This window comes from Cololabis saira, chromosome 10 (genome assembly GCF_033807715.1).
Source record: "Cololabis saira isolate AMF1-May2022 chromosome 10, fColSai1.1, whole genome shotgun sequence".
Classification (NCBI taxonomy): Eukaryota; Metazoa; Chordata; class Actinopteri; order Beloniformes; family Belonidae; genus Cololabis; species Cololabis saira.
In genome coordinates, this window is record NC_084596.1 from 10932144 (window position 1) to 11004232 (window position 72089).

The 72089-nt window shown below is 39.6% G+C and overlaps 2 protein-coding genes across 3 annotated transcripts; one reads left to right on the top strand and one right to left on the bottom strand.

Moving 5' to 3' along the window:
• Nucleotides 1–2669: 2669 nt before the first annotated feature.
• nol7 (nucleolar protein 7) lies at nucleotides 2670–12518 on the top strand. Its single transcript, XM_061730983.1, is given in 7 exon segments — nucleotides 2670–2888; nucleotides 3074–3134; nucleotides 6770–6851; nucleotides 7027–7081; nucleotides 7842–7966; nucleotides 9069–9146; nucleotides 12092–12518. Coding segments are annotated over 7 exon segments (663 nt in total). The 5' UTR covers nucleotides 2670–2700; the 3' UTR covers nucleotides 12166–12518.
• A 2910-nt stretch (nucleotides 12519–15428) lies between these two features.
• ranbp9 (RAN binding protein 9) lies at nucleotides 15429–55123 on the bottom strand. Of its 2 annotated transcripts, none has more exons than XM_061731674.1 (14): nucleotides 54644–55123; nucleotides 47677–47788; nucleotides 44697–44749; nucleotides 42506–42673; nucleotides 40044–40066; nucleotides 35935–36119; nucleotides 31752–31864; nucleotides 23960–24068; nucleotides 22879–23033; nucleotides 22644–22797; nucleotides 20808–20929; nucleotides 20191–20360; nucleotides 19171–19282; nucleotides 15429–15605 (listed from the first exon to the last, which is right to left on the bottom strand). In XM_061731674.1, the coding sequence occupies exons 1-14, from the start codon at nucleotides 54843–54845 to the stop codon at nucleotides 15475–15477; spliced, it is 1809 nt and encodes a 602-aa protein (XP_061587658.1). In that variant the 5' UTR covers nucleotides 54846–55123; the 3' UTR covers nucleotides 15429–15474. The 2 variants fall into 2 exon arrangements, with proteins under 2 accessions (XP_061587658.1, XP_061587659.1); XM_061731675.1 differs by having other exon boundaries at nucleotides 20191–20342; nucleotides 54644–55121.
• Between the last annotated feature and the right edge of the window lie 16966 nt (nucleotides 55124–72089).

Here is a 72089-nt window from a genome sequence, read left to right on the forward strand (position 1 = left end):
TACATACATACATACATACATACATACATACATACATACATACATACATACATACATACATACATACATACATACATACATACATACAAATACATACATACATACATACATACATACATACATACATACATACATACATACATACATACATACATACATACATACATACATACATACATACATACATACATACATACAAATACATACATACATACATACATACATACATACATACATACATACATACATACATACATACAAATACATACATACATACATACATACATACATACATACATACATACATACATACATACATACATACATACATACATACATACATACATACATACATACATACATACATACATACAAATACATACATACATACATACATACATACATACATACATACATACATACAAATACATACATACATACATACATACATACATACATACATACATACATACATACATACAAATACATACATACATACATACATACATACATACATACATACATACATACATACACATACATACACACACACATACATACATACATACATACAAATACATACATACATACATACATACATACATACATACATACATACATACATACATACATACATACATACATACATACATACATACATACATACATACATACATACATACATACATACATACATACATACATACATACATACATACATACATACATACAACAAATCTAGTGTTATATCAGGCCCCTAAAAGCCGCTAAACCCCTTCCCTTTTGTACCTTGTGAATATCATGTTTTTACATTTGTTTTTAAACTGGTTAATGTTTAGACATTGTATTACACTCTGAATCCATTCTGTTTAAGGGTTTGAAGGGTTTTTCTATAAGATTCTACACTGGTGGTTTTTCTCATGACCGGTTCACCTCCTGTTTTATGACTTGTCTGTTAAAATAGTTCCGATATTTTCTCTTCTTTAGGTGAAGACAATGAAGAGAAACAGATGTTTTAATACTGATGGGTCTCATCCGTTATCTGGGTTGACATCTCAAGTAGGAAGCACTAAACAGGGATATACGGCTGAAGGTCTGATATGTTTGGCAGATGGGGTTCACGTACAAAAAACACCTCTGTTTTCAGTATAAATACGACTGGATCGATCACCACCGGGTGCATTTTCTCTCCTACCTCTGTGGTTTGAGAGAGGTGTACCTCTGGCTGGAAAACATTGTGCATGATATAATAAAAGCTTGTATAAACATTTGTGTCTGTTCACTGGTTTTCTTATGGTGCACCAGACAAACAAACACGCAGATCTTTCAGTGCCCATTTTTATAGTTTCACACAGTTTTTTTTCTTAATTAGTAATTATAAAAACTATTTTGAGTGAGTATTTTGTCTGACTTTGCAACAGAAATAAATTATACCCTGATTTGTCCATGACAATTGTACAAAAGTAATTTTATTTTTTGTATCAAATCGGGTAAACATTACATAAAAATAACAAACCTCATAGGGGCTTCAACATATAGCTGCCATCATTTTGCTCCTCATCACCTGGAACTGTATTGATTTCTGGGCTGTGAATAAAGACCCAACAGTGCAAACTTATTATAAAGAATACGGTTTGTTTACAGGTTGGTCTGGAAGAGTTGGAGGTTAAAGCTCAGTTTGGAGCTGGCAGCTTGTGCTAACCGAGTCTAAGGTACATGGAAGCATCGATACCTAATGAGTAGTAATCAACAGATTGATTTGGCCTTTTAACCCATTTAGCCCATAAGTGTGACGCAATCCACAACTCTACAACTTTTCTGCTCAAACCAAGTTGTGTCAAATTATTAAGATTATGATGTTTCTTTTGTAAATATTACAACTTTAAAGACATAATTTACCGGCAAATAAAAAAAATCTTAAATTAAGTTAAATTAATTTAATTAAAATTAAGCTGAAACTCAAAATGCAATTACTAATCATCAAGTCAGTTAATTTCATTTCAATAATAATAACATGTGCAATAACTAGATGTGCAATAATCATATGTGCAATATCTATGCAATACCTTTCTACCTCACACTCACTCTACCTGCTTTTTTGCACTGTTTTTCTTTCCTTTGCACTATTTTTTATCTTATATTTTATATCTTTTTATCTCCACCGCAATGTATATATTGTCCATATTTTGTCATTATATATATCTTTTACTTTTTTACCTTTTTACCCCCTTCCCCGCATGCGTGTGTGTGTGTGTGTGTGTGTGTGTGTGTGTGTGTGTGTGTGTGTGTGTGTGTGTGTGTGTGTGTGTGTGTGTGTGTGTGTGTGTGTGTGTGTGTGTGTGTGTGTGTGTGTGTGTGTGTGTGTGTTAAGTGTACTGCTGCTAACACGTGAGTTTCCCCATTGAGTGAGTAATAAAGGACTATCTTATCTTATCTTATCTTATTTATAAAAAAAAAACACTAAAATGTAATCGTTTTTTAGATGATATATCACACAGGTTATTTGTAATGAATGACAATTTATTATTGAATAATCGTTTGTGTACATTAATTAAAAAGAAAATTAACAAAACAAACTACTGTTTTTAGGGCTCGGTTGTAATTCCCCTCTCAGCCGCTGGAGGGCAGATCTCCTTAACTCTCCCCCTACGTCAGTGTGATGACGTCTATTCTGTGCGCCTGCTCGACGACAAACCAAACATGGCGAAGAAAAAACAACGTGGAAAAACAGCTTCTTCATTGAATACAGCAGAAAGCCCAAAAAAGACAGAGACTTTTGCCCTCTTGCTCGACGAGAGTGACGATGAGGCTCCAGAGGCAGTTACTTTTGAAGACTCCAAGGCTGAGGCTCTATCCTGCATGAAACACGCGCTGGACAGCGCGAGAAGGTAGCGACGCGGAACTCCGTTCAGAAAGTCGTGAGATGTTTTCTTAATCTGGAATTATTATGACCAGGTGTATCATAGTTTAGGTTTTATTCCATATTCTATGTTGTTTGGTGTTATATTTGACATCGGCTGCAGGTAATTAAATAACAGCCGTTGTGAACGTTGACCACGTGGATGTTTTTCAGGGAGAAGGAGCTGCTGAAGGAGAAGCGGCGGCGGCGCCAGCAGCTGTTCCAGGAGCAGAAGGTTCGTCTGCTAAACCAGTCTGTGGTTAACCCTTGTGCTGTCTGTGGGTCAAGGGAGGGTGGAGGGAGGAAATATGGAAGTAATGAAGTAGGAAAGGGAGTAAGGAAGAAAAGATGGAGGGGAGGAAAGAAGGGAGAAAAGAGAAAAGATGGAAGGGAGGAAAGAAGGAAGGAATGGAGAAAAGAAGGGAGGAAGGAAGGAAAGAAGGGAGGAGAGAAGGAAGGAAGGGAGAAAAGATGGAAGTAGGAAAGGGAGTAAGGAAGAAAAGATGGAGAGGAGGAAAGAAGGGAGAAAAGAAGGAGGGAAAGAAGGAAGTAAGGCAGAAAAGAGAAAAGAAGGAAGTAGGAAAGGGAGAAAAGATGGAGGGGAGAAAGGAGGAAAGGAAGGGAGAAAATGAAAGAAAAGAGGGAGGAAGGAAGGGAGGAATGGAGAAAATAAGGAAAGAAGGAAAAGCAAAGAAGGTAAAAAGAACGAATGACGAAAGGGATTTAGGAAGAAAAAGGAGTCAAGGAGGGTAAAAAAGGAGGAAAAGAAGGAAGGAAGAAGGACAAAGAGAGCGGGAGGAAAGAAGGATAGAAGAATTGGGTGATTTTGACCCAAAGACAGCACGAGGGTTAAAAGTACAACATTTCAGCTTCCCGGTTCAGTATCTGAATTAGGTTTGTCAACAGTTGAAGTTGAAGACTGCTGGCTTTAGCAGCTGGTCTTGTTACATAATCCTGCTCATTTCTTTTTCTTTTTTAAATTTTATTAATGAACACAATTTATAAACAAAAACACACTTATACAAACTGCTTGTGGAGGAAATACAATATAGTATAAGAAAATAGAACATATTTTGGGAGGTGTCATTTCTATCTCACCTGCTTCAAACTAAGGACACTTATTTCCACCATTTTCTCTTTTTTGGCATCAATGTTGCTGCTGAATTTGCTACTGAATTTACCTCAGGATTATTGAAGTGTCTGTCTGTTTTTCTTTCTTTCTTTTTTTCTTTCTCTCTCTCTTTTGCTCTTTTTCTTTGTCTTTCCTTTCTCCTTTCTGTCTTCTCTTTCTTTCTCCTTTTCTATTCTTTTTTTCTTTCTTTTTCTTTCTTCCTTTCTTTTTTCCCCACTTTCTCCTTGTTCTTTTTCTCTTGTCCGTCCGTCCGTCCTTCCTTCCTCTTGCTTTAATAAGCTTGACGTCTGACATAAAACCATTTGCACTTTGGGTGAATATCTGTCAACATGAACTTGGTTTTTCTAACAAAACCATCACCCTGGTCTTCAATTCTTTCCGTACAAATAAATAGCTCGTAGCCTTTATTTGTTTTTTTTATAACAGTAAATATAACTCAGCAGCACTCATGACGCTGGTTTCTGTCACCTCGAAATCGAAGCATAATCTGTAATAAATCATTTAATGTTCCTGTTGTGACCCGTTTTCTCCCTGTAACGTTGAATTCCAGGACTTTAAAAACAAAAAAATAAAACTAGGTAATCAGTCCTCAAAATGCATCAACTTGGTAAATCAGATGTTTCCTCATCGTTTGTTTCTTGAAATCTTGTTGCTTCAGATGCTTAAAGAGTTTCAGAGTAAAACATCAGTTTGGTCTCTTTGTGTACGAGTGATAGATGAATAATTACATCTCGTCTCTCGACTTCATCTCAAAGGCAAGCTACACTCTGTGTCAGTAGTCTGGAAAGACCATGATCTGTCTCAATTTGAGCGTTGCCATAGCAGCATCCCGCCTGGTCCCGCGAGGCCCCGCCCCCCCCTGGGCGGCAGCCGCGGGGACGGCGGAAACATTGGGCACGTTTGTCCCCGTCGTCGGACTCTTTATGGAGTACAGGACATCAGTTAATGATGTCATCAGCCTCGTTTTACTTACGGCAGGTCATGTGAGTGAGTCAGGACCACATGGTTGTAAAAAAGTAAGATCTTAAGATGAAAACGCCTCACAAGAGGAGCCCTGCGAGTGTCGTCCCGAGCGTCTGTAGGGAGTTATCTATGACTGCGTTTCCATGCAGTCAATAACCCTTTTAAAACCCGAATATTGTCAATAACCCGAATTTGCACGGCCATAATAACCCCTTTGAATAACCTGAATTTGCTCATATTCCTGTTTTTAAAAACCTGAATATGACCCCTGTGTTACTCCTTTTAAAACCTGAATATTCGGTCATGTAAACGCCAAATGGAATATCCCCATCAAACGGAACATAAATTTGTTTTCTGTGCATGTTCTGTTCACAAGGAATCCTGGTCTTTTGAGTCCAGAAAGTTATTATAAACACGGAGAAACGCAAGACCAGGAGGAGACTAATCACTTCATAAATGTAATGAAGGATATGAACATTTTGGCATTTGTAGACGGTAGAAAGTACCGGGATAGAAGATTTACAAAAAAGTGAGCGAAAAGTTGCGCGAAGCAGGATTTGTTTTGAATTTGGATACAGGAAGAAGAAGCGGAAATTACGGTAATTGCATCATCCCGTTCTCCGCGCGTCGCTGGTTTGATCCAGATATCCCGAATGATCAATTACCATGTATACAGGGATAACCCTGTTTGCTCATGCATGTAAACGGAATATTCCAAATGTTTCAGTAACCGGAATATTAGCAATAACCCGAATTTTGACTGCATGTAAACGTAGTCTATGAAGACTGAAACGGTTGAGACTCCCGGAGGGGTCACGTTTACATTTTTTTTTTTTTTAATTTAAACCACTGCAACCAAAAAGCAAGGCTCCTTTTGCAGATTGGCAGCGGGTCCTTGAAAAGTCTTAACATTCCATTTTTGCTAAAATACGGCCTGTAAATGTCTTAATTTCTCTTAAATCTCAATCCAAGGGTCTTAATTTTAGAGGGAATGTATCCGGTCATAATTAAAAAGTTTATTTCCTCGTTTTGAGGAGAATCTCCTGCGGAGGTTCTAAATCTGTGTTGCCAGGTTGGGAAAGTTTCAGCCCAATTGGATTGAAAAAATATATATTTGGGCTGCTTTTCCTGGTTTTTACTAAATATTTAGGGGAAATTATTAACAAAAAAGTTTCCATTACGGCAGAGAAAAGTAGAAACATGCACAATAAACTCACTGGTATTTTATTTGCTTTAATCTACTCAATTTAATTGTAGTCTTTGTTTGGAGCCTGAACTTTTTTTGGCTTCATTTGCTTATGACCTGAAATGGTATTGGGCATTTAATAATTGACAGCTTTAACATAGAGAATGTATGAATCGGACTGGTTTTTCATTATTTCGGGGGGTTTTACATCACGTCTGGGCTGGAATCTGTCAGATCTGGCAACCTCGACCTCAGTGCTGATTTCTTAGTGACTCGTGTTTTTGGTCTTAAATTTTGCTTGAAAATGGTATTTAAAAGTCTTAAATTTACCTTGGTCAAATCTGTAGACGCCCTGTTTTGGTTGTTTACGTTTATTCCCTCGTGTCTAAAGTTAATCTGTTTATTTTTTTTGGTCATAAAGCCATGATTTAGAAGAGACTCTGCAGCCGTAACCGTTATCACGGTAACTCGCTTCAGTTCAAGGATTTTTACCCGTCTGTGACCTTGAAGTTGCTTTTAAAACCAGCACAAATGAACGCGTGAGTTTTCTTCGTAGGGAATGAAAAGTGACATGAATGTTTCCCCTCAGAAAAGAAAACTCCTCCCAGCAGACGTTTTGGAGGAAATCGATTCGGCACCTTCAAAGTAAGTCAACTCATCAAATGAATCGTGTATTTCTCCTCCAGCTCTCCTCTAACGTACGTCTGCTCTCTTTTTGCAGGAAACGGTCTCTCGACGAAGGTAAAGAAGTGTCCCAAATCCCCGATAGATCATAAACGTTGAGGTTTGTTATCGGTGTGACTTCTCCTTGTTCCACCTGTCCAGGTGCAGACGAGGAGACAGGAGACGAGGACGAGGAGGCGGAAGAGACGAGGAACACAAAACCGGTGGATGTCAGGAAGTATGTAACTATGAGAAAACTTCAGTTTATGGTCGTTCATTCGTCTGTCTGATCCCACAGAGAAGAAGTAAAGAAGCTGAACGCCTGTTTTTACAGACTAGAGTTTCATTATTGTGGATAAGTTTGTGTTCCGACGCTCTTGTACGTAGGCCTGTGTTGAAAAAAATCGATTTTCCGATTCTAAATCGATTCTCATATTAATTCCTAAAAATCGATTCTTATGTCTAAAGATTGATTTTCTTTTTTTTTTTTTTTTTCATCATTTTCGCCAGGTGAACTTTAATCCCAGTAGTCGGACACACAGTTTGTCATGACACTTCTGAAAAATGCCAGGTGCTTCATGGCAATATGTGTGCGTGGTGACAGAATAAATTAGATAAGCTAAAATGATTTGTTTACTGCATGAACTGTTGCAATTTCTTTCTTTTTTGCACTTTAAATGGATATTGAAAGGCCTGTTTGAGTTATTTATTTCTTAGTTATTTCACAATAATTATTGTGAAATTATTATTTCACTAGTTATTTTACAGTCATATAATTCAGGCAACAGCTCAAAAAACATTTTAAATAACACTAATACAAAACAATATCGAATCATGATAATTGATTCTGAATATTAAGAATCGGAATCGAATCAATTCTTGACATTTGAATCGATACCCAGCCCTACTTGTACATAAATCTGTGTTTGTCGGAGAGACGCTGCACTGCTCCTGTTATTGACGGGTCTGAATTCTGCCCCTGGTGTCGTGTCCGTCAGCCTGAAGGGAAACTACACGGTGACAACGGCGGCGAGGGAGCAGGAGGCGGCGTCCTTCCAGCGGCAGGCGGCCGAGGATTTCCTCCGGTCACGGCTGTACGGGCCGGGCAGCTGCAGGACCACAAGTAAGACCCGGGCCCACAAATGCAGCGTTCACCTGGACGCGGCTGATGTCTGAAAACAGTTTTTAGGAGCGTTAAGGGCTAAGGAGGGGACACCAAGGACGCATGTCTGTGTGAAAGGGGAAGTGAGGATAAAAACAACAAAAACCTGACAAATCTGCTGAACCTGATTCCACATCAGACTAATATTTAATAACAGCCGAGAGGAAATACCTGCTTTTTGAGAGGTTTTGTGGAATTATGGTCTGGCAACATTCGTATGAGGAAAGATGGGGTTTAAGCACGAACCCGTGGGTCACATGACCTACCGCTTCATCCATTTATAAAAGCTTTCTGTTTTAGTCTCAGCTCGGGGGAAACTTAACCCCGTTGCTGTGTCTGCGCCACATACAGGAAGCAAATAAAGGAAAGTGCAGCAGGAAAATAAGCAACGCTGCCACCTAGTGGTTGGAGGTGAAATCGGTGTATTAGACTAAAATCAGGCTTTAGTGGTTTTTCTAACAAAACCATCATCCTGGTCTTCAAGTCTTTCTGTACAAATAAATAGCTCGTAGCCTTTATTTGTTTTTTTTATAACAGTAAATATAACTCAGCAGCACTCATGACGCTGGTTTCTGTCGCCTCGAAATCGAAGCATAATCTGTAATAAATCATTTAATGTTCCTGTTGTGACCCGTTTTCTCCCTGTAACGTTGAATTTCAGGACTTTAAAAAAACAAAACAAAAAAAAAACTAGGTAATCAGTCCTCAAAATGCATCAACTTGGTAAATCAGATGTTTCCTCATCGCTTTTCTTGAAATCTTGTTGTCTCAGATGCTTAAAGAGTTTCAGAGTAAAACATCAGTTTGGTCTCTTTGTGTACGAGTGATAGATGAATAATTACGTCTCTTTTCTCGGTTTCATCTCAAAGGCAAGCTACACTCTGTGTCAGTAGTCTGGAAAGACCATGATCTGTCTCAATTTGAGCGTTGCCATAGCAACATCCCGCCTGGTCCCGCGAGGCCCCGCCCCCCCCTGGGTGGCAGCCGCGGGGACGGCGGACACATTGGACACGTTTGTCCCCGTCGTCGGACTCCTTCACTCCCGCTGTTCTCTTGTTTCCAGGCAACGAGCTGCTGTCCCTCCAGAACAAGAAGGGCCCGAACAAAAGCGCCGCCGTGCAGTTCGTCAAGAAGAACTGGGGTACGTTGGTTCGGGGCTCCAACCTGCTGCCACGACTCAGTCAGATCCTTCTCTGGCAAAGACCCGGCAAAACTGAGACGGACAAACTTCCAGTAGTTTTCCTAATGGAGCCTTTTCAGAAATGTTTTTTTATTTTTTGTGAATCGCCCAGCGTTTGTTTAAACCAGGGGTCGGCAACCCGCGGCTCTAGAGCCGCATGCGGCTCTTTAGCGCCGCCCTAGTGGCTCCTGGAGCTTTTTCAAAAATGTTTGAAAATGGAAATCGATGGGGGAGGGAAATATATTTGTGGTTTTAATGTGGTTTCTATAGGAGGACAAACATGACACAAACATTCTTAAAGTTTTCCAATGCTGTAAAAATATGTAGAATAAATATTAAATTTCAACATTTCTGTTAACGAAGATTTGCACCACTTGTTTCTACCAGCAGGGGGGCGCCAGGCAGGAGGCTGCTGGAAACAAACCGGCCAAAGGGAAAAATAACTGAGGAGAAAAGAGGATTCAAAAAACAAAAAATTTAAATCCTTAAAATAGATAAAAACTAAACAATATGAAGGTTTTAATTACTTTAAATCCAGATTAAATCCTTTTTTATTTAAATTTTTTGTTTTAATATTGTTGCTGGTGTTTCTATATAATATGTGCTGAGTCATGTTTGTTACACGTTGACCCAAATATGTAATTTAAATTCTGATTAAATGAAAAAATTTACAAAAAAAAGTGGATTAAACTTGAATAATTCACACAAATTGAAAACTACAATTAAAAAATTAATTAAAACATTAAAAAAAAACAACTAGTCCTTAAAATGTAAAAACTAAACAATAAGGTTTAATTACTTTAAATCCTTTAAAACGTGTATAAACTTAACAATATGAAGGTTTAATTACTTTAAATCTGGATTAAATCCTTATTTCATTTTTTTAAATATTTTTGCTGGTGTTTCTATGTAATTTATGCTTGGTCATGTTAGTTGACAAAAATATGTCATTTAAATTGTGCGTCTCTACCAGCAGGGCATTCTAAGGCTTATACAAGACTTCATTTTTTGCGGCTCCAGACATATTTGTTTTTTGTGTTTTTGGTCCAATATGGCTCTCTCAACATGTTGGGTTGCTGACCCCTGGTTTAAACGAGGCTTTGCAGAAGCTTTGGTGGTCGCGGGTTCTGGTGCTGAAGTCTCTGCAGGCGCTGAAGAGACTTCAGGCGGAGGATCGTTGAGTTCAAGTCCTTCAGGACTGCAGGATTTGTCCTCTGGTCTCACCGGCTGAGCCTTTTAAAAGCTCCTGCCCCGGCTGATTCAGGAGATTACAGGTTTTACCTAGTGTTATCAGGGGATCTAAAATAAAAATTAATCTAATTACAGGATTTATAATTAATGAATCGCATTTTAATCTCATATCTGCTAAAGGTCCCCAAATAAAGAATTAGAATTCTAGGACATTACAACATTGCAGTGCATGACTAATCAACTGAATATACTAAGAAGAGAAGATTTGAAATCCACATTTTTATTGGTGAAGTGTTTCATAAATGAAATTCAAAAGAAAAAATATCTTCCTGTTCAGCTGGTCGTGCTTCTGTGCGCGTTGGCCTGGGGGAGTGGTTTTAATACGGTTTGGTCTCCACCATTCCTCCTTGAGTCTCTCGTCTTACGCGATTGAAATTGACCTGCAATCAGCAGCAACCCACTTTACAATTGAGTTTGTCCGTTTTTCTGTCGTGGCTTTGCTCATTCGTTTCCCAGATTCTGCAAGCGTGGGTTGGCGAAGTGAGCTCACGCTAGCGCTAGTACAGTACCTGTAACGTTTACAGTGGAACTTGTCCGGGCGTGTTTAGCATCTAAATGATAATTCAGGCTGGAGCAGCTCCGGTGATAGGGAAGTTATTTTTTACAAAATGTGAAATATCACTGCATTCTTGTTGATAGTCCCGTCTTTTTTCTTTTTATACATAAACTTGCCGTTTAAAGGCCCTAGCAAAGATTTGCTGGCCTAGCTCCCCTGAGTCGCGTCCATGCGTCACCCTGCTTTGTTTGATTAGCAACGCAGGTGGGAAGTGATCTACGGGTCCCTCAATGGGCCAAATATAAAATACTTGTGCATTTTGCCACTCATCAATTGCGTTAATTTTCATAACGTGTTAATTAGCACTGTAATTAATCTAATTAACGTGCTTAACTGACAGCCCTAGTTTTACCTGAACCTGAGCTGAGCATCCCCTCGTTCGGGGTTCAGTTTTCGTCTCAAACCTTCTGATTCTTTGCAGCCTCCCCGGATTGGAGCGACGAGTCGGAGTCTACTCTTGAGCTTTTATTTTGAAAACTGCGTGTTACCAGCCGTCCGAAGTCCTAACAGACCCGCTGGGCTCAGCTCGACTCGGGCTCCGTCCTCTGCTGTGCTTCAGCACGTTGTTTCCAGACTGGCAGAGGAACCAGAGGAACCGTTCTAGCTGTAGAAAACGATTATTTCTACTTCCATCATAACTGATGACAATCACTGCTGTGGCCCGACACTCGTGTTTCAGCTGCGTCTAGAACTTCAGGATGATTCTGGTGCCGATCGTTGGTCTTCTCAGACCCAGAAAACACCTTCTACTTGCGTTTCTGTGTGAGACAGACGTCACACGTGTGTGATTCTGTTACTGCTGCGTTTCTTTCCTGTTTTACCAAGAACTACGCAAGACTCGGTATTCATGGGGTTTACAGAATAGTTGGTTCCTCCAAGACCCATAAATGCTTTAAAAAAATCTTACAGCTTCAGACTTCAACATTAAACTGTTTTGTAGGTGTGAAATATTGTTGAAGTCTCTCAGGAATTAGTCTTTAATCTGCATCACCTGGAAGAATTCAGCCAGTACTTGTTTTACAATTGATTTTATATTTCATTATTTGGCTCTAAGTGCAGCTTGTCCTCCAATCACTTTCTCTTCTCTTGGATCCTCCAGCCTCTAAAGAAAAGGCCAAAGCGGACAAGATGAAGAAAAGATGGATCCACAAGCAGCAGCTTCCCTCCAGCTGACGACACAAAGGACCAGGACCCGGTTCCAGACGGCTCGACCCGGATCCAGTGGATCCGACAGAGACTTGTGGTTGCAGGACGGAAACGTGGCCGAGGGTCAAACGAGCACCAACACTGTCGAATGAGGAAGCGGCTGCATCCTGCATCCCAACAAGAGACTGTTTATATCTGAATTAAGGGTTTATTTTATTATTAAAATACAGTAATGAGCGTAAAAGGTTTTCTGTTGGATAAACTGCTTCACAACCTTAAACCTAGAGCGACATCTGCTGAGCAAATGTGACATCAAGCTTTAAATGAGACTTTGTGTCGAGGTTTTAACTGTTGGTTGCTCTCGTGAAAACATTACATTTACACTTCTGATGAGTCGAGTTAAATAAACGACAAAGTAACGCTAAACTTCTGTGTTTTAACTCGGGCTGCTTTAATAGGAATTTATACATAAACCACATTTGTACGAGTTTTAACCCCCCCAAAAATTCTTAAATTGATGTCAGTTGCAGATTTTGAACTTTAGGTGATTTTAAATTGTAATTTTTAGGTTTAATTTACAAATGACAAACTGCAGCAGTTTTCCCATCAAATTGTCATCATTTGAAGTTAATTTGGAAACAAAGATGTTTTTTTTTGTTTAATCGGCAACCAAAACGATTGAAATGTCTCCTAAATCATTAAGTCAAGCTGCAACTGCTGGAGATCATAACTAAACCTGGAGCTCAGATTATTTCTTTTGAGTTCTGGTTCCCAAAATAACATTCGAGTCTGATCTGAAATCTACGGAGCCCCTAAAGGGACACAGATTTTTTTATGACTTTTAAGCGTGCGCGTGAAACCTTTAAGTGAGCACGTAAAGTTGTTTACTTGCAAAGTGGTAATGTCCTTATAATGGAGTCCCAGGTTAAAATATAGCTCAGCTAAATCCTGTAATGTCATTTCCATTCATAAAAACAGCAGGGCGCAACTGGAGGGTCTCCTGTTCCAGCAAAACTCCCATGTACTTGTTTTTAGGCGCTCACTTATAAGTTTTGCGACAGCGCCTGAAACTTTTTAGTGAGTGCATAAACGTTTTACGTGCTCACGTAAACAACTTTACGTGCTCACTTAAAGGTTTTACGCGCGCACGTAAAGGTTTCACGCGCACGCTTAAAACTCATTATAAAAAAAAATCCGTGTCCCTTTAGGGGCTCCATAGAAATCAGCACTTTGTCGAAAAACACTTACCGGTATTTAAAAAAGGACAAACACTGACGATTATTTAGACTAACATTAAACCCCTGCCTGAGATGCATAGACTAGAATAAAGCGGTTTATTGGTCCTGTGTTTACTTCCACTTGCAGGCCGAAGCTGCAGATGTCGGTTTCTTTAATAACGACGTTTAAAGGCCCAGAAACAAGATCGGGTCATGGGGCGTTTCTTTGTTCCTAGATGTTCAGTCTGATGAAAATATAAAATATCTTCGACATCTGGGATTAAACCGCCACGCAGCATCCAAACAAACGCTCATTTGTTTTTTGTTTTGTTTTTTTTAATATAAATCTTTTCACCCTCACACAAATTGCACATTTTTTTTTTCTCCACCAAATGGACACAATCAGCAGTGGACAACTTACTGGTTGACATCTTCCTTATACACGGTGAACTGGCTAAACGAGGAGGAAAGGAAAAGCGTAAAAGAAGAGACACCTAACTTGATCTTACCACCACTTCTACTATGGCATCATGCATAGGTTTCAGACCAGGACACGACGTACAGCTGCGTCTAGGGTTTCAGACGAGGCCGCGGCTGCCGGAAATCTGCCAAAACTACATAAATTAAAAGAAAATAAAGGAGGGGGGAGTCGAGGAGCGAGGCCTCGGCCTTCATCAAGTATTTGGTTGGGTCCGGTGGCGGTTCTGGGGGAGCTGGGAGGACTGAAGGCTCCGGGTGGAGGAGGATGCTCCTCCTGGGGGGTGTGAGGAGACCTGTCACTCAAACGGGGAAGCAGGATCCGCTTCTGAACCAGTTCTGCAGATCTGAGAGAACCTCATGGAGTCTCTGTGGTAGTTGGTACCAAACAAGCCGTGTAGTTGTGCACGTGCGGCGACGTGGAGGGTGGAGGTGTTCAAATATCTTGGCCAAATCTTGGTGTGAAAGTAGAGTCCAGGGGCGGCAGGGGGGCGGGACACTAGTCGTAACCGGGGACGATGAAACAGAGGGACATTTCGGTTCCTGAGTTCTCCGCGGGTCAAGGATTAGCATAGAAGACATCCGTATGAAAATAAACACTTTTTGCATCAAATCTGCTGCATGACCGGGACCTGGGGGGGGTGGAGCGGGATGGGTGGGGGTCCCGCTCGTCGCTGGCGTCGGAAGAGGAGAAACACTAAAGATTCTGGTTTGGTTTTATTCTCAATAGTTTCATTTGAAAACTAAATATGTCACTCTATCGATATAACGTATTGATACATGTTAACAGGTACAGACGCTCGTCACGGTGGAATCGGGACCTTTATTATGATGGTGAGGGGGGGGCTCGCTCTCGCTGGCGCTCAACAAATATATGGAGAATGCAGGTAACAATTATTATTAGAAGAAGAATCTGCCTTGTAAACCTGGAAAAAGTGAAGAAAGGAAATAAAACTAAACTAAATCAGAGGCAGGTACCCCCCCTCCCTTACCTCACCACCCCCACCCCCCCCCAGCACTCCACAAATAAAAACAAAAACAGAACAAAAAGGTTTAAAAACGAGGAACGTCGAGACTCTCTGGCTTCCTGGAAGTTCACATGCGCCGCGCACGTCTCTGCCGCGCACATCTCTTCAGCGAGCCTCGGAGGGGGGGGGGGCATTGCGTTCACCTGTGTGGGCGTGGCATGTTTGCAAGCCTCTCTACACCGGGGGGGGGGTCGGGGTCGGCTGCGAGTCTTCATGAGTTCAGCTCAGAGAGTTTCAAGGGGGCGTCGCCGCTCCGCCGACGGACGCAGCAGCCTCCAGGACCCGGGGGGGCCATGGTTCCAGATTCACCGAGGGGAGTTGGGGGGGGGGGGGGCAGCATGTGTGTGTGTGTGTGTGTGTGTGTGTGTGTGTGTGTGTGTGTGTGTGTGTGGGGGGGGGGGGTGTCGGCCCTCTGAAGGTCTCCCCAGAAAGGACCGCCCGTCCTCTCAGCGGGATCAGCAGAGCGAGAAGCAGCGAGGTGGTTACGATATCAGCTAAGTGGAGATCTGCTCGCTGACGGAGGAGGTGGGGGGTTCTGGGCAGGTCTTCAGAGAGAGAGAGAGTGTGTGTGTGTGTGTGTGTGTGTGTGTGTTTGGGGGGGGGTGTACATGGGGCTAGTGCAGGTAATCGTCCACGGAGGCGAAGGCGCAGGAGCCGCTGCCAGTCCGGGCCATGATGGCGAGGCACTGGGCGGCCTGGCCCACCGCCAGGGCCAGGGGGGGCTGCTTGGGCAGGTTGTGGGTCTCTGGGGGAAGAGAGGGGAGACAACGTCAACAAAGACTCTTTCTTTCACTTGTGTTCATTTTATTACCTATAACTCCCGTTTCTTTTTTCATAGTTTGGCCGGTGGTGCGGCTTATGGCGCTTTTCCACCAGCACCTACTCAGCTCGACTCAACTCTCCTCCTCAGTTTGGTTCTTTCCCACTAGGGGTCTAACGTGCCGAGTAGATACTGTTCTGTATCTATTCTGCCAAGGTTCTAAACGTCTGAGTCGGGCTGTGACATCATCACACTACAGGCCACCGATTCTGGTTAATTTGATTCCACCAGCAACGGCAGCAGAAGTCTGTTTGGTGATCCAACTCTGAGGTGCAGATGTTCATAAACCTGGTGCTGAGGAGAGAATTAAAAAGGGATCTAGACGGGCGATAAGGAACGACCAGATCTACCAGGAGCTCTGTCACTTCATAGCTGCTCACGGCTCCAGCTGACTTTTCAGCAGCACCGAGACAAAAAAAATAACAAAAAAACTTCTCTCACTCTCATTTTTTAACTTGATATGGAACACAAGCCACAGACCCAGCAGCACATCTATCATCTCCTCCAGGTTCTACATCTTTAGTGTTGTCTTCTTCATTTAGAGCACACAATCAAATACGTCACAGCAGCTTCACTCCAACCTCCTACTTCTGCTCCAGGAGCTGAATTGTAGTGGAAAAGAAACCAGGCCGAGTTGAGATGAGTAGAGGCGAGTAGGTGCTGGTGGAAAAGCGCCATTATACTCTGGAGCGACTTATGTGTGAAATTATCAACACATTGTTACCAGTTTATCATTTCACATGTTATTTTCACACTAGCAAGATAAGAACCTTGTTTGAATTGTAAAATAGGTTTGGCTAAATACAATCTTTGACTAAAACTAGACTAAAATGGACAATTCTGACTAAAAGACTAAAATGCAACTTTTAGTTGACTGAAACTTGACACGACTTAAAGGAGAATGAACGTGAGTAAAACTAATAAAAACTAAAATAATAGCTTGACCCAAAGACTAGACTCAAACTAGAACTGAAACAGGCTGACACAAAACACTACACATGACTGAATGAAAGAAAGATTAAGTTGGTTATAAGTTCTGAAGATGATTGATTGATTGATTTCTGATTGGTTTAAGGAGGAAAAGTGAGCGCCTGTGTTCATTGTCCAACACGTTACAACAATGAAGAGAAGAAGTCGTCAACGTATCTGAAGCCGACCTTGACCCAAGACTCTGGCGAGTTACAGCAGAAACGGAGAGAATATCTCTTAAAAAATACTGATATGAATTTAAAGTAGGTGAACAGTCCAGCTCAATGAGTTAAGTATATGTTTATGAAATTCTGACTTAACGTGTGTATAAACGTAAATAACAGCCGTAATTTAGTGACTGTGACCCAATAGGGTGGATGATGCAACGTTTAACCCGCTGCCGTCAGCTGACCATCACTGCTCATCTCCAACCGTCAATCACTCCCAGTGTTTGATGTAATCAATCCTCCGGCTTCAGGCAGAGACCCGTGTGACGGCTCAAGCGTCGAAGGTTCAGGCTCCAACCTCCGTTTGTAACTGGTTTAACGTGCCCAAAGCCGTGACACGTGTCCTCGGCGTCATCAGCCCTGCTGATTTGATTTCAGGGTGTTTCACATTTCTGCTGCAGCACTAAGACAAAAGCAGCTTTTTTTGTAATGCTCACAGCTTTAAATGTGACGCGGACGACTCCAACGCATAAAATGAAATAACTTGATCGCATGAAATGCCTTTTAACCAATTCCATCCATCAACAGCTTTCGTGCTAGTTTTGTGGCGCGTTTCCACTAGTATCTACTCAGCCCGACTCGGTTCTTTCCTACTAGGGGTCTAACGTGCCGAGTAGATACTTTCTCTGTATCTATTCTGCCGAGGTTCTAAGCGGCTGTGATGTCATCACACTACAGGTCACTGATTGGTCGGGGGGTTGGAGTCAGACGTCTGAGTCAGGATGTGACATCAGAGAAAGAGACTCTGACGGAGATTCTTGTTCATTTTATTCCACCAGCAACGGCAGCAGAAGTCTGTTTGGTGATCCAACTCTGAGGTGCAGATGTTCATAAACCTGGTGCTGAGGAGAGAATTAAAAAGGGATCTAGACGGAGATAAGGAACGACCAGATCTACCAGGAGCTCTGTCACTTCATAGCTGCTCGCGGCTCCAGCTGACTTTTCAGCAGTGCTGAGACAAACAAAAAAAAATTAAAAGCGTCGCCGCTTGAAGTTTCTCTCACTCTCATTTTTTAACTTGATATGGAACAAAAGCCACAGACCCAGCAGCACATCCATCATCTCCTCCAGGGGCCTGTACTACGAAGCGGGATTTGGGGTTAGCGAGGTAACTTCAGGTTTAACCCTGGGTTTTCAGGACTACGACGGTGGTTCACTTCTCACCGGGGTACATCGCCATGGTAACTTATGCTGAACAGCTAACCTGCTCCGGAGCAGGTTATGTTCGAGATACAGATCGCCGGGTATAAAAGCACCGCCCACTGACCAATCAGCTCTCTTGGAAAATGGCATGCCCTTTCGAGGAGAATCCAGTGGAGCTCGTGCGCGGATCGTGAGAGGATCCCTCCGATCTTCTTGTCATTTTTTTTTCTGTTTGCTGCAAGTAATGTCAATGCTATTTCATTGTGCTTTTGTATACTGATATCATCCTAAAACAGAGAGTGATAGAAACACTAAAGCCTTGTACTTGTTGTACTTCTAAGATATGAAAGTGAGCCTACTTACCGCTTTGAATTATGTTTTTATATTTATTTTTTATTTGCTCCCATGTGCGTTTCACTCCGCTGGGGTTGCAGCTGAAGTAATGAGGCTACAATTGTCATACACGCCATACGAATACATCTAAGCAACACATGCATTTAACAGAATAGACAACTGTAATTATAGTCAGATCTACTTATGCCCTAATGATGGGGCAGTGATGTTTATATCCCTATGAACTTACGCATTTATACAGTCAGCGATCTTTTGCCAGCTGTCTTTCCTGCATTTTGCAGCTGCAACTGTGTTGCTTTTTGCCTGTATTATATGCCTATACTCATCATATTTCCGTAAAATTATTGTTTGCTCTTCGCTACTGAAATAAGCGGCTCTGACAGCGGACTTCTCCATGCTTGCGATTGGTCATGCGCTGAAAACACTGCCCCTTTTATGTGCACGCGCTCATATCCAGATTGGAGAAACCTGGGTTGATATACCGAGTTGATAACCACCGTCGTGTGACCGCTTAGCGTGATTGCAATTGTCCGGGTTAGTGAATCTGGATAAGGAAAAGATATCCTGGGTATGTTGAACTTGCTTCGTAGTACAGGCCCCAGGTTCTACATCTTTAGTGTTGTTGTGTTCTTCGTTTAGATCACACAAATACGTCACAGCAGCTTCGCTCCAACCTCCTACTTCTCATCTTGGAATTGAAAAGAAACGAGGGCGAGGCGAGTCGAGTCGGGTTGAGTAGGTACTAGTGTAAAAGTGCCATTAGTCATGTCCCATATGCTCCCCTCTTTAGTACTCACCCAATATTGCACTGTTGAGCGTGGAGCAGACGGGCTCCCTCTGAATGGCGTCCAGCTGGTAGCCGACGGGGCTGGTCCAGGGGTCGGAGTAGGCCAGCAGGCTGAAGGCATCCTGCAGCCGGAGACACACACGGGTCACGCTCCGTTCCACACATGCTCTTCCTGCAGTTACTTTGTGATTATTGACGCATCCGGGATTCATGTCTCACTTCCCTTTCAGTGCAACTACAGGCTTTATTTTAAAATCAGGGCCTACTGGAGCTCACCACCAACCGGGCTGGTTTTCTCCAAACAGGTACGACTCGGTTTGTGACAGTGCTGTTAAATCCAACCAGACCCTCGCCACCTCCTCCAGCCACAACCAGGGACACAGAGGTTTTCCCACCACATCTGGGTGATATGATCTGTCGCAGAGGCTCCTCTCATGCCCCTTTTCCACCAAACCAGTTCCAGTCTGGTTCTGGACCAGTGCTAACATGGTTTACATGTTTGAATAGTGAAATGTTATATATGTTCATGTTGCATTAAGCTGCTGCTATTCATTTCATGCCATTCAGAATGTTGCACTAAGGTTAATCCAAAAAGTATTTTAATTTTCTTGTGTTTGTGAGTTTGACTGGATGTCATTCAACGACCTCTTTTGAAGTTAAATTTATTTATCTTTGTTATTGCACTATTCTGCACTTAGTTTTAGTTTACAATTTCATGTTTTTAAATTTTGTGGCACCAGTGCTGATAAGCTTTGTTGAAATATATGTCCATGTTGTTCTCCAATGGACAATAAAAGAAGGAAAGAGTTTTAGTCCTCTTTTTTTTTTTTTTTTTTTAATTCATTGCCAAAATGTATCTAATCGGGAAAAAGTATCGGAAATGTATCGGGGGCCAAAAAAAGTGATCGGATCGGGAAAAATCGGGATCGGCAGATACTCAAACTCAAGTGATCGGGAGCTAAAAAATCCTGATCGGGACAACCCTACTAAAAAGCTGAATTGTCTCAAACATCAAGAACTTCTGCGATACCTTGAGCATCTTCTTGTTGGCAGAGTTCTTGCCACACTCGCGGCGGAGGTGTTCGCTCATGCTCTGGAGCTCCCTGCCGAAGTGGATCATTCTCTCGATGGCCGCCTGGCTCCCGCCGCACAGCTGCCTCTTGGACTGAGTGGACTCCACCTCTGCAGGGCGGAGGAACACTGATGAAACAATGATCCCATGAGCACATATATATATATATATATATATATATATATGTATGTATATATGTATATATATATATATATATATATTTTTATATATATATATTTATGCAAATTATGATAACTATACATGGTTTGAAAATGTATTGATTTTATTTATATCTAAATGTTAAACAGATTTTTTTTTTCTTTATTTTCTGTTTTTCCTTTCTTTTTTATATGCTACCTCTTTAGGTTTGCTTTTAATTTTGTTGTAATCTACTGTGTATTATGTGTCAGACCCCAGGAAGAATAGCTGCAGGTTTGCTGTAGCTGATGGGGATCCAAATAAAACTCTAAAATTAGATGACAGAAAAGACCCAGATTCTTACAGAAAAAGCTTCTAAAAATAGACGACCTCAGCGAGCAGAGCTTAGACGCAGCTGCACCGGCGTCTCTACCCACCCATGTCTGCGTCACAGTCGTCGGGCTCCGTGGCGTGTTTGGAGGTGCCGTTGAGGAAACCATTGGAGGATGATTCTGTCACTCCGTTGGTGAAGTGGTCGACCTCCATGTCGACGTCGTTACTGAGGGAAGAGGAGGAGGACAAACGTTGTTTAGGCTCGGAGCTTCCTGCCTACTTTTTTTTTTTTTTACAATCCAAAAATCCATTATATCAGTACAATCACTTAAGACACAATCTAGAGTCATATCCATACGCCACTAGACAGGCAACAAAGGTTTCCACTTCCTAAGTCAAACACTAATTTTCTGAAGCATACAGTAGAATATAGATCAATGAAATCATGGAATTCTTTACCACTTTATGACTAAATTAACACAGAAATAAATATTCAAAAAGCAAAAGCAACACCTTGTAATATCATATGTATAAGATACCACACACGCACACACACTTATACAGATACATATTCATACTGGACAGAGTAAGGTGTATTTCTGATCTGATTTTCATGGCCTAGATGATGTTTTACTGTATATTAGAAAGTTTCATGTATGGTTTTTTTCTTAAAGACAATGATTTACATGTATGTAAGTTTAATGTAAGTTTGTCGTGTTATTTCGTTTTCTTTCTTTACGTCTTGTTTTTAACTGTGTGTTTTAAATGTATTGTTTTTTAATGTGGACCCCAGTAAGACTAGCTGTGTTTAAGGGCATAGCTAATGGGGATCCTTACAAATAAACAAAAGTACTGGATTTGTGGATTCTTCTTCATCGGCTCCCAGTGGAGTAAAAGATACATTATGTGCTCCATGTCTGAGCAACGTACAGGAAGTAAACAAAAGGAAACTCACAGCACTGCAGAAAAACAACCTGCACTGCCATCTGGTGGTGAGTGATGTAATTACAACACCTTAAACTCAGATTATCAAAAGGTATGTTATTGTTCAAAAACACAATAATTAATATTATTACATAAACAATATTATTGTTTCTGGTACTTCTATTCATTTACATCATTATCTAAGTATTTGTTTGATTTTTTTTATTTGTTTATTCTATTTAATAATGTTTGTTTTTGTACACTTGAATGTATCTTATATGGAGAACATATTGATGAGGTTCTGTTTATCTAAATTGAGTGATTTTAATTATAGTTCTAGTTTTTGTAGTACATTTTTTCGTGTTGTTGTTCCACTTCAAATTGTTGTTGCAGTTTATTTAAAACCAAAAATAAAGCAGATAACGTGTTTACAGTAAATGGTTTATAAATAATCTATTTGATTATCTTGTTTCTTTTAGTAGTCCTACACTGTAGATGACACTCAGTATCACACTTATTACTATATCACTTTAAATATTAAGTGTAAATCAACCCCAGGCCGCTCTTGTAGCTGAATTTACTCCCATTTTAGATTAAAAACCATAGATGGGTAAAAATATACCAGGCTGACAGTAGGATGATGGAAACAACACTGCTGCAACTGTGCAGCTCTCTGACCTTTTATCTATCGCTTCTCTGTGTGGCCAGTAGTTGCTGACCTTTCAAAATATTAAAAGATTTTTCTGCAAGTTTGTTATTCTGTTGTAGCTTCCATGGTCTTAATCCCTGTGGATTACAATCTAACTACAACAAAAAGTTCTTACATCTAGTTTTACAAGTGTATTTGTAATGACAGGGAAGAACATGAAATACGTTGATAGTGGGTGTGATTGATCAATAATCAGTATTATTGGCAGTAATAGAGCGCCCCAAAATCTAATTTTTCTTAGGGCCCCATGGAGGCTCGGGCCGGCCCTGGTCTGGAACTACGGTGTTTGTGTGGCGTTGAGCAGCACCTGGTAATGGACTGTTGGCTGCGGCTCCCGTTGAGGCTGACGTCCGAGGCCGGGGGGGCGGGGCCAGCGGCGGGGGGGCAGGGCTTGTGACTGTGAGGGGAGGAGCTGTGGCTCTTATTAGACGTCACACCATTACAGCAGTTGCTGTCGAACCCTGCAACGGATGGATCATCGTCTCAGAACACATGTTGGAGCTGGTCATGTTGCAGACGCAGGAGCTGGAGCTGGAGCTCACCTGTGAGGTAGGGCTGGGAGCTGGAGGCTTTGTGGCTTGGGCTGCTGAAGGACCGGGGCGAACCGGGGTAGACGTCCTGAGACTTTGGGCTGCGTCCTCCCAGACACCGCACCTCACTGTCCGTCCCATTCACCATCTCTATGAACTGTCTGACCCTGGACACCGAGCCGAGGGGGAAAGCGTTTCAACAACGATCAAGAGGGAAAAGGGCGGGCAGATCAGAATAGAGGGGACGAAGGAACGACAAAATGAGTGACTATAAGAAGATTCTGTATAAAACTAGACGAATGGGTACCGTATTTTCCGGACTATAAGTCGAGTTTTTTTCTGTTTGGCTGGGAGTGCGATTTATAATCTGGAGGGACTTATGTGTGAAATTATTACCAGTTTATCATTTCACATGTTATTGTCACACTAAACTGCAACTGATGATGAGTCTGACGTAAGTGACGTAGAAGAGGAAGCGCCGCATCTTCTACCTCCGGAGTTAGCAGAGTTGTTTAAAAGATTTCATTGGATTTTAGTTATTTGGAGTGACACGGATGGTTTGGTAAACTTCTTAGCATGTTATTTATGCTATAGTTATCTGAATAACTCTTAATATGTTATGTTAACATACCAGGCTCGTTCTCAGTTGTGTCATGTAACGTAAGCAAGCTGTACAATTATTCAGCCTGTTGTTGCCTCTATTGTATTTTTATTTTAAATTGCCTTTCAAGATGACATCTCTGTTTTTGGTGTTGGATTTTATCAAATAAATTTCCCCCAAAAATGCGACTTATACTTATAAAAGTTTTTTCCTTCTTTATTCTGCATTTTATGGCTGGTACGACTTGTACTCCGGAGCGACTTATAGTCTGGAAAAATACGGTAGTTTGAAATTAATCATCAGCATTTTCCAGAAGATATCCAGTAAACGTCCTCTCTCCCCTGACTGAATGACCTGCAGATGTTTCACACAAACAGAAATCAGAGCTACATCCCCACAAATCCGAGCCAGACTATGGCCGATGCCCCTTTCAGAATAAGAGAGAATATGTGACTTTGTTCAGCTAAGCATCAAATCAAATCCTGGTCTTACTTGAGCATAAAGAGGAGGTCTGGGTTCCTCTCCAGGAGGTTGGGGTAGAGTTGCTGGGTGGTCTCGATAGCTTCACCCATCCTACCCGACAACACCAGCTTCTGGATCTCTGCAAGGCCAAAAGGGAACGCGTTCACAATCAGCAATATTCAGGAATCGCTGTTTGTGCGTCGTCCTTGGTGAAATAACTCTTAAACTTAAAAGCAGTTCAACTTAGTAAGTATTATGTTGCACCTCCTAAACCATCAGCTCCTTTTGTGAAGGACAGAGAAGACACGTGTGGACGGATGAGGAAAGATGTCTCTGTTTTACCTCCATTAAAGATAAATGATCTAATTTGGAAAACATTTTTACGAGATATAACTCAAAATCTCTCTCTCTTTCACACACAATCTCAAAGGAAAAGCTTAGGACAGTTAAAATCCTTAATAAGAATTAACGTTTAGGTGAATACCATTTACAATAAGTTAAAACCAAAGAGCATTTGTAGGAAAACAAACAATCCTTTTCTACACGGCCCACATCTCCAGGACACTGATTTAATCCGGTTAGTACTCACTGCTTTCAGCCTGCTACAAATATTAAATTCTCTTATTAGTTTAAAAGTTAAATTTGTTCCTTTTAGAAAAATGAGGCTCCAGATCCATGATCCTTTTAACATGAAGTCAGAGTCAGAGAACTGGATCAGCTTCACGAGTTTCCAACCAGTGAGGTTACTTAAAGACCTGGATGTGTTGAACCTCCTTCGTCATACGGGACCCGGAGCTACTCGTATCACACTGCAGAGATAACAGAGAGAGACTGGGCTCCTAAATGTGGGCATGCCGGCTGTATCTGCCTGATAAAGACCAGACATGAGAAGTGTGTGAGCTTCTGTAACGGGACCCACAAAGACCTCAAGACTCCTGATCATAAGACCAAAACATCATCCGGAGGGATGATCCAACAATGCTGAAAATCATCTAGTCTGAGCTCTTTAACTCTTTACTAAAAACTAACACTGGCTGTAAAGTCTTTATTACAGCAGAAATCTATTATGAATTCTAAGTAGAGGTGTAATGATCAAGGGTAATTAGGGCCCGAGCACTGAAAGTGCGAGGACCCTATTGTATCTGTGATGTTTATTATTATTATTATTATTATTATTATTATTATTCTCGCCGTAAATAAATTGCCTTTTTGGAGGCCTTAAAATGCTCCAAAACTCACCAAATTTTGCACACGCTTCCAGAGTCGCGTAAAATTACGTATTTTATGGGCGACAGGCATGGGTCAAAAAGGATTAGGCTCTATAGCGCCACCTATTTTATGTTTTTGAAGAGCCCCATAATATGGTTTGACTTACAGCAATGTCCTTTATGTGTCTATTATATCAGACAAAGCCCTACAAAAAAGTCTCTTGGACCCATGCTCTAAGTTACACAGGAAGTCCGTCATTTTGAACAGAAAATGTCATTTTTCATGAATTCTGTTCATTTCCAGGCCTCGTACTTTAACGAACTCCTCCTAGAGATTTTATCAGATTGGTTCACAACTTGGTTTGTACAATCGAGACACATGGCCGACGCTAAATTGCGAAGCTTTTAAGTTTCTGCCAGAGGGCTTGGCCGTAGTGATCCGGCGAAGTTTGAGGTCATTTTTAAGCTTCGCCATCAAACATCAATTGGCTGTAATTCAGCAATACATTATTTGATGTGGTTGAAAACGTATGTGCATGATTGTAGGTTGAGCCTGAACCCATCTATGGTGGAATATTCAGGATCGGTGGTAGCGCCACCTGTTGGCACCAGGAATTGTCATGTCTTGTAGTATGCATCTGTGCTCCAAGCGAGATGAGTGTATTGATCTCAAAGTTGGTCAGATAATAGGTAAGACATTGACGATGAGTGACAGAGAAAACTGTAAGTTCTTATCAAAGGGCGTCGCTGTCAGAGGTTGTCAAATTTCGGTGTCTCGCCATGAACATAAAAGTTGTTTTAACTTTCAAATATTTGGTCCAAATTGACCCAAAATCCGTACATTTAATCAGGCTTCCATTCTGAACAAGTGGATATGACAATCTTGGATGAACTCACTCACTTTTTTCAAAATATGAACTAATCTCCAAATAAATTATAATTTTGTCATGCAATGTCCAATCAACTTCCAACTTTGCAAATATGTTATTTATTGTGATATAAAAACAATGTCGATTTGAGCAGTTTAGATCAAACAGGCGATTTGTAATGATTTTTTCTGGTTTGAATTGAAAGCTGAGTTTTCATCCCTGTGAGAAGTGCAGCTCTCACACTGGAGAGTTTTCCCTGCAGTCGGCTCTGACTTTTTTTCTAAGTTAGAGAGTCGGGCCAGGCCAATCAGAGGCCACTTAGGCCAGCAGCTTGTGAGTAGGGCAAGATGATTGGTTTGTTCCGATTAACACCCGCCCCAACAGCCCGTATCAACCAGCGTGGAGGAAGGGGTGTGCGTCTGTGCCAGGCCCCCAGTCTCGCGCTCAGCAGGCACGCCGATTTTTTCCAGTGGCCAGCCGCGGTACTGCAACAAAAAATCCCATGGGGCCCAGAAAGCTTTTTTCCCATAGACCGCAATAGTAAAAGAGAAGCCTCTAAAACTGTTCACAGGACACCTCCAGCTGTAATCACCGGCAATTACTAATCTTTGTATTCTATATTTTTAAGTCATGGACTTTATATCCGTCAAAAATGTTTTATAACGGCCAGAAAAGTCAAAGAAAAGTCTCTTTCTGGGCGTGACGTCACGGCTTTGCCCGTGCACTCGCAAAGCGCGGTCGTATGTGTCTCGGGAACGAGCATGGCTGAAACTAAGCCGTTCGGCGGAATAATCACTCAGAAAAGTGGAAAACACGGCTCAAAGGTGTGTTTTTGTGGTCTCTTAATTTTTTTTTCCATGACAAAAGACATTGGGTTTATAATAAAACCTCAGTAAACGAGGGGGAGCTGCTCTGATCAGTGTTGAGCAGCAGCTGAGCAGGAGACCCTCTGTCATTCATTGAGCTGGAGCTGCGCGCTATGGCACAGAGCTCAGGTGGGACGCTCAGGTCACACTCGGTCTAAACGCCCTGACCAGGGGGATCACAGACGGAAATGTTTAATAGCAAGAATAATAATGGTTTGTCATTCTTGTACTTAAACATTTCCGTTGTAGCCAACGGTGTATGGTTTGTGAAAATAAGATATCAGGCAGGAATAACACTTAATGTGAGCCCAGAAGCTGTAAAAGAATCAGAGAAAATGCAAAGTTAATTACGCCTAACATTCGGACTGCACGATCATTAATAGACAAAAAGATTTACCCAAAGGTATATAGATAAATAGCATATGACAGCTTGTGTTATTGTGGGGAATCCCATGTGTTTTTTTGTTTGTTTGTTTTTATAAAGATGACTCGTTTTATCCTTACTCAAAAAAATTAAACTCCACAAATTAACCACATTTAAACATAATATTTGACATATTTAAACATAATACTTGACAAAACTTGTAATACAAAAAATATTTGTCTTAATGTAAGTAATAAACTTGGGAGGTTTCATGGTGATACCTGCTATTTACATTTTTACCCTATTTTAGCCTATTAACCTGGGGTGTCTCATCTTAAATAAAAATGACTCGTTTTATCTTTAATTAAAAAAAACACACAAATGAACCATGTATAGTCTATAACCATGACTTTGAGAACAGCATCGGTTGATTTGCCCTATAAATCCCTAATTTCATTGTGTACATCTATCATTACCGGTCTGAAGGACTCATGAGCGCGCAGCGCCTGTCCAGAGCGCGCAGCGCTCGTTCACATTGCCCCGGGGCATGATGGGAGGCCCCAGAGCATCATGGGAGGTGACTCAACTGCGCATGCTCTATGGGCCCGTGTACCAGGAAGTAAACCAGGAAGTCAGAAATTTTTTCGGCGGATGCGCTGGGTGAGCAAACTCCATTGAAATGAATGGGCGGCCATTTTCGATCCGGTATCCAGTTATATAATACATCCATGGTCTGTGCGTGTGTGCGTGTGTGTATGTGTTTAGCAGAGAGGAGACACGCTCGACATGAAGCTGAGCTCGTTCCAAAGATAAAGTAAGTTAACTTGAAATTAAAATAAGGATTTAGATTTTAAAGTGACTGATTAACAAGACACTTCATTATAATTATTATTTACTGATTTTGAAAGTTATTCTTGCAACAAATGGGATATATAATCAGTAGGACTACTCGAGTTGAGGGGGGGGTGAGGGGGGATGGCCTCCCCCCTGAAATAAAAACGGTCCAAATCATCCCCCCAGTAAAACTGTCATCCCCTCTTTCCATCCCTTATGTCATTTCATCAATGAATGTGGTTTTACTGCTATTTCAACAGTCCGGTCCGGGTCCAGACGCCGTCCTCCGCGGACCCAGGCACTTCTATTTTAACCAGCGCAGCGTTACTTTATGGCATTTGTTCAGCAGACCTTACAGACCAATTGCATACGAGTTAAGCCATCCCACGTGATGCTGCTCAGCCAATCAGATCTGTGTAAACAGCGTGACTGGGTCAATGACGTGACGCCTATATTTTCTGAAAAAAACTTTTTTTTTTCGATTCAAAAAAGGTTTAAATGGATATAAAAATATCATATATATGAACTACCTGTCCCACATATGGACTCACTTGAATTTTACAAAATATACTAGTTACTTGGGATTTTGTTGTTGTTTTAAGCGTCAAAATGTCATGTGGTGCGACCGTCCGACCAGGACTCTGGTTTTGAAAACTTTTTTTGAGATCACTAATGTATTTAAATCAATCTTCTGCTCAATCTGGCATGGCATCTGGCGCGACCATTAAAAAAAACAACCATTTTTGTAAAATACTGAAAACTTGTACAAAAAAAGATGTCAAGATGTTAAGGAAATTAATTTATTTTAATCGTAATCATGGCTGTATCACATTACCCTTTTTAAGGCTAGTGCCAATTCATCTTGACAAAAAACTCAATTACAATTTTTTTATATGAATTTATGTGTACACAATATTCTTAATGTTTGAACTACTGCAATAGATTTTGTATTTATTTATTATGATGTATTATGATGTTCTGGACCTCCGCTTAAGTACATTTTCTCTGACTGGACCTAAAGTTTTAGTTGAATACCCCTGATTTAGAGTCATCACCAGAAAAATAACACCAGAAAAATAACTTATTTGACAATTTTCACCTGTTTCAAGTAAATTTTAACTTGAAATAAGTAAAAAAAAATCTGCCAGTGGGACAAGATTTATCTTCTCATTATTAGCAAAAAAAATTTTGTGGGATAATACCAGATTCAAGTGACAAAGAAAAAATACACATTAAAGGAACAATAATTGATCAATAATTGATCAACTTTTTTGATCAGATAGGCTGTAATATCATCATGGCCAGCAGAAGAAGTTTTAAGGTTCTTAATATCAAGTACCTCCAAAGGCTTTATTGGTTCAAAATGATTTAAAGAGGGATAACCTTGATTTATAGAGCTTGTTTTTCCTTATAGCGAATTTCCTAAGTTCTATATGGTTTGTTAAGGTTTTCAGAGCTTCTTTTATCTTTATAAATAAGATAAAGGTTGCGTTTAGAATTGCACTGTGTGGCACAAAGCTTTCATCCATCCAGTGTGCTGTTAAACTTAAAAGTAAAAACGTTTTACTACCTCCTCGAAACACTGACTTTGCAAGTATCACAAGTTGCAGTCGCATGTGCTGGCTGAGGTAATGTGACAAAATTCTATATCGCAGATCCTTTAGCTCGCTCCATTTTGAAAAGTTTAGACTTCCGCACGGCGTGCTGACATTACGTGACTAGCGTGTGACAACACTCACAGAGCACACATAGAATTAGAATTGAATAGATCTGCTTGGCCCATTGTTACCGATACCCGATCTAGAGTTGTTTTTAATATCGATCCCGAAACAAAAATACAAATATCGGATCGGTGCATCCCTAATAGTGATGTTTATTTTTCCATATGAAATTAAAATGTATTCTATTCATTTCTTTTATAATCTTTGGTGGGATTACAAGAGAGTATGCTGGATAGATTAACCTGGATAATGATTCAATTTTGGTTAACAATTTTTTTCAGAGGTTTTCAGAGCTTCCTTTATCTTCCTTTATCGGTACACACCTGTATCATGTAACAACTTAAAGGAAAGTCTCTTGGTGCCATGGCCGAAACCCAACAGGAAGTCGGCCATTTTGAACATTTTGAATTAATCGTGTAATTTTGGCGCAATTTATGCCATTTCTTCGGTCATTAATGCGGCCCGAACCGTAACGTGCACCCAGGTGTGTTATACATCAAAACGTGCGTCTCCATCCTCCGACACCACGCATTACTTTTCTCTTTCAAAAGTGTTACCGTGGCGACGCTAGACGGCAAAAAGCGCGCCCACCCTTCATCTGATTGGTTCAGACAGAAAAAACTTTGCGCCTCAAGCCCCATAATACGGTTTGACGTACATGAACGAAAATCGGTACACACCTGTATCATGTCGCAACTTAAAGAAAAGCCAGGCCGGTCGATACATTTGATATTTCATGGTTTGCATTAATGGGCGTGGCCTAACGGCTCAACAGCGCCCCCTAGAAAACTTTTCTCTGCCATAACTTTTGAAAGGTTTGACATAAAGAGTCGTGGGTGGTGTCATGGGACTCGGTATTGAGTCCTTGACCATAATTGGTGAAAATGAGCCCCGCCCCTTCTTCTGATTGGTTGTCCCTATTTCCTGCTATAACATTTGAATGTTTTGACATAGAGAGTTGTGGGTGGTGTCATCAGACTCGGTATTGAGTCCTTGAGCTTCTTTGACCTTAATTAGCCCCGCCCTTTCTTCTGATTGGTTGTCCCGATTTTCTGCTATAACTTTTGAATGGTTTGACATAGGAAGTCGTGGGTGGTGTCATTTCTGATATGCTTATGGGGGGCGGTGGCCGTGAGTGCGAGGGCCCGTTCATCGCTGCTTGCAGCTTTAATTTAGTTAGTTTCCATTTAATTTAGGGCCGTGCTGAAAAGATCGATTTTATGATTCTAAATCGATTCTCATATGAATTCATAAAAATCGATTCATATGTCTAAAGATCTTTTTCTTTTTTTTTTTTCCTCTCTCCATCATTACATTACAACTTTCGGTATTTTTGTGTTTATGCCCAAAAAAAGTTTTGTTGGACACCAGAATAACTAGTGCCATGTTTTTGCCTTTAAATATGTTTAAAAGGTATGAAAACATTAAAGTTTTCAGTTATAATTGCATATATTGTCTATATTTCATTACTTTATATACTGGCTTGGGGTTACATTTGCATAAAATGCTAAAAACCAATTTCTCATAAATGGGAAAAAATGAAACCAATGATACGGCCTCCGTTTTGCTGCCCTGGATCTGTTTGGTAATTCTGCCCCACGATGTTTCTGAAAGCAGTTCTATCAGCATTCTGGGAGCTGATTGGTCCTTATAGCATCATTAGCTGCCAATACTTGCTCAATATAATACTAGTATTAATATGTTGCATAACTACACAGTCATAATTGGCAACACAGGCAACAGCTGAAAAAACATTTTTAACACTAACCCAAATCAATATCAGAATCAAATCTTGATCGATTCTGAATCTTAAGAATCAGAATCAAATCGATTCTTAACATTTGAATTGATCCCCAGCTCTAATTTCATTAATACATTGCCAAGTCAAATTTAATAAAAGCCGCGGTGTAGTTAACTCTACATAAAGAAACCCTGCATCAGCATCACCACACACACTCACTTTGTCGGTTTTTGATGGAGGCCAGCTCCTCTTGCACGGCCTGGTCGGTGGACTTGGCGAAGGCCTCGGCTGTAGCACAGTAACTGTGGTGAACCAGGTACGACGCCACCATCCTGATCAGACAAAAAAAAACAACCAAAAAACATTATTTTAGTTATTGTGCTTTTGATGAGGACATTATAGTCAAACATCTGATTTGTAAAAAAAAAAAAAAAAAAAAACAATCTTACAATGGCAAACACTGTTTAATCTAAATAATAAGAATACAATTACTACTAATTTAATAGTAGTTGATTTATAAGTGTGGATATTAGGATTGCCACTTTTTCCACCAATATCAAATGGAGATTTATTTTTTTGAGGGACCACACAACTTTCAAGCTTTCCACTTTTGTAGTTTTACCTTTCCAGGACCTAAACCAATTATTTTTGTACCAACAAAATTACTGATAAATAATAAGTGCACCTGGTCAATCCGTGCATCATTCGTTTTTAAAAATAAAACCAAAAGTAAGAAAAAGAAACAACTTCATTTTCTCAGTATTCGTTTCCTAACTAAAATGAAAAAACGGATAAGGACCGTTTCCCGTTTTATCCATTTATGATCTGAAGCAAATACAGTGAACCGGAAGTTGCCTAGCGTAAAAACAAACTTCACCAGAAGATTATTTAGCAAAGGTGGAAAGTGGACATTTATGTGGTCTTCCGCTCCGATAAGAGGACAGACGACACGACCACAGAGACAATAAGTGTCATTTATATTATTAAACGTTATGTTAACGTAATGCTGACGTTATGTAATCAAAAGGCATTTATGATTGTGATGGTGTAATTAAAAAAAAGTTACATTATGACCTCACATAACTTCTTAAATGGCTATAAATGTGTGTGTGTACAAATGTGATCATATGAATAAGAATAGTGTTCTGGGCGTCTCTTATATTTCCACCAGGCGGTCCATAAAGAAACTATTTGACAGATGATATCAATATGGTCATATTTCAAATGATGAACCAATGATACACGGATTCTGGTCCATCAGTCACATCAGTGCAGGAAAGTTGTGGACAGACAAGTTTTTTTGCCCGCTGTGGCTCAAAAAGGGAATTCATTTTTGATTTCCATGTTAATTAAATCCCCGGCCTTTTCCTGACGTCTTCATCCGTCTCTTGGCTGATGATACATTTAAAAGTGACCCAACTTCTTGGCTCCTTTTCTGCACACACGACCCTGCCAACGCTGCGTGGAGGAACATCGTCAGTAGAAGATCCTGGACTCCCCATCCCGTCGTCATGTTGCGAAGACAATAACGCTTCCCTTTCTCTGGTCAGATGAGAGCTTAAAAACATCCTGCTTTCATCCCGGCAACGTTTCTAGATAAAGGAAATGACTCCTTTTACTCCACATCGCCACACCAAATGGAGGTTAAATCCATTCTGGATAAGTAATCATATGTAGCTACACAGCGCTAATCCCATCAGTGCACGGCACGCAGCTTTAACTTCTGGATCACAATTCCTGCTCTCTGTCGGAGGACTGGAACATCTGGACTTGGATCTAGCTCCTGTTATCGCATCCCACCACCACTTTGCTTATTCATCCTCTGCAACAAACACATAATCAATACCTGATGAGTGCAGTGTTGAGAATGAAGCCTAAAAAGCAACGAGGCCTCCTCAGGAGTCGGGACGCAGGAAGAAAAAGTCACCGGCTACTTCCTGCTTACATGTCCTTTCAGCTTCCTGCAGGAATAATCCCAGGTATCATGTGGACCGTGAGCCGTCTCCCCGAGCAGACAACCCAACAAATATTCAGGGAGGGAAGGAAGATAATGCTACTTAAAAAGATTAAAATAACCTCCAGCTGGTTCAGAACAAGGCAGCACGCCTTGTTCTCCAGTGTCCATATAACACCAGTATCAACAGCAGGCACTTCTGTCTACATGGTTAAAAGTTGAGGACAGAATGAATGCTGCACTTCTGTTTTCAATATGGAACGTTTTACAATCCAAAACTCCATGATATCAGTACAATCAGTTGAGACACAATCTAGAGTCCTATCCATACGCCACTAGACAGGCAACAAAGGGCCGGTTTTCACTTCCTAAACCAAACACAAATTTTCTGAAGCATACAGTAGAATATAGATCAATGAAATCATGGAATTCTTTACCACTATATGACTAAAATAACACAGAAATCAATATTCAAAAAGCAAATTAAGAAACACCTTGGAATATCATATGTATAGGATACCACACACACATACAGATACATACTGGACAGGGTAAGGGTTTGTTTTTATCTGATTTTCATGGCCTAGATAATGTTTTACTGTATATTGGAATGTTTCATGTATGTCTTATTGCTTTAAAATAATGATTTACATGTACGGTAAAGTTTAATGTAGGTTTGTCGTGTAATTTAGTTTTCTTTCTTTATGTCTTGTTTTTAACTGTATGTTTCAAATGTATTGTTTTTAATGTGGACCCCAGTAAGACTAGCTGTGTTTAAGGGCATAGCTAATGGAGATCCTTACAAATAAACAAATAATAAAATATCCTCAAAAGCAGACCAATTTGAACTAAGTGAGGTAACAGTACGAAAGAAAAGAGGAGTTGTTGCAGCCATTAAGTTGAAGTTATTACTTTTGTATATTTGTTAACTTAGTTTTATAGTGTTTATTCTGCTTATGATTTTGCTAAGAATGTTTATATGAGTACATCAAAGACTGCTTAGTCCCATACGAGCCAAGGTGTAGCCTGAGATCCTCCGGCGGGTCCCTATTAGAGATTCCAAGATCTCGACTAAAAACTAAGGGCGACCGGGCCTTTGCTATCAGGGCCCCGTCGCTCTGGAATGACCTGCCGGAGGAGATCAGGCGAGCCACATCTCTGTCCATTTTTAAATCTCTTTTAAAAACACACTTTTTTAAATGTGCTTTTACTTAACATCTAATAATGTACTCTATAATATCCAATGTTATTATTTTCTAATGCTTTATTGTATTTCTATGTTCTTATGTTTTTATATTTTTGTCATTTTATTGGATTCTGCCTTTTAATTCTGCTTTGTAAAAGCACCTTGTAACTGTGTTTGGAAAGGTGCTATACAAATAAAGCTTATTATTATTATTATTATATTATTGTTTTTTTGCTCATGTCTCCGGAGGGCGTGTTGTGTGTGTCAGGAGGATATAAGGGTCAGGTGATTGCGCGGCGGGGCGTGGAAAACCTAAATTGGTTACGAGGGTGGTGGTTGTCTAGTTTTTTGACCACGTTATTTCAGTTTTCGTTGCCATGAAAGACTTTTTCGTTTGCTTTTGGATGTCGTAATAATTTAGAAAATACTTTTGAACAAGTTGGAACGTAAAAATAAAAGTTATGATTTTTTTTTAAAAGCTTGGCGACCTATAGTTTTATTAACGTGAGTGAAGTGGACCACCCCCTTCTACACCACGGCTTTTAAAAAGAAAAGGCTGATACTGTACAGGAGTCCTCACTGATCCCTCACCTTTATCGGCCCTCATGTGAGACCCAAGTCAAGTGCTGCATCGGTCCAATTGCCAGAAGATCAATAAGCAGCTATTAGGACAATTAAGTTTATTTTTAATTTAAGTTTAAATGCTGATTGTACATTTTAAAATGTTCAAACATTAATTGTTTTATAGATAAAACAAAATGAGTCAGGAACTGACAGACTAAAGATAAATTATTTTACTACAGGTTTTCATGAATTTGAAAAGAAGAGGAAAAATAATTAAAAAAAAATAAATAAAAAAAATAAATGAATATATTTAAGACAAAAAAAAAAAAAAAAAAAAAAAGAGTAAACTGATGTAACAGTTTTAGCAGCGTTTGAATAAACTAAACCGGGAAACTCCCAGCAATCACGGGCTGATGAACATAAATGTTACCATGGTTACCACATTAATTCCATCTCTGCCCCCTGTACGTTATACGGCTGGAGAGGCATCTTTTGATTTCTGCAAATAGATTTAATCTTTTTTTATTGTGTTAAAAAATACTTTTTTTTTTTTGTTGGTCAAGTGATCTCAGTGAAGAACAGAAGTTTTATTGAGTGAAATTAAACCGAAAACAATAATCAAATTCCTTAAATGTGACCGGCGTGAACATGTGTCCTATGGGTTTAACGGTAGTTATTTGGTTTTCTAATCCTCTTACTTCTGGATCATGGACTGCCACTCGCCCTCACGCTCTCCGATGGGAAAGCGATCAATCTGGGCCTGAATCTTTGTCCTCCACTCGCGCATGTAGTCCTCGATGTCAAACACGAAGGGGTGCTGGCCAAAGTTAGCATCCACCACCTCTCCTGGGGTCTGAAGGCCCACGGTCGGGTACAAGTTAGCCTGCGGGGGCAGAAACGCAGGGGTAAGGACAAGTATGATAGAGGAAACACAGCTTGGAATGTAATCTGGACATTAAATCAAAACAGGACATAATGAGAGGAAAAACAGGAAAAAGGAAAAACTGAGGAAATACGCTTTTGTTTTCCCCCTTAAATTGTGACTTTTGCTCGCTGACAAAGCTCACACAACAATACTCTTGCAGAAAACTGTATCTTTCGACAAAGAGAACCAGATTTGTTTTAATCTCACTGCCTTGTCACCGGGCCTCATCTCATGATAAACGTCATCTTCTCAGATCAATACTTTTGTCAGGACGGACTCCAGCCTGGTTCAGTGCGTGCAGTTGTCAATGCAGATGCACCATGGTGTGTGTGTGTATGTATGTATATATATATATATATATATATATATATATATATATATATATATACACACACACACACACACAGATATTAGATATTCTTTCTACTTTTATAATTTAATATATATTTTTTCTACTTTTATACATTTAAAAATATATTTTTTTTCTACTTTTATACATTTAAAAATATATTTTTTTTCTACTTTTATACATTTAAAAATATTTTTTTTTTCTACTTTTATACATTTAAAAATATATTTTTTTTCTACTTTTATACATTTAAAAATATATTTTTTTTCTACTTTTATACATTTAAAAATATATTTTTTTTCTACTTTTATACATTTAAAAATATATATTTTTTTCTACTTTTTTTTCTACAAGGACTCATCACATCAGACTGGAACCTGCACACAGGTCCACCTAATCTCAGAATCTCATCTACCAATATTTACATTTAAACTCTCCACAAAGTAAATGTGTTTACTCATTTTAAATGAAGGATCAGAGGGGCAACTGCTGCCTTACTGCCAAAAACACAGGCTGGTGAGGGTGACACTGAGCAACGACGCACTTCCAGACAGTTTCAGACAACTAAATGACATCCTGCATGACAACTATCCTGAAAATCCATACGCATCTGCGGTGACTGGAGAGGGAGGCAACAGAGTCATCACTGCACTGGGCTCCTTACAGAACCACTGAAGGATTTTCAGTACATGCAACATACAACAACGGATATTCAAGTCAGGAGAGAAAAGGATAAAAGAGCCATTTCAAATTGGGATTAAACACAGCCCCTAAAAAAATGGGAGTACAAAGCTGCGAGTGTCTTGTCGCGTCGTGTATGGCATGGTCCAATAACCACAAAGGTCAGCTGTGCTGAGGTGACGCACTTCACTGAAAACTGCAGAAACGGCAAGTCTGTTTCGCTGCTCAATAGATTATTGTTGTGGCTAAGACTCTTACTTTATTCTCACTAAAAAACAGCCACTCGCTGTTTTCGTTTACATCTTATTATGCAGGACATGCGAGAGAAAAACCCTTCACAGAGGACTTCATACATGCACAAATCCCAATTAACTAATATCCATGTGCAGTTCAGAAAACTGATATGATCTCTGATGCAATTCGTCTATTTCAAGATTTAATTTCTACTGAGTTTTGGAAGGAAAAAAAAAAAAAAAAATTAGGCTCTGTAAAAGATTGTAATCCACCGTTAACCCGCTGGAGTCATGACCACCATTTTTTATGTCGACTCTATTGGACTCAACTCCGTTTTTGCTTCAATCGTGACGTCAACACAACACTATACTACAAAAAAAAAATTACACACAAGTTTCAATCTTGTGTTATTCAATTCATTCCCAAATATTAATATTTGTCATCTAATATTAATTACAGGAGCATTTCTTTTTTAATTTGGTAGTTAATAGAGTAGGTGGTACTGCTGTTTAACCTAAGAAAACAGGTTATATTTATGTAATCCACATATATGACGCCATTCAGACCCGTATAAAAAAAGCATCCAGAGAGACGAGATCACAAGTGGCGGATTCAGATCCGATCAGTCAGGACACGTTTTAAGGAGGTCTGGGACACTTGGGTCCATCCTCCAGCCTTAAAGGGGACCTATTATGAAAAACATGTTTTTCTTGCTTTAACATATATAAAGTGGTCTCCCCTCAGCCTGCCAACTCAGAGAAGGAGGAAAGCAACCAAATTCTGCAGTGTCTGTACAGCCGCCCGGATGAGCCGTCCAGTGTGATGTGGATCTACGAGCCGTTCAGATTCTGCTCCCTTTCGTTATGCAACAAAAATGCGATTTGAATCGGTTGGTCTCCGCTGCGTGAAACCACGCCCACAACTAACTCCGCTGGCTGGAGCTTCCGCCATTTTTTCATAGCGGTGTATTTCGTCATTCAGGCAGCCAATCAGCACAGAGCCTCATTATCATAGCCCCGCCCACTCAGAATCCCTCATAGATAATGAGGTTAGAAACTGGGAAGATAAAGACATGGCTCAGAGGCTGAATTTCTAATTTATTTAGCAAAAACAATCAAAAGCTTGTTTTTAAGACATTCAAGGCCTGTTTAAAATAGGTATTAGATGCCATAATAGGTCCCCTTTAAAAAACTAAACTGATCAGTTTAGGCGACGGGTCATGATGATGTTTACGTCTAGCTACTACAAGCTGCTGCCTTCTGCAATTAAAAACAACGATTCATTTGGCATTTGCTAGAGAAGATAACATGCTAATTTATTTGCATATGGTCATATTCGATCACTTTAGACTAGGGCTGTCAGTTTAGCGCGTTAATTAGATTAATTAATTACACGGCTAATTAACACATTATGAAAATTAACGCAATTAATTATGAGTGGCAAAATGCGCAAGTATTTTAAATTTGGCCCATTGAGGGACCCGTAGGTCACTTCCCACCTGCGTTGTTAGTCAAACAAACAAAGTGGGTGACAGACGTGGACACGACTCAGGGGAGCGAGGCCAGCAAATCTTTGCTGGGGCCTTTGAACGGCAAGTTTATGTATAAAAAGAAAGAAGACGGGACTATCAACAAGAACACAGTGATTTTTACATTTTGTAAAAAATAATTTTCCTATCACCGGAGCTGCTCCAGCCGGAATTATCATTTAGATGCTAAACATGTCCGGACAACCCACGCTTGCAGAATCTGGGAAACGAATGAGCAAAGCCACGACAGAAAAACTGACAAACTCAATCACAAAGTGGGTTGCTGCTGATTGCAGGACAATTTCAATCGTGGAAGACGAGAGCCTCAAGGAGGAATGGTGTCATAACCAAACCGTATTAAAACCACTCCCCCCGGCCAACGTGCACAGATGCACGACCAACTGAACAGGAAGATATTCTTTCTTTTGAATTTCATTTATGAAACACACTTCACCAATAAAGATGTGGATTTCAAATGTTCTCCTCTTAGTGTATTTAAATGATTAGTCATGCACTGCAATTTTGTAATGTCCTAGAATTCTAATTCTTTATTTGGGGACCTTTAGCAGATATGAGATTAAAATGCAATTAATTACATTAATTATAAATCCTGTAATTAATTAGATTAATTTTTTTAATCGCCTGATAGCACTACTTTAGACACATTTGGGTATACAGGTGTGAACATGTGCATTAGCACCAGCCACTTGTGATCGGATCTCTCAGGACACATTTTAATGGCCCTCAAAGACTGGACATGCTTTACAGTTTGGACTCCTTAAGCATCTGCTTGTAACTGGATAAAAACATCAATAAAAATGAAAAACACGTTCACTAAATGGCTTTTTTCTAAAGTACTTTCTTCCTTTTTTTTTGTCAAAGTGCTGCAAGTTAAACCCTGTTTTAGAGGAGCAGATATCAAACTCTACGATCATAAACATCTGAGGCTCATGGGTTTTCTCGACGGTGTAAACATTTTAACTACAGAAAAACATTCTGCAGTAAATGAAAAAAGCCATTTACTAAAAAAGACGATAATTAATGAAAAATACAGACAATGAAGTCAAGAGGAACATGAAACAGTACTTACTGGTAGGTCTGTGAAGGCAATACCTGAAAAGGGATGGAGAAACGTGTCAGTACAAGAGAAAGTGGTTCTTTCCTTACAAAAACAGACTGTTTACATGAGAGGAACTAATCCGGCTAGTATCTGTCTGTGGTAACTTGATTTAATCAAATTAAAGGATGAGATAAGCAGTTTCCTTTATCGGAAGGACAGGAACCTGCGACACAGCCGAGCCTGTATTTCTAGACCGGTAAACTTGACCTAAACATGACGATAATGTATTTAAAAAAAACAAAAAGATGAATCTCGACAGAGCCGAAGACACAAAGAAACGTAATCTGGTTTTGATTTTAAAATAATTCAAGAGGTTACAGTGTACATCCATATCTCCTCCTTTTCCAAGTTTTACCATTAAATTATGAAGGAAAATATGGTTTTGAAGAAAACATCCGTTTGGTTTGTTGTTTTATGAAGTCACTGCGACTCGTACAGCTTTTCAACTCAAAATCACGACCCTACATCTTTTACTCTTGAGATTTTTTGTTGCTCTCAAGGCACTTATTTTGAAAGTGGCTAAACAGGAAACAGGTAGACAGCAGCAAAAAGCGACAGGTGGGGATTCAAATCTGTGCAAAACCAGGAAATATCATAGAATCTCTCAAGTATATCTCAAAGTATGCGTTTTGTCCTGGGAGCCCCCTCAAACTCCTCTTGTACCTCGGCTGACACCCAGAGAGCAAGGAGGCAATTTAACCTTTAACCATGTCAAGTTTTTTCTTCTTTCATATTTAATAACGAGGGTCCAACTGAAAAGTGTTAGAAGTTCATACGTTTTTTACTTCTTCCTACCTCTTTTTCGAGTGCAACACATTTGCTATTATATTCATTAATTCTCCTCTACTTTGTTTACGATGGTACATTTATTATTTAGTGATAATTATTGTTCTTTTTTATGTTATTGATTTATTGTTCTACTGTTTTATTTATTCTTTTCATGCTTATGTTCGAAAAAAAAAAAAAAAAGATATCAATCAACTTCCTGTTCGCTCCACTGGTGCTTTAATTTATATTCCACGCTTCTTTGCTGTTCTAACAACCTAAACATAACTCACAGAAGTTGTTTAAATATGGCGGTTGCATCGTTTTGGTTGGTTACAATAATCACTCGAAAAAACACAAACAAAACACTGATGCCAAGTCTGGCACTAGCACCGAACTCGCACTGGAAATGCTTCGGTCGAAAAGCCCCGTTAGACGCCCAAAACTAATTAATTCACGTTCAATTCAAGTTTAGGTTTTGGGACAAATGGAAGAGCTGTGAAAAGCTGCCCCTTTTATTTTACATCATTGAGACCATAAGCACAATGCCTGAGGCCGTCACTAATAAACATCTATAAAAATAAAATGCCCGTAAAGCGAGCTTTATGTTTTGACGAGCAAAGAGCTAAATCAACACGGAGCCCTTAACATTAAACACAATGCCATATATCATCTCGACAGCAGCTGTTGCCACCATGAACATAATACTTCCACACTGCTGGCTTAAAAATAAGTAAAAAGGAAGAGAAGTTACGTGGGAAGTATATTGTTTATGCACAAAAAGGTTTGAAGTCCTGTTTCAATTGTAAGTGGCTCTTTAAGTGGCATTTACGTAGCACTTGTAATTATTTAACCTCCTTGGGTTCAGGTTGGACAGATGCCCCTGGAAACAGACCTGCATGCACATTTTTGCTTTTAGCTCATCCATTTTTGAAGTAACCCACTCAAGCAGAGTTTTAGATGGGCAAAACACCACCAAAGCACCGGGCCGACAACTGCGTCTGTTAAAGACACCGTCTTTTTAAGTTTGGTTCTCGGTGCTGTTGTGGTTTCTAACTGGACCACTTTAAAAGTGTCCTTTTGTTCAATAACTACCTGTTTTCGGCATAATCAGAGCTGCATTTAGCTGCGTTTTATTGAAAAATGTCATCCACAATAAAACCATAAGGTTCAACAGCTTTCCGCACCATTTAGTCATGTATTTAAAAGACAGCACTATTACGAGCAGAAACGGCAACGATGCCAGAAACGGAGCTGCACAGGTGTGACATTAGCAACACCTCCAGCACATCAACAAGGTTTATCCATTCCCTCTGCTGCGTGGGAGGAATAAAGCTCCCAGTGCAGCTTAACGGCTTGCAGATATTTGAAGTGTAGCTGAAACTCCTTCAGCAAATATTTGATAGACTGAAACAATTCATAAAATCAATAAAATAATGAATTCTATGTGGATCTAAGGGCAAACTTCAACCTGTGTATGTGCTGTGGCCTGGTCTTCTACCAGAGGGAAGCTTGTCCTCATTCATCTGTATCACATCAAGGCGACATTGATTTTTAAGTCCCAAGTACTAAACGCATCCTATGATGGGCTCGTCTCCCAAAAAGGTTTAAAATGGAGACCTAAACACCAAAATATGACCACCGTTATCGTTTCAGTTGTTGCTCACCGAGGCTGTGGCCGTTCTTTGTGTAGAAGCAGGTGTTGTTGATGAGGTTTACGCAGCAGCCAATCACATCGCCTGTTGTAAACGTAGGTCCGTAGGGTTGCCCGGTGCCAGACGAGCAGAAGGAGTGGCCATCGTCTCCGTGGTAACCATACGAGTGCTTGTCCCAACCTGAGAAATGCAAATACATCATTGCTGAGCATCTTGTGAAAGCATTCAGCTTCAGATTCATTTAAAAACAGACAAAAAAACGCTCCGGTCACAGCTCAAACCAGCCGTGTTTACAAGGCTGGAGTGCAAACACGCCGGAGTTACTCAAACAGGAAAGTAAATATACTTTTATTTTAAAAACTTGTGAGATAAAAACAACCAGAGGAGATGGTGCTGAGGGCATTAGTGCCCTAGTGAGAGCAAAATCCATTGACTGCCAATGGAAATTAGCCTTTTGGCTACAAATGGGTGCATTTAAATTTTTTTTTAAATGTTCATTAATGTACATTGTCCCTCTATAACAAAAAAAAAAAAAAAAAGGCAGACAAAACAAACAGCTGGGCAGCAATCAAATCATTGGCACAATTTCTTCTTCTTCTTCAAAATAAATGAGACAATAAAATGCAGATGGAAAGCTGCCCAAAACCGTGACTGACCAACATATCTGATATATGTTGCGCACGCAACCAGAATTCTGCCACTTCTTTTTTCTGTGCCAGTGAAATTTATTTCACTGGCACAGAAAAAAGGGAAAAGCTGCAAAACAAAAGGGATTAAAAAAAAAAAACGTATATTAAAAATAACACTGGTATCAGAACATCAGTGAACAATCTAAGTCCACCTTTTCAATCACCGCAGAAAAGTGCCTTAGTTTAACTTTAACAAGACATCAGGGGAAGAGAAAATGACTGCTTAGTCATGTTTTCAGAGAAAGCTCCTTTCTGACCTCCATTTTTTTTTTTTCTTTGCATGGCTGTTAATTCAAACATTTGAATATTTCTTTCTCTGTAGTCTGATTTCAAAGCTGTCATCTGCATTAAATGAACTGTAATGATATTTAAAAACAGTGTCCAATGTTTCACCATTTTTTGTGAAAATCCAAAGGATCCGACATCTCATATTTGTCTCATATTTCAGAGAGGCAGAGGAGGACCTGGCCTCCCCTGTAGCACCCTGGACGTCAGGACTGCTGGAACGTTACAAACCACGAGGAAAGACCTTGCAGGTTACTGCTAAAGCTGCAGGATTCATCTCGGCTTTTCCACGTTATTCTCCGGGAAACAGCACTCAACTCTGCAGCATCCTGGCATACATTTTTCACAATTAGTACATTTTTGCTGGCCTCGATCCATCAGCAAGGATTGTGCAGTTTTCTCTGGCCCCGTGTTATCTCTGTACGAGAGCCTGGAGCTCCAGGGTGGGCCCAGCTCTCCGAGTGGTGGCGGGGTGCCTGCTTTCTGCTTGACCTGATAACCTCAGTGAAGGACATGGAGGACTTCGCTATCACTCCGTAACTGCACCGTGTTGTGGCAAAGAGCAGAAGAAACACTTTTAAAGCAATGACGATGCAGGTGCCCGTTTTAAAACATGTAGAAGATTTCCAAAGAAGCCTCCTTGTAATTATGTTCATAAATTATATTAACTGAACTAAATAAAAACATACTGAAAATCTGCCATGATGATGAAAGATGTTATAGCCCTGTAATGTGTCCTTATTGGGATTAAAGTTCTAAATAATCTACTGTACGTTAAGACTTTTCCCCCTTTTTCTAATTTCCAACTTCAGTAACTTGATGCTCTGAGTTTACGTTACTGTGCTATTCAGTGATGCATCGTGCAAAAGACAGCATTTTCAGAAATTCATAATACAATGTATGGAATTTTAGTAAAAGATTTTGTTGGGGTTCTCATTTGTTTTGGGCATTTTCTTCCTGGAAAAAATAGGTGGAGTGGGAGCACTGCTAACTGGAATGACATTTCCACATATATTTTCCCACCCTGTCATGTGCAGCTTTATCACACGTAGAAACAATGTGTTCATGTCTAATAAACAACAAAATCACAGCCTTACATCATAAGTGCAGTGCTCCTTCTACCAATAGCTTGCTGCTTAATGGTGATAGTAACTTCACATGCAAAATAAAATCCAACATAGAATTAAAAGAAGACAGCGAAAGAGAATAAACACAAAATGCCATCTTACCAGGGAGTCTGTTCATATTTACACCCTGAGCTGACAGGCCAATGCCCATGTACCTATGGGACAAAGAAATCAGTTAGTCCTTTTATGCAGAAAAAGAATCATTTCATTTATATATAGAAGTACAAACACAGGATCAATAATGACAGCAACTGCAAAAAATACAAAATTGTCAACAAGACATTTTCAGAAACTCCAACATCATAGCTACACCATGTTTATGAAGCAACTATAACTGTATTATAGTACACATGCACCTCGCTTTTAATGAAGACAACATATTACCACAGAAACCACAACCCAAACTCGTGTTTAGCACTTCCTAAGGAACTCAGATGCACTAGTAAGAAAATATACATCAGTGCAGGCCACATACATGTCATGTGGTTTAGTGTCATCCTAATTGTCGTTGTTGTTTGCAATCACTGTATTAAAAGTTCACACAACTCCACAGTAACGTCCCACACGGATAGGTTTTACATTAAAAGTGTTACGCGAGTAGGAAGGAAGCAGTGATTTTAACCAGTCCTTGTGTTATCTTTACAACTATGCACCGCAAATGGCTTTTGTCCTTTAAACACCATCAATGCACCAAATGTAGATTTATTTATTGAAAACATGCAGAAGTGAAACCCATCTTGTCTCATGTATCAATTAGCACACATTTAGATTACAAAGAAAAAAAACCTGACTTTAATAAGTGTTTTTTTTTTTTTTAAATCAAGGAAGATGGGCTTTACTTTGTTTCGTTTAAATTAAAAAAGGAGAAGAAACACCCTCAATAAAAGAAAATCCTTCTCCTTACTCAGCAAAAAGCTACATTTTTTTCATCTATTGTGATGAAAACATCAAAAATTAATTCAGATAGAGCAGAGTAATGCTCAATTCGACTAAATGTTATTTATGAGTAAGTAAACTGATGTAGACGAGTTAAACTAGTTGACTAATAGACTAGTTAAAAGTAAAATGCCTACTATGATTATGTCCTTCCTCCTGTCATTTTTGCCATCTCTCCCCCTCTTTTTTTTCAGCTGCTGGAGCTCATCTCGAACACAAAATCCCCTGCCGTTAAGTCCATAACTAAACAGCAAAGTTGTGTGCACACATTTCCAAAAAATCTAAGTTGTTTGTGTGAAAAGAACCACTCATCTTTACACAAGTCCTATGAATTGCGTGTATTGGGGGTGTGGAGTTGTTTGGACTAACTTGATGTAAGGAAGGAATAGGCTGAAGTCATGTGACTTGCTCTCAAAAACACTGTAAGACGGAGACGATTAGATGACTGAATTCAGGATTACAAACTTCCATCTGTTCCCTGTTGAATTTTTGCTCTGTTCCTCGTTTGTCTGATGTTGGGAACATGGAGTGCTATGTTCAGCAACCTCCACATATAAATTATCCAAATCGTATCTGGGGTAGAGTAGATGTTTTAAACTTCTGTCCATTACAGAGGAAATTATTTAACAAGGTTTAGAGAACTGAGGAGCCTGAAACTTTAGAGAAGCTTTTCTTTGTTAAAAAGGAGGGTCTAACGCCATATATATAGAAAACATATTGACTTGGCTCTAGCAGATCCCGGGAGTGTGCATAGGAAGAAGAGGAAATAGATAATGGATGGCTGCAGGGCCCAAGGGCGTACAAGATGGAAGAGCCTGCCTGCATTTAACACAATAGATTATTTGTAGATATTTTATAAGAAAATGAGCTGAAGAATATTAAACCTCATCTGAACTATGATTTATGTAATTTCTAAAAACCTCAAAAGAAACTGAAAATCAAAATTGTAATCTTTTATGACATGCCCAAGTTCAACTTTCAAATAAAAAAAAAAAATGTTTTAAAAGACTAATCATGACCCCAGATATTTCTGTAAATACAAATCTCACGACCAAAAGCTTCCTTCTTAAATAAAGACCTACAATTGCAGTCAAAATGTTGCACTGCTTTGAACTCTATCTTAAATGGGAAATGTTCCCGCAACTCCATTTCTGGGAAATATTACATCGCAGATTAGCATAATATTAGTCATCATGATTGAATTTGGAGGCCATTGACTTGATTAACAAGGTTTAAAAGTCAGTAACCTCGCCAGCGAGGTAGAAATTCATCATCCACTCGGACAAGAAAAGGGAAAACTAAGCGATAAAACAAAAGGGAAAAGGGATAACTTTAGACATGTTGGAGTGCAGACTGTTATATGGTGCAACTGTTAATTAAGTACTACCATCCTTACAAAGAATAAGTTGAAATTTAACAATCCAACATGCACATTCAAATGTTTCCTCAACAAAGTGGCAAGTTAACACACATTTGTAATGTATTAAGTTCATATTCTCACAGCTGCAAGAGGACATAAATGACCTGCATTCTTACAACTAATACCTGAACTGCTACATAAAGTAAATGCTCGAGTAAATGAACATTTTCAGACATCAACACACACCGGACTAATGATGGCGGTTTTAGAGAATCAACGCAGGCGGGCAAAGTTTTGTAGAGCATGAGACAGTTTTCAAAGTCAGTGTCTTACAAAAAACTCACTTACTGCCAATTCTAAATCCTAATTTATGCCTCTGCATAACTTAACAAATTAAGGATATCTAACAGGAGTTGGAGCTGATACATTTTGAGTATCAGCTGTTTTTACAGACATTGCAGCAAACTATTATTTGACTCAAATTGAAAACAATTAAAAAAAAAAAAAAAAAAAAAAATAGTGTTGGAGAAATCAAAAATGAAGAACAAATCTACTAACTACTTCTTTTACGGCTCCTGTCGGTGCAACGGGTAGTTAACTTTAAAGAGAGGTGCACATCAGGCCGCGCCGTGGCCTACATGGTCAGGTTCACACATACGGCGTAGTTTTGATGCAGAAACTTAAAATCAGGCTCAAGTCAAGCTACAAACATAACCTCTTTTATAAAAATGCATACCATCTCAGTGTTGCACTATTCTAAAATGCATCTTTCTTTTGTATCCTTACCCATCACGGCCTTTACTGATAATCTTCACCTCGAAGTAGTAGACCCCGCAGGCGGCTGGGATGGGGTGGGTGGCCCGGACAGACGCTGCATCCTTGGGGGTTTTGCCGTGACCTTGGGGGTGAAAAATGCAGACGGGCGTGGTCATTTGAAATTATTATGATTCCTTCTGTAATAACAATAATAATAACAACTTGAAGACAGACGGAAAGTTACTTAAACTTTCCCTAGGTTACTTGCGCTCCCAACAGTTACCGTCAAACCAGAGCCCAAGAGACGTGGGACATAAGTAGACAACCAATTCAACACAAAAGGTTCCACAAACCAAATTTCTCAAGAAGATATAGATGAAGAAGATGTAAAGGGAAAATGGTACATTTTCCTTCATATTAAAAAGGTAGGTTACTTTATCTTTTGACATGGTTTTTGTAATGTTTTTCCCATAAAATGTAGGTTAGTTGTCCCCAAAAACATAAAGCTGATTAACTAAATGATTTAAAAAAAAAAAATGCTCTGGATATGCAATTCTTGAATACTGGATTGTGATTCTTCTCATCCAAAGTCTTTAAAAAAGTAACCTTGGCTTTATCAGCAACATCAGAGGTAATTTCAGACATGTTTATACTTGAATATAAGCAAACAGGCAAAATGTCATTCTGTTGTCAAATTAACCCCCTTTGGTATATTGGCAGAAATACATGAGGTTGAAGTTAGTTCATCTAGAATTATGTGTTTATTGGTTAATAAAGCAGATTTAAAAATAAGCAAGATTTGGCACCGTTGTAAACATCAATGTTATTTTCTAACCTTTACTCTCCAAATGCAGTGAGGGTGCTTTTTTTTTTTTTTTTAACTTCTAAATTTATTGGTATATGTTAATCTGCAAATATTTTCCATGAAATATAGAAAAGTATTTTGAGGATTTTTTGGGGAAATGTCCATGCCTTACTTGGTATAATAAATGTCTTGCTTGGTGAACATTCGTAAGCACATGGAACCACTTCCTGGCACTTTAGCTTTCACACGCAATCAATTCACCTCTCACCTCATAACTGTATGACTTATCACACATCTGACATGGTGTTACATTTAAACAAAACTCAAGTTTAATCTTGATGAAAACCATCCATTTAATCGTTTCAGCAATACTTATTGTAGTCAGTTTGCGGCCTGCCTGATCCATCAAATCACCAGAATATTTTTCACTGTAAAATCTAGTTTATAATCCTTAAATCCATCCATAATGTGGAAATACACTTCAATAGGGGCAGAACTTAACAGAGGTAATGTTTCCTGTGCCACTTGGAGGACGTAAATGTAAAAGGTTTTGCATGATTCAATATCAAAGTCCCTGCAACATGTACATGCCAGCTGCATGGGATTTGGGTTTGTACAAAAGACAGATCATTCTGTTTGCAACAAGGAAGAGTGTAGAGAGCCAATCAGACCCAGAACAGTCGAACACACCCAGGAAACAAACTTGCACCTTTCCTTTTTTGAAACAGCCCTTTCTTGTGAAGGTTTTTTGGGTGCAGGCCTACAACAGCTTTGCTAATAAAAAGTAGTCCAACCAGAATGTCAGATAAGACTTCGCAGGAACAATTCAGACAACTGTGATATTTGACACTGTATTCCCTGACATTTAAAAACGCCACATTAGCCTACGAGAAGTGTTGCCTAACCCTGGTATATTTTGGTTTATTCTGAATGGTATAAATCTGAGACATCTATTGAACCTTGAATGCACTTTATTTAAAAAGGCAATCGTCAATGTTAGGTGTGAAACTAGACCAGCTTGACCAAGTTGAAAAGATGTTTGAAGTTTAAAAGTATTAAAAGGCATTTGTTTTTGTAAGGACAACTTAGGTTTGCTGCATTTGACCTTGTTTTTGATGCACTTTAAAGCACTGTTTTACGGAAAAGATTCTATTAATATGTACTTTGTAACAATATATACAGTAACTCTGAAGTTAAATGTTGCTTTTGTTTAAAGTCATTTATTTTTTACTTGAGGAAAAAGCTAATTGAACATTATTTTTTTTTGTATGTCATTTTATTTGTTTTTACTGAAAATGCTCCGAAGCATTCCAGTTCCACCTATTGAGGGAAAGTGTGCAAGAATATTTTAATTTCCATCGAACTATTCTTTATTTTAATTCATTAACATTAAAAACACATTTTATTTGGTGGCACAATAAAAGTAAAATGTAAAAAAACTGAAAAAAATGAGTTTGAGGAAAAATAAAATGGAATTTGGAAAAAAAAAAAAAAAACAAAAAAAAAAAACAGATTTCATAGGGGCCTAAGCTTTGCTAATAAAAGGATGCTTGATATCAAACCCTTCTTGTGTCTGGAATATTCATACAAGACAGGATAAACATGGTTTTATTGATTACCTCCATCCAGAACTTTTTAATTTTGTGTCATTCCCAGACACAGTGCACAAATGTTCCCTGAACCTCATTGCATTTGAAACAATTGTCAGGTTCCATTATATTTAATTTAACATGAGTTGTGTATGTCTGCATTAACCAATTATATTGATCACAGTGGACTTCAGGAAAAACCCACCGCCACCCCTCCCCACCGTCCTCAACAGTACTGTCTCCACCTCAGACACCGTCAGGTTCCTGGGGTCCACAATCTCCCAGGACCTGAAGTGGATCACCCACATTAACTCTGTCTGGAAGAAGCTCAGCAGAGGTTGGACTTCCTGCGTCAGCTCAGGAAGTTTAACCTGCCACAGCAGCTGTTGATCACTTTCTACACCTCCATCATTCAGTCTGTTCTCTGCAGGTCCATCTCTGTCTGGTTCAGTGAGCGAAAAAAAAAAAAAAAAAAACACAAATTCCCTGTCTGGCATGTTCATATTTGGCCAATAAAGCTTATTCTATTTTGGTGTAGCTTTAGATTTGCATTTGCTGTTCTGTTTGATATTTTTCACATATTTTTCCAGTCATCTGGAAATGTCTTGTTTTTTAAGATAAAAGAAAAGCAGCTCAGCCGTTGTGTGTTGCAAGATGTCCTCTGTCGTTGTTGATACTTTGTTTTTATCCTCAGCAGTGGCTAACGACAGAGCTAAGCTAACATTAGCAACGTTAGCAGCAAAAGTGCTAAACTCGAGGGTTTCGTGGGTGTCATACCTTTATACTTAACTGCACTACTGCTTTTTAAAAACTTGTGCTTTTTATTATTTTATCTCTTTCATCATTGTATTTGTTATTTACTGTTTAATTGTGTCTTGCTGCTTTTAAGGTTGATGTTAAATACTGAATTACTTACCTTAAACTTGCCTTGCAGGGTCCATTGAAATATTCATACAGGACAAACATAGTATTATTTTATTAATCCTACTCCTACACCTTGGAGCAAACCATCAGTGTGCAGTTATTGGTTATTGAAAGTGCATTGTTACAGCATATGATTGTGGTTATTATTAATATTGCACAGTGATAAACAACATAAAGATGTTTTTATTAATTACCCCCCTCCGGTACTTTTTAATTTTGTCACATTCGCAGACACTGCACAAATGTTGCATGACCCTCATTGCATTTGAAACAATTGTCAGATTCTGTTATATTTATTTAATTTGACAGGAGTTGTGTATGTCTGCATTAACCAATTATATTGGAGTAGCTTTAGATTTGTATTTGCTGTTTGTTTCTGAGTTTTTTTACATATTATTTTTCCAGTCATCTCCTGAAATGTCCTCCATGTCTTGTGTTTGATGTTTAATTGTGTCTTGCTGCTTTGAATGTTGATGTAAAGCACTTTGAATTACCTTGTGTTGAACTGTGCTATACAAATAAACTTGCCTTGCAGGCTCCAGTGAAATATTCATACAGGACAGGATAAACATGTTTTTATTAATTACCTCCCTCCAGAACTTTTTAATTTTGTCACATCCCCAGACACAGTGCACAAATGTTCCCTGAACCTCATTGCATTTGAAACAAATGTCAGGTTCTGTTCATATGTTTATGTTTTGTATCTTTATATGGGTGTTTGGCTTTTAGGGTGTATGATTTGTTTATGACAGTGCTGAGTGTGTGAGATGGAGATGTCAATTTCCCCGAGGGAACGTCCCAAAGGGATTAATAAAGTCATTTGAATCTGAATCACTTTAGATTTGTATTTGCAAATAAACTTGCCTTGTAGGGTCCAGTGGAATATTCATACAGGACATGATCAGAATCAGGTTTATTGGTCAAGTCAGGTCCAACAAGACAGGGAATCTGACTGTTATTTTCGCTCACTGTACAGTAAATAGACAAATGAAAGCTCTTATTAACATATATATAATTTAAAAAAAAAAGTGAAAGCTGCAGCAGTATGAGGTAGACATGGTTATTGAAAGGTGGATTGTTACAGCATATGATTGTGGCTATTATTAATATTGCACAGTGATAAACGCGTAAAGATGATTTTATGAACTACCTCCCTCCAGAACTTTTTAATTTTGTCACATTCCCAGACATGGTGCACAAATGTTCCCTGACCCTCAATTGCATTTGAAACAAGTGTCAGATTCTGTTATATTTATCTAATTTGACAGGAGTTGTGTATGTCTGCATTAACCAATTATATTGGAGTAGCTTTACATTTGTATTTGCTGTTTGTTTCTGAGATTTTTCACACATTTTCCAGTCATCTTCTAAAACATCTTGTGTGTGATTGTGTTTTCTAAGCTAAAAGGAAGGCAGCTGGGCCGTTGTGTTGCAAGATGTCCTCTGTCTGTTTGTTGTTGATACTTTTGGGGTGTTTGATTTGTATATTACAGTGCTGAGTGTGTGAGATGGAGATGTCAATTTCCCAAAGGGAACCTCCCAAAAAGGGATTAATAAAGTCGTCTGAATCGCTTTAGATTTGTATTTGCAAATAAACTTGCCTTGTAGGGTCCAGTGGAATATTCAAACAGGACATGATCAGAATCATGTTTATTGGTCAAGTCAGGTCAAACAAGACAGGGAATCTGACTGTTATTTTCGCTCACTGTACAGTAAATAGACAAATGACAGCTCTTATTAACATATATATACTTTTTTTAAAAAGTGAAAGGTGCAGCAGTATGAGGTAGACATGGATATTGAAAGGTGGATTGTTACAGCAGTGGTTCTCAAATAGGGGTACGCGTACCCCTGGGGGTACGTGAAGGCACTCCAGGGGGTACGTGAGATATATTTAAAATATACATATATTTAAAAAGTAGCATCAATGCAAAAATCTTTTAAAAATAATAATTGAGGAAAATATAAGTCTAAATTCATAAAATGAATTTTATCTTCAGGAGTAGGCTATTCAACTTATTATCCTAAAACCCCAGTTTCCCCCACACCAGAATGGTTCCACCTAACCTGTCAAATGCCACCTGGCTTCACCTGTCAATCACTTGGACCAACGATGGAGTCGTGGTTGAAGCGTAGCAGCAATATTTTTATGTTTAATAAAACAGTTACTGATGGCACAGTGCTCTGTTTTAGGTCTTTTTTTTTTTTTTACAACCAAAAGTGCTTTGCGCTGGTTAGGGGGTACCTGGCTGAAAAAATATTTCACAGGGGGTACATCACTGAAAAAAGGTTGAGGACCACTGTGTTACAGCATATGATTGTGGTTATTATTAATATTGCACAGTAATAAACGACATAAAGATGTTTTTATGAATTACCTCCCTCCAAAACTTTTTAAATGTTGTCACATTCCCAGACACAGTGCACAAATGTTCCCTGAAGTGTCAGGTTCTGCTGTATTTATTTAATTTGACAGTAGTTATGTATGTCTGCATTAACCAATTATATTGGAGTAGTTTTAGATTTGTATTTGCTGTTCTGTTTCTGAGATTTTTCCAACATTATTGTCCAGTGATCTTCTGAAACGTCTTGTGTGTGATTGTGTTTTCGCAGCTGGGCCGTTGTGTTGCAAGATGTCCTCTGTCTTGTTGTTGTTGATACTTTTGGGGTGTTTGATTTGTATATTACAGTGCTGAGTGTGTGAGATGGAGATGTCAATTTCCCCAAGGGAACCTCCCAAAGGGATTAATAAAGTCGTCTGAATCTGAATCGCTTTAGATTTGTATTTGCAAATAAACTTGCCTTGTAGGGTCCAGTGGAATATTCATACAGGACATGATCAGAATCAGGTTTATGTCAAGTATAACAAGATAGGGAATTTGACTTTTAACAGGCGCTGTCATGTCTGTTCTAACTTATTTACTCTTTTTTAACATATTTATTCTTTTTATATTGTAACGTGTCCTTATGGGAATGTGTGAATGTGGTTGTGAGCCCTGTCCAAGAGGAATTTCTGTCACCATTGGGACAGACAAAGTATTCTATTCTCTTATTTTCGCTCACTGTACAGTAAATAGACAAATTAAAGCTCTTATTAACATACATTATATATATATATATATATATATATATATAAAATTTAAAAAAAAGTGAAAGGTGCAGCAGTATGAGGTAGACATGGATATTGAAAGGTGGATTGTTACAGCATATGATTGTGGTTATTATTAATATTGCACAGTAATAAACAAAGATGTTTTTATGAATTACCTCCCTCCAGAACTTTTTAATTTTGTCACATTCCCAGACACAGTGCACAAATGTTCCCTGAAGTGTCAGGTTCTGCTGTATTTATTTAATTTGACAGGAGTTATGTATGTCTGAATTAACCAATTATATTGGAGTAGCTTTTCATTTGTATTTGCTGTTCTGTTTCTGACATTTTCCACACATTATTTTCCAGTGATCTTCTGAAACATCTTGTGTGTGATTGTGTTTCTAAGCTAAAAGGAAGGCAGCTGGGCCGTTGTGTTGCAAGATGTCCTCTGTCCTGTTGTTGATACTTTGTTTTTAGCCTCGGCGGTGGCTAACGGCGGAGCTAAGCTAAGCTACCGTAGCTAATCCAGCAGCGTCAGCGAGCAAAAGTGCAGAACTCTGTTCTGTTTTCGTCTCGGTTTAGTACCTTTATAGTGTACGCGGAGGTTGTTCTGGGACAGCCCGATGTAGCTGAACTTGTCCTTGGGGCTCCAGGAGCGCGGCAGCGGCGTCTCGTCCTCGTCCACGGCCGGGTAGAGCCGCCGCAGCCGCCGCTGCAGCTCCTTCTCCTGCTCGTTCAGGGCCGAGTCCCCGTGCACCACCACCGACATCAGGAACTGGCCCGACATGCTCCAGCCGCGGGGTCTGCTCAGACGGCCGCCGGGGTCCGTTTATAGGGCTGGGGTTGGGGGTTGGGGGGGAGTTATCTGGCCTGGCTCTCTCCTCAGGTTAGCTGACACAAATCCACCAAGGGCGACGGTAAAAGGGACATTATCCGCGGCTCACGCCTCCAGGGAAAGTAGTTAAAACACGCAAGCAGAAGAGATCTGGGGCGAGATGAGAGCGGTTACGTCAGACGGACCGACGGAAGTGTGAGCAGCTGTAGCTCCAGCAGCTCTTTTGTTTGTTGTCGGAGCCTCGTCCCGGCCGCTGATTGGCTGAGAGCGTCCACGGCGCTGATTGGCTGAGAGCGTCCGCGGCGCTGATTGGCTGAGAGCGTCCGCAGCGCTGATTGGCTGAGAGCGTCCGCGGCGCTGATTGGCTGAAAGCGTCCGCGGCGCTGATTGGCTGAGAGCGTCCGCGTCGCTGATTGGCTGAGAGCGTCTCCACTCACTTCCTATGGAGATGTTTATTTATTTCTTTTTATTGAACTCTAGAATATTGTACATACTACGGAGCCCCTCTGGTGACATTTGAAAAAAATAAAATAATGCGTGGCCACGCATTAATAACTCGTGGCCACGAGTTAATATCTCGTGGCCACGCATTAATAACTCGTGGCCACGAGTTAATATCTCGTGGCCACGAGATAATCAATGCGTGGCCACGAGATAATCAATGCGTGGCCACGAGATAATTAATGCGTGGCCACGAGATAATTAATGCGTGGCCACATGTTATTAATGCATGGCCACGAGATAGTTAATGCGTGGCCACGAAATAATAAATGCGTGGCCACGAGATAATTAATGCGTGGCCACGAGTTATTAATGCGTGGCCACGAGATAATCAATGTGTGGCCACGAGATAATTAATGCGTGGCCACGCATTAATTTTTTTCAAATGTCACATGTTATTACTACACTCGCCATGACAATACTCTTGCTCTTTAATATAAATAGACTATAATTACCGTTATTAATGATGAATAACCATCCCACCAAGGAAGTTGCATCCACGAAGTCAATCAGTGCTATTAATAAGTGAGGGAAACTGCAACATAACCTTGTATTTATGTTTTGTATTGTTTCCTTTATCTTGTTTTTATGAAAAGGCACATTTTTTATCATTTGGCTTAGTTTGAATATTTTAGTGTTTTTATCTACTGATGTTTTTAACTTATCTTGCTTCTTATCTTGGGGCCGTCCTTCTTGTTCTTTGTTCTTTTAGCCAAAGCACTGTCGTCACTTTATCTTATCCTGTGTTGTTGAGTGTATGGTTTTGGATTGTATGAGGAAGCACTCACTGTAAACCAAATTTACCCAAGGGTACAATAAATAAATCTATCTATCTATCTATCTATCTATCTATCTATCTATCTATCTATCTATCTATCTATCTATCTATCTATCTATCTATCTATCTATCTATCTATCTATCTATCTATCTATCTATCTATCTATCTATCTATCTATCTATCTATCTATCTATCCTTTGCAGGAAATTAAAGTGTTACAGCAGCAGCAGCATCAGTGCATTTTTCATGCATGCATTCAACACCAAGATAAAAACAGATCCAATAAAAAAAAACAGATCACTTAGAATTAAAATTAGATTTAAAATTAAAATTAAAATTCTGGGGTGCTAAAGTGCTGAGTAATAAAGTGCTAAGAATAAAGTGCTGGAGTATTGCACATGATCTTTTCCCATTTTTCATATTGCATCACATCATGGTCATTTGCCTCTCCAACAACTCTGAAACCTATAATATCATAAGCAGGCCATAAAAATTATGGATCAGAAACCTATGAGATGGCACCACTGTGAAATTTTAAGAAAACACAACCTTATTATTAGTATAGATATCTAATAGATGAATGGATGAATGAATGGGATGCCTGGGTCTGGGGCCCTCCGTTGTCGGGCCCGCACGGGTGTCGCCCTGTTGTGGGGTTTCCTTTCTCCGGGCCCGTCTCCAGTCCCCCCCGCGGCCTCCGCCGCGGGGCGCCCCTCTGGTCTTGGAGGGCCACTTTCGTGGGGGCGGGTGCTCCTGCCCGCGTCGGCGGCCGGTGCGGCTCTGTCTCTCCGGGCAGGCTGGCCCCTTGCCGGGTGGGGGTCGTTGGTCTGGAGGGTGAGGGCCTCCTGGGCACGTCTCCGGCCCGGACCAGGTGGCCGGGGATCCCTGGCTGCTTCTTCTTCTGCGTCGTGGGGCCCCCTCGGCCGCCGCCGGGGGGGGGGGTTGCCTCCCTCCTACTTCTCCCCTCTGTGGGGTTGCTGGTGGCCTGGGTTCCGGGTTCTTCCTTGTCGGCCCCTGGTCTCGCGGGTGGCGGGGTGGCGGGGTTCCCCCCCCACTATAGATACACTTCAGGGTGAGCTTTGATAAGACTATCACACACACACACACACACACACACACACACACACACACACACACACACACACACACACACACACACACACACACACACACACACACACACATACATACACATGGCCACATAGACATATATACACACTCACGTACACGTATACATATTCATACATTCATGCATCCACACACACACACACACACACATATTCATTCAGTCACATACGTATACACACACATACAGAGCCACACATAGCCACAAAGACATGTACACACACACGCACGCATGCATACACACACGCATGATCATATACATACACGCACACACACACATAGACATACACACTGGCCTGTTCACCTGCATGCTTGCTCTGTTGTTTTTGGGGTTAGTTAGCGGTAGCTTAACTCAGACTGTGATTTGGGTCGATTACTGCTCGTGTTTTGGTCGGCTCCGTGTCGGTTTTGTCGGTTTTGTGTTTTGTTTGTGGTTTTTGTAGCAGATTTCCAGTGATTGACGTGTGCCGTTCCCCCCAAAAAAAAAAATTCACTGGGTTTGTATGGGTATATTTATGTATGTGTATGCATATGTATGTGTATATATATGTATATATATTAAATTTAGCAATAATGCACATATATATGCCTTTGGTTTTTTACCTGCATGGTATCAATCATTAATATGTGTGCAGACAAGGTAATAAAAAAAAAACAAAAAAAAAACACAACCTTTTCACCTTTGAATACTTTGTGAATTTTAGTTGTCTTAAACTGGTTTTTAAATGTTTACATAATCATGTTTCACCCCTGTTCTCTGAAGTAGTTATTAGGCATCAGAGCTCTGGTAGAGTAACCACACGGGCCTCCACCAATGGTGATTGTCTTATCCCAAAGTATAAGAACTCTTTTGGTGAGTCTGTCTTTTCTGTGAAGGGTACAAAACTCTGGAATTCTTTACCCACTAATTTAAAATTAGAAACCGCGTGGCAATATTTTCAACAGAGGACTCAAACTATGGCTCAAATCTAAACAACAGTGCCTACATGAATAGGTCAGGTCTGGTTCTGCTTTTGAATTATGTTGTCTTTGCTTTATATCTTATGTCATCCTCTAATTTTATTGTAAATTTTATTGTCTGTACTTTTTTAAAAGCCTCCTGTGAAGTGTTGCAAATTAGCATGTATGCTAAAACACTCAAACATTGCATTTGGTTTGTCCTATGTAATTGTGATGTCCATACCAAATAAAGAAATAATAATAATAATAATAATAATAATAATAATAATAATAATAATACAATTAATAACAATATTAATATTAATAATAATAATAATAATAATAATAATAATAATAATAATAATAATAATAATAATATAGGACAGTTATTGCACATTATAGAGCTTGATGGCAGCTGGAAGGAAAGACTTTCTGTTGCTTCTCCGCCGAAACACGTCTAGGGCATGAAGTGGGTGAGTGTCATCGTTCATGATACTGTTCATTTTCCTGAGCATCCTCACTTCAGCCACCAGCTCAACACAGTCCTGAGGTGCCCACGGTGGTGCTCGCTTTCTTAATCAGTTTGTTGAGTCTGTTTCTGTGTGAAGTGCGAGCAGCCACACCCCAGCACACAACACCAAAAAACAGAGCACAGTCTTATAAAAAGAGCACAGCAATGATTTACAGATGTTAAAAGATCGCATACAACGGCATGTAGATTTATAAGGCACACAACACATTCTGCATCACTGTAAGAGTGCAACAATAACTGTAACAGATAAGTTGTAAAGCAAGGACATAAACAAATGGCGGGTCAAAAGTAAAAAAAATGTAAAAACAACTAACTATAAAATAAATAAATACCATAATAATAATAAAATATGAGAAAAACGGTGAGAAACAGGGGCATTAGTCATTTTCAAATATCTTAAGATACTTGAAAATGACTGTTTTTTTTTTATTTTTTAAATTTTTTAAAATTGCACATAACAAATGCGCATAAACAAATGGCAGGTCAAAAGTACAAAAAAAAATTAAAAAAACAACTAACTATAAAATAAATACATAAGTACAATTATAATAATAACGAAAAACGGTGAAAAGCGGGGGCAGTAGTCATTTTCAAATTTCTTAAGATCTATATATAATCAGTCTTAAGGCACTGAGATGGTTGTTTATTAGGTACCTTTTAAAAGCTGAAAAGTTTGGTTTTCTTTTTCCCCATTTGCATGTATGAATAAAGAACTTGGCGAGGATCAACAAGTTATTGAGTACAAAGTCACCTATTTTATCTTCGAGGGTGTTCCCAAATATATAACGTTCTCTCTTGTTAGGGGGTTAGTTAGAAGAATTTTTGAGATCCAGTCTTGTAAGTCTTCCCATAAGGTTCCAGAGTAAATGCAGTAAAAGAATAGATGGTCTGTTGTTTCAACATCATTATCAGAGAAGGTTCAGCTGTTATGGTCCAGATTGAATCTCTGTCTTAATAGATCTCTAGATGGAAAAATATTACTAAGGATTTTAAAATGAATTTGGCTCCACTCACTTCCTATGGGGATGTGAAGTCGGTGGACCGAGCAAGACAGATGGTGTGGTGGTAAATCTGCACAGAACTTATCTGAAATGTTACAAGTTGGAGACAGAGTGAGTCATCATGACGCTCTGTTCGTTGGCCATCTTTAAAAATGGTTTTCTAGAGTATTTTTTATCAGTTTTGTAACCTCTTCAATGTCAACATTTACTTACAATATTTGCTCTCTAATAGCCACTGGTATGGTACATTTATTCAATGTGAACTTAATCATGTTTAAGTATCCATCCGTCCATCCATCCATTCATGAACCTCATCATCTCGTCCCCGATGACACCAAAGGCTAGACGAGCAATATAAGGCCACGTTTTACACATAGCTGGGTATTTACAAAAACTGATATTTCCCCCTCTACGTTTTGAAAAATACCATCATTTACACAAACCTGCATAAATAGCTGTTAAGGTGCTATGAGCATCCAAACCTGCGAGGGCAGTGTAACGAGAAGATAAAGTCATGCTAGCCAATCGGAATCCTGGAAAAAACATCAACAAATGACACAAGTAACTTCCAGTTACTTCCAAGATGAACGAGAGTCTTTCGTTTGGAGTGACAGAGAAGTGGAGTTACTTTTAAGTGTGACTTTAGAATATAAAACAGGTAAAATACAAGAAAATTTTGACGGTGGCCAAACAAATTGTAAACACAGGTCGCACTCATGACGCTGGTGACGTTTCTGTCGAATAATGTGACGTTCTGAAGCCTAAATGTCCGTTTCCCTCTGTTTACAAGCAAACGTGAAGATGGAGTTATCTTCACTTTGGCCGGAGTTTTCAGAAACTATCGTTTTTGGTGAATTTGAGCTTCGTTTTCATGTAGACGAACAGCCAAAACCCATGAAAACACCACAGTTTTTACTACGTGTAAACGGGGCCTAATCCTCCAAGTGTCTGAGCCCGCTTCGGGTCTTCTCCCAGTTGGGCGTGCCCACAAAACCTTCCTGAGGAGGCAGCGAGGAGTCATCCCAACCAGATGCCCAAACCACCCCACGTAGTCTATGTGGAGGAATGTAGGATTACTCTGAGTCCCTCTTGGATGACTGAATCTCTCCTCCCTAGGTCTAAGGGAAAGTCATTTTAGCTGCTAGTAACACTGATAGTCTTTATTAATTCACTTTCCACTGGAAAAGTTAGAAACAAAGCCCAACCGTTAGACAGGGACCATCTATCCATTCTCCATGCCTTGGACCATCTTCTCTGCTCTTCTGGGAGGACACCAAGGACTTCCCAGGCCACCAAGAGAGGTAATCTCTCCAGTATGTTCTGGTTCTGCCTCAGGGCCTTCTCCTGGTTTGACATCCCTGCAAAACGCCTTCCTAGAGTGGCAGCAAGGAGTTACCAACCAGATGCCTAAACCACCTCAATGGGTTCTTCACAAGACCAGAGACTTTCTCCAAGTCCCTTCCGGGTGACTTTGCTTCTCCCGCTATCTTTAAGGGTGAATCCAATCACTCTGCTAAGGAAACTAATTTAATCTGCTTGTACCCATGGTCTTCTTTGTTCTCTAGCAGATCGGTAATAATGGGTCTGGGTAGGAACAAGGTTCAACCGGTAAACAGATTTCATCCATCTATCAATCCTCCCTGTCCTCAGGCTCCTCCTCCAGCTGATCTGGGAGGATACAGAGGTTTTCCTAGGCCACCAAGAAATGTTATCTCTTCTGCCTGTCTTACCTCTTGTCCCCCGCCTCCTTCTAGTTAGATACATACACTGTTAATTACTAGACAAACCCTCTGTGATGCCATCCATAGGTTTTCTGAAGACAAGTTATGACGCCTCTTTTTCCTCAAAATGTGCGGCGCACCGTTGTAAATGGGCAAAGCGAGCGGGCCCGGGAAGCTGGCTGGACCTTGCCTACCTTACATCAATCAAAGTTAGAAATGGGCTGGAGCTCCTTGAGCTGATCCCTACTCGAGGATCAGCTGGGTTGTCAGTGAAATTTGCAGTAGAAAATTTGGTTTCAAATCTTGTTTTGGTGGTAAAATAACCACAATCTGCCAGCTGCGTAGCTGAACTTCACTGCAACATGAAGACTGGTGAGGATATCGTGACAGCTAACCATTGCACGTGCCAGCTGCCAATCAAAAGTACATGCCCTTAATTATGCATACATTCTTTTTAGTTTTTTTTTTTAATTTATATTTAATTTTTCTATATTATAAATGGTGGCATCCACATTGATGTCAAACAAACATTATACACATATTTTCACCCCCTTCCAAACCCACCCCTCGGACCTAAGCATTCGATGAAAAAAATTAATAATTGATAATAGGGAAAACAGAAAAAAAAGATAATACAACAATAAAAAATAAACAAACAAAAAAAAAAGACAACGTAAAACAAAGGCAAAACATAATAATATCAAAAACTGGACGAGGATAGCTGCAACAAGGTAGTCGATATCAATTTTAAATACAGTACATCTTTCAAGTTTGGTTTAATTTGATCTGCTGCCATATGCCAAAATAAAATATTTTATTGTTTTGCATTATGGATTGGGGCTGTAGATATTTCCAGATAGATAATATCAAGAAAAGTCAAATAGCAATGGGAGATGTTAAGCGCGTGTGGTGGTTTCCATCTTACTGCAATTATCTTTTTTGCTGCTGTTAGGCCAGCAAGCTAAATTCGTTTTTGACATGGTGAAGAATACATTTTGGATACATTATTTAAAATAAGTGTTTGAGGGTTTACTGGAATATTCTGTACTGTTATCGAGGATACTGCAGTTGCAACCTGTTGCCTTCACTGTGGCAACCCCCTCCGCTTTGAGGGCCGAAGCCGCTGTGGTAGAGAGGGAGAGAGCCAGGTTGTAAATATGTTAATTTCTGTTGGGCAATTTAACACAATGTCCCCTTGGACGAGGTCAGTCAGTGAGTTGCAGTTTTTCTTAGTTTCATGTTGGCTTAAATCCAGAAGTTAAATTGTTGGCTAATGGCTGGATATGCCCAAAACTCGTCCCCAGGCGGGGACCCTGGATGTCCTCAGCTGGCTCCTCTGGTGACTGACATGTTGTGTTGAAGAGAAAACTCAGCCAAAAGGCTGTACCATCAATATCCTTACCCTCACCTATAGAGGGAATGCACATGACGTCACAGATGCAACTGCACAGCGGGTTTCGCCCACTGAGTGGCAGAAAGACTGAGTGGCAGAAAGACTGAGTGTCAGAAAGACTAAGTGGCAGCGTAAACTTTCAGTTTGAGCAACTGGAAAACATCTAAAATGGGAAAGAGCAGTTGTGGGATCCACTGTACTCATAGATTTAGCAAGAAATCGGAGTTATCGTTTTACAGACTGCCGAAATAATAAGCTTAAGAGAGACAAATGGATCGCTGCAATTCACAGAAACAACTGGATTCCAGGCACCGAAACGTGGATTTGCGGTTCCCATTTTGTATCAGGTAATGTTGGATTTTTGGGTAGCTAACGTTAAACGTTTAAATTATAAAGTTTGATGTCTTCATCTCTTTAATTTTGCCAACAAATCCTGCCTTGAAGTCGGACCAAGTGTCAAGACTTTTGTATGTCTTCAAGCTTTGCTTTGTGTATTTCCCCGGAGTAGAAATGAAGTACATATAAGTATTTGTGGCCAAATATTAATGTCCATGGACCACTGGTTCTTGGGGTAACTGTACGGGTCACTGTCTAGTCAAACTGCCTTTAATTTAAACCAGTAATTGGCCGTTATCCCGTCTTCTCCACAGTTTCCCCTACTAGTTGCAGCCGTTTTTGCCACTCAGTGCGAGTAAGGCGGCGTGGTCCAGTGGGAAAGTGACGTCAATGCAGACCCTCTATAGTTACAAACTGTTGTAATAATTTTAAAAAAACAACAAGATTACAGATACAAATGTTTGAAATGACTTTCCTCCGCGGGGGGGCTTAAGTTTCCCTCACTGATAGTTTGAAAGGCTCAGTTTCCAGAGAGGATTCAGAGCAGAGCAACGTCCAGTCAAAGTGTGTTTGTCCAACGAGGACAAGGTCCCAAGGCAGACCCAGGACACTCAGGACACAAATCTCTCGCTGGAAATGTTACGATCTCCTCTCAGAGTAACTGGGACTGGTTGCCAGAGAGAGAGAGCGAGATAAGTCTCTCTGTTTATGGGTGCTGCCTTTGTAACCCCAATCTGGATAGGCAGACGTTATTAGATTGACAGATTGAATAAATATATGAATGAAAAAATTGACCTTTTTTTAGATAAAAGGTAGAAAATGTTTAAAATCAAAATATGTACAAAGAGCCACCAACAAAAACAGAGTGGGGTAACAATTGTAAAGGAGATGTTTGTCATGGAAAGGCTGCCATTTTCTCTCAGACTCGTGGATAAATTTGACAAGTATTGGTACAAATGGGTGATGCACATGAATGTTGTAAAAGAAGACCTTTTATGTTAACATATTATGAACATTTTCTTTCTTTCCTTTAACAATTACTACAACATGCACCTCATTATCATTATTTCTTTGTCACCTATTTATCGGATATCAAGGTAAATTCTCTATGTGCTCAAGAGTTATATGGACTAAGCAATAACGGAGCTGCTGAAATCACAGGCGATGTACAGTAAACGGGAAACCCAAGAGAACTGTCAGCAGGCCGATGTATCCCGGTGCAGAGGTGCTCCTTCAAAGTCTGTTGGTAATAAACAGGGCAGATCCTCCACTGTTACTTTTGCTGCTCTGCATTCAGTCACTCTGCTTTTATGGTCTAAAAATCAGGTGGAAAACATTGAAGTCTGGACGGTTTTACGGCAGAAATGTGTCAGTGAATACCCGCCATGTTTCTCCCACCGTGTCCGCATGAATGCTCGGAACTTATCCAGTTTATTCGCCACCAAACTTGCATCAATGTGATGATTCAGGGAGGAAACAGTGTAACCTTCCTGCTTGCCCTTCATCCTCTGTATCTTTTCTGCGGGTGATTGGTGCTTTTGATTTTGGTGCCAGGTTTTTGCTTGAGCAGAGATCTATCTGCTGTTCCCACATGTCAGCAACTGTCAGCATTTCATGGTATAAAAAAAAGTGCCAGATGTACCAGCACAACATCCAGCTACCTTTTGCAAACAATAATCTCCATCAACACAGTGTTGATCGCTTCTGAAACGTTTATCCTGCAGAGCTTGATTGGTATAAAGTAGACTTGTAGTCAAGGCCACCTAAACCGAGACCAAGATACTAGCAAGACCAAGACCAAGATTAGTTCAGCTCGAGACTGAGACCAAAAAGAAACCCAGTAATGTTCTGATCCTGCGTGATTGTAGAACATCAGCTCCATCCTGGTTCAGTTAGTTTCCATATGAGCTTGTATTCAACTGCAGCTCAATAACACAGAGAAGTGGATGATGATGTTGAACTCACTACAAATGTTTTCATCCATCAGCTGAGATCACATAAGATCCACCTCTGAAAAGTCATGAATAGTAAATGTTACTGATTTAAATTGGACTTAATTTTGAGATGAAACCTGAATTTTAAATATTAAAGATACAATTATCGACTTGAAATTACATTATTTACCATTATAGTAATCAGATTACACCGTATATCAGCATCACTGAAATGGACCTGATGCTTAATCAATCACAACAATATGCAAATATTATTCATATATTTATTCAAACAAGGCCGTTATAAACACTAAACTGTAATTAAATACAGACACATGCAGATTTACCAAAACATTAAATCAGATGCAAAATACAAAAGTTTACAAAACTGTACATTAACAAGAGGAAGAACTGCTGATCACCAGATTCTGTCAGCTTGGTGCAACTGACTGGCACTTTTATACTAGTATCTACTGGTTATTTTTAAATCGGTGTACTTATTGTTAGTTTAGTTTAGTTTAGTTTATTTCGGTCATGACACAAAAAAAAACAAAGAATAAAAATGACAACAAGAAAACGAATACACTGTTCAAAGAAAACATTACAAAAAAGTTTCCAATATACAAATAAACAAATAACATCTAGACCGAAAAAGGTGTAGGCTGAAGCAAAGCTTATTATTTGCCTACCCTCAAAATTAATTAAATTAATGAAATAAAAGCAAAAAGTAAGAGAAAGACTGCCAGTAAAACAAATTGCCTCCATGGGGAGAACAAAAATTCCTCAAGAAATAAAAAAGATTTTTAAAATAAAGGTGCAGTCTACATGTTACCTTCATCCTTAAAAAAACAAAGCAAATCACCAATTAAATAAATACCCAAATCAACATAGCAAGCATCACCACTCATTAATTTAATATAAGGACATCATCCTTCTTTTCAATGTTTTTTTAAATAAGGTTAAGGTTCTACATAATTTCAAATCCCTCTCCAATTTATTCCATACATCCACCGCTGCCACTGTAGTGCATCTCAGCTTGGTGTTAGTTCTGATTGTTGATTTCCTGTATCTGCTCTCCCCTCTGAGGTTGTAATGGCTTTGTCTTAAATTGAACATATTTTGAACATATTTTTTGTTTGTTTATATGTTGCACCGTTCCTCTTGCTCCTTACCTGATGCAAAAACGTAGAGATACTTACCATAAGAGGCTACTGATGCAGAGCAGCAAACATGTCCTTACTATGCCTGCACCAGGTGCATTGTGGGGGAAATTTACTAAAACGATGAGCAGGTGAGGCGCATTTCTTAAATGGGTCCGATGGGAGTGTAAAGTTGTGTGGATGTCGTCCTAAAACCGTCTCGTGAAACTTTACCACAGAAGGGTTAACAAAGTAACACCGATTGATTAATAGTCAAGTCGTATAATATCCACACCAGTGCTCTTTCAAAGCTTCTGAAAATTAATTAAAATTGACCTTAATTTACTTTGTTTAATATAATTAAAAAGACAGTGACTGTAAACATCAGAGACATGGCAAAACAGGGAAGTATGAGTTATGTTCAGCCACTTTCTATCAGTGTTGGGCAAGTTACTTAGTAATTAGTAGTAATTAGTTAGTTACTAGTTACTTTCCCCAAAAAGTAATTGAATTAATAACTGAATTACTCATAAAAGTAATTAGTTACCAGGGAAAGTAACTATTGCGTTCCTTTTTCTAACAAAGTTCAAATATGTCAAAGATTTTCAAAGGAATATAGTAAAAGAGCATAGACGATGCTTAATTTAACTTTTCATATTTAGTTAAACAAAGTGCTTTAAAGTCCTTGTACTGTAAATTCAATAAGTCAAACAATTGATTGAAATTCATACATGATTGACTGCTCATATAAACAGCTACAGACAACTGGCACATACTGTAGGCCTACTTCAAGTATTTTCTTCAAAAGTAAACACTTTACCAATATACAGTGTTGGGAAAAATCATTAACCCTCCTTGTTTTCTTCAATTTCTTCTTCATTTTAATGGCCGGTACAACTAAAGATACATTTGTTTGGACAAACCTGCCTATCAGAGCATTCAGTTCAGTCTGTGTCACAAGTTTTTGCTGCTTGGACGTCGTGGCTCCGTGTCCGTGTCCTTCCTTGTTAGCGGAGCTCACATTAACTACAGCAACGTTATCAGTGTTTTTCGCCACTAGCTTTGTAGTAGATTGTGCCTTTGAGAGATGTTTCATCAGATTAGAGTTACTCACAACGGACCTGGACAAACACTTTGCTCTGGGACAGAATGTACACTTCACATGTACGTTCTTGCCGTTTAGTGTGAGGTTAAAGTGGTGTTTATATTTCCATCCCTAGGTCTTAAACCCCTTTTTTTGTATTATTGGATAACATTCTACACTGAATCTTAAACCCCACATGGTAAAACTGCTTGATGTTCTTTTGTTTGGTGCCAGAAGGTGCATCTTACGTCAGTGGATTTCTGACAAACCTCCTAAGCTTTCACAATGGCAACAAAGTATAATGGAACTCATCCCTCTGGAAGCCACGACTACTGGCTTAAGGGCAAACCCTCAATGTTTTATAAAATCCTTAAACTACATTGGAACAGAGAGGGCACAGACTTTGCAGAGAGGCCTCTATGGACTTATCTGGACATATATTCCTAGAGAAGCCTATACTTGAGTTTTAACCAAGCCGAATATTGAAACACCTTGCTGCCTGGATATTTGGTCATGTGCCCATTCAACAGTCTTCTTTCCCCTCCCTCCCTTTTTTTTTTCTCTGTTTATCATTGTACATCTACCGTATTTCTTTTTTACCCCCCCTTTCTTTCTTTCTTTCTTTCTTTCTTTCTTTCTTTCTTTCTTTCTTTCTTTCTTTCTTTCTTTCTTTCTTTCTTTCTTTCTTTCTTTCTTTCTTTCTTTCTTCTGTGTAGAATATGGTGTTCCTTGCATCACAGGCATCGCAGGTCCTTCCTCCCCGATGCCATCAGACTCTATAACCAGGCCTGCTCTCAGTAGCTAACGGACAATAAATAACATGTGCAATAACAAGATGTGCAATATCATATGTGCAATATCTGCCAGTCTACCTCACACACACTCTACCTGCTTTTTTGCATTGTTTCTTTCAATCTACTGTATATACTGCTCATATTTCTGTAATTATACATATTTTATATATATTTTTTGTATTTTTTATATATTTTTTATTTTTTACTTTTTAGTCTTTTTACCCCTCCCCTGCATGTGTGTGCCAACAAAATAAGTTTCCCCACTGAGGGAGAAAATAAAGGATTATCTTATCTCTTATCTTATCTCTTATGTTTCCTTATGTCATGTTTGTTTACTTTAAAACCAAAATCAATAAAAATATCTATATTTCCCTCCCGAAAACGCCAGTTTTCCCTCGACAGACGGCTCCGGTTCACCATTCCTGCGTCTCTCGTGAAGCTGTTTGTGGCGCGTTTCTAACAACACCTTTACCTGAACTCTGGCAATGTTTGGCTTGACATGAAATTGTACTCTACCTTTAGAGAATCCTCATGACTTATGCGTCTGCCATCCCTCCCTCCCCCTCACCAAGGAACGTCATTCAGAAAAACATCTTTCATTTGCAGCTCCTGTGGCTGCCAGGCTGAGTGAGTCAGGTCGGATAACAGCAATTAGATATCATATCAGTGCATAGTAACGCGCCGCATTTCACTGTCTGTAACGGCGTTGTTACGTTTGAAATAGTAATTGGTTACTGGGTTATTCCCAACACTGCTTTCTATACCTGCTTAATCCTGTACAGGAGCCGATCCCAAGCACACAGACTCACCACTCCAGCTGTCATGTATACAACACCAGTCTGGCAGCAGCTCCACAGGCTTCCCATCAAACTCCATATCATGTACGAGATCCTGCTCCCTGTCTTCAAATCTTGGAAGCCGCCTAATAAATTAAATGTATTATTAGAAGTATCAGTGCGGCACTCCGTCCAATCAGACCTTTATGGCTGTAATGGCCAGACGGAAGCCATTCCTCAACGACGAGCACCGATGGGAACGTTTCCAGGCCCTGATTAACTCCAAGACCACAAGAAGCAGAACCGCTTGGACGTGATGAAAGTAAAATTGAAGAAGCACGCAAGAAAGGAAGCACCCAGCATCGTATTGCAAGCCGTTTTAACATTTTAATGGCTAAGTTTGACTACCCGGAATTAACGTTGCAGATATCTACAACTGCATTTCGACTAGTCGTAATTACATTGTGACTAGTCAGAATTGTCATTCAAGATATCTATAATGTCATTTTGACTAATCAAAACTACAGTTAGAGATATCTGTAATTCAGTTTCGCCTAGTCAAAACTGAATTACAGATATCAGCAATGACGTCACTGAAAACGACATTCGACTCGTCACACATCCTAAAAAATTACAATTGTAGATATCTGTAATTCAGTTTTGGCTAGGCAGAATGAAGGTTAAAGATATCTCAAACCTCATTATGACTAGTCATAATTCCAGTTCAAGATATCTACAACTTCGTTCTGACTAGTCAAAACTTAATTTAACATATCTAAAAAGGACGATGTAGATATCTTGAATTGAGGGGAATTAAAGAGATCTTGAACTGGAATTATGACTAGTCAGGATTAAATTGTAGATATCTGAAACTGGAATTACAGCTAGTCGTAATTCAGTTGCAGATATCCGTCATTCACATTGCGGATGTCTGCAACTGAATTGTAGATATCTGTAATTAGAAACCCCACACACATGAATGTGATGTCATTTTTCCTGGGCAGAATGACGTTGTAGATATAGTCAGTCCGGAAAGTATTCAGAACGCTTCACTTTTCCCACATTCTTTTATGTTACAGCCCTATTGATAATAGGAATAAATTGATTTTTTTTCTCAGAATTCTACACAAAATACCCCATAATGACAACATGAAAGAAGTTTTGATGCGACTTTTGTAAATTTATAAAAAATAAAAAACTATAAATATCACCTGTGCATAAGTATTCAGAACGTTTGCCATGAAGCTCAAAATTGAGCTCTGGTTCATTCTGTTTCCACTGATCTCTCTCAAGTTGTTTCTACAGCTTAATCGGAGTCCACCTGTGGGGAGTTCAGTTGATTGGACTTGATTTGGAACTTCGGACTGTATCTGAAATGATTTGATTTTGTTTGATTTGTTTATTTGCACAACATAAAAAAACGGTACAAAAGTTGAAATGAACATAAAAGCATGAAAATATGTGCAGGTGAGAAAGGAAACCCTAAATGGGCTTATTCAAAGTTCTCACCAAGAAAATACATTGTATTGAAATAATAGCAAGAACAAAAAACAAAAAACAAAAAAACAGCGTTCCAAAAAGATGGATATAAACAGACAATTTCTCGGTTGAGTGAGTGCGTGTGCTTGCATGTGAGCATGCACATGTGTGTTTGAGTGTGTGTGTGTGTGTGTGCGTGTGTATGTGCACGTGCAGAAGTGAGTCCACATTAAGTGGAAGCACTTCTAGACGCTTGATCAATAAGGCTGGTCTTCAATCTCTGTTTAAAACTACTAATAGACGGTGAAGATTTTGCAATACGTATATGAGAATTTCAGAGTGAGGCACCTCTGTCTTTGATGGAGAACTGACTGCTATTGGTACGACTGAATGAAGAATGGAGATCCTCGAATTGTCTGGTATTATAGTTATGAATTTGTGAATTGGTCTTAAAAAAATCTTTGAAGGTACTTGGAAGCATATTTGCAAGATAAGTGCATTTGTAAATAAAAGCACATGATTGGAGTATGTTAATATCATAGATGGATAATAAATTTAATTTTTTAAACAAAGGGGCAGATGGGGCCAAATAGGAGGCAGAAGTAGCTATTCTTACAAACTTCTTTTGAGTAATGAGTAATTTGTGTAACTTTGAATGAAATGAAAATTGTGAATAGGAAGAATGTAAATGTAAATATATGAAATTCTCTTTTTGACTAGGAAGAATTGAATCACGGATATCTGCAACACATATCCAGTCTAGCTGTTAAATGTTAAAACGGCTTGCCATAATAAGCAATACCGTCCAAACACCGTCTTTGAAGCATCATTATGGAGATGTTTGTGTGGAGGAGCGGCTTGGAGAGAGGTCAGGATTAGGGGAAAGATGGAAAAACTCGGAGCAATCCTGAGTGAAAAGCGTGTCCACAGATCCCTGGAGCTCAGGGCGGGTTCAAGCGGATTTTATTGAAAAGTCCTGGAGTGCTCAGCCAGTTCCTGGACCTGCGATGGCTCTGCACGGACGTTTCCTGTCCAGCCAGTCTGAGCGTGAATGTCTCTACCAAGAAGAATAAACCTCTGTCCAAACTTCAGTGGAGAAAACACGGGCATAGATGCATAAAAAGAAAAATTACCTGGATCTATTTTAAGGGGGAAAGAAAAGAAGCAGTGAGCTTTGAGGACCCCTGTGGGTCTATTGATAGCTTTTCATAATAGAAATCAATAAGTCAGCCAAAGCAGAGTAATACAACAAAACATAATGCATCGCTCCAGTTCACCATGAGTGAACAAAAATAACACCAGTCAAGCCGTCAAGTTGTGTCACGTTTTTATTCCCAAAGTCTCTGATCACAGCTAGAAAGTAAAGTGCAGACTGAAGAAAGTTTCTATCTGTTTTTTTCCCCCGTGGGCTCGTGCAGGCTGCGAGCGTCCGTCACATCAGCATGTGGGAATGTTCATTGCATCACTAAAAAGGAATCTGAAATGATGTTACACTCCCTGTAGGGAAGCACTTGGTCGGATTCGGATCAACCCTGCTGGAAAACACGAACGGTAGAAGGCCTGGCCTGTTTATCCTCAGCGAGACGAGTGCCGTGGAAGCAGAGTGGGACAAATAGTTCTGGGAACAGCTCCCTCACTGTTAGTTTTATTCTCCATTTAGTCA

Bases quoted from the DNA above. Each gene is read 5' to 3' on its own strand.
- ranbp9 (XM_061731674.1), bottom strand. From the start codon at position 54,845: ATGTCGGGCCAGTTCCTGATGTCGGTGGTGGTGCACGGGGACTCGGCC. The intron at 31,865-35,934 runs GTAAGAGGATTA...TTGTCTGATCAG, and splicing joins TGGCAGTCCATGATCCAGAA to GATGGTGGCGTCGTACCTGG. The intron at 20,930-22,643 runs GTGCTGCTCAAC...CTCTTCCCTCAG, and splicing joins AGCCAACAGTCCATTACCAG to TAACGACGTCGACATGGAGG.